The sequence below is a fragment of the Nicotiana tabacum genome, chromosome 1 (assembly GCF_000715075.1).
Source record: "Nicotiana tabacum cultivar K326 chromosome 1, ASM71507v2, whole genome shotgun sequence".
Lineage (NCBI taxonomy): Eukaryota > Viridiplantae > Streptophyta > Magnoliopsida > Solanales > Solanaceae > Nicotiana > Nicotiana tabacum.
In genome coordinates this window covers 172,217,839-172,289,927 of record NC_134080.1, presented here as the reverse complement: position 1 = coordinate 172,289,927, position 72,089 = coordinate 172,217,839, and the positions used below count along the sequence as shown (strand labels likewise).

At 37.1% G+C, this 72,089-nt stretch overlaps 1 protein-coding gene and 1 non-coding gene across 6 annotated transcripts; both read right to left on the bottom strand.

The window, feature by feature from the left end:
- Positions 1-25,509: 25,509 nt before the first annotated feature.
- LOC107768695 (MADS-box transcription factor 23) lies at positions 25,510-40,119 on the bottom strand. 5 transcript variants are annotated; one of them, XM_075254595.1, is made up of 8 exons: positions 39,906-40,119; positions 39,564-39,770; positions 27,870-27,945; positions 27,660-27,721; positions 26,236-26,449; positions 26,063-26,146; positions 25,869-25,978; positions 25,510-25,786 (listed from the first exon to the last, which is right to left on the bottom strand). In XM_075254595.1, the coding sequence occupies exons 2-8, from the start codon at positions 39,743-39,745 to the stop codon at positions 25,771-25,773; spliced, it is 744 nt and encodes a 247-aa protein (XP_075110696.1). In that variant the 5' UTR covers positions 39,746-39,770; positions 39,906-40,119; the 3' UTR covers positions 25,510-25,770. The 5 variants fall into 5 exon arrangements, with proteins under 5 accessions (XP_075110696.1, XP_075110693.1, XP_016443325.1 ...); XM_075254592.1 differs by having other exon boundaries at positions 39,564-39,816; positions 39,906-40,114; XM_016587839.2 differs by lacking the exon at positions 39,906-40,119 and having other exon boundaries at positions 26,236-26,277; positions 26,350-26,449; positions 39,564-39,899.
- Positions 40,120-48,051: 7,932 nt separating this feature from the next.
- TRNAI-UAU (transfer RNA isoleucine (anticodon UAU)) lies at positions 48,052-48,124 on the bottom strand. Its single transcript has one exon. It is a non-coding gene; the product is annotated as a tRNA-Ile (tRNA).
- Positions 48,125-72,089: the final 23,965 nt, after the last annotated feature.

Sequence of the window (72,089 nt, the reverse complement as noted above, 5' to 3'; positions counted from 1 at the left end):
TTATCCTATCCACGACCTGGAATTAGTAGTTATTGTTCATACCTTAAAGATTTGGCGGCACTATTTGTACGATGTCCCTTGTGAGGTCTATATCGACCACGAGAGTCCTCAACATCTAGTTAAACAGAAGGACCTTAACTTGCGGAAGTGGAGTTGGTTAGAGTCGCTTAAGGACTATTAAATCATTATCCTATATCATCCTGGGAAGACCAACGTGGTGGCCGATGCATTGATTCAAAAGGAGGAATGTTTGGGAAGTTTAACTTATCTACCTGCAGTAGAGAGACCATTAGCATTGAATGTTGAGGCCTTGGTCAACCAGTTTGTTAGGTTGGATATTTCGGAGCCGAGTCAAGTTCTGGCTTACGTGATTTTTCGGTCTTCTTTATATGATTGCATCAGAGAGCGCCAGTATGATGACCCCTATTTTTTTTCCTTAATGACATGATACAGCACGATGATGCCAAGGAGGTGTGTATCAGAGATGACGGTGTGTTTCGGATGCAGGGCCGATTATGTGTGCGCAATGTGGATGGGTTACGTAAGTTGATCCTTTAGGAGACCCACAGTTTGTGGTACTCCATTCATCCTGGCGCCGCCAAGATATATCAGGATTTAAGGCAGCATTATTGGTGGAGGAGAATAAAGAAGGACATAGTAGAGTATGTAGCTCGGTGCCTAAATTGTTAGCAGGTGAAGTATGAGAACCAGAGGACAAGAGGGCTGCTTAAGAGACTTGAGATCCTAGAGTGGAAAAGGGAGCGATTTACCATGACTTTCGTTGTCAGGATCCCACGGACTTAGAAGAAATTTGATGCAGTATGGGTGATTGTGGATAGGTTGACCAAGTCGGCTCATTTTATTCCTGTGGTGACTACCCATTGTACACCAAGGCCCCCCGGGATCCCGTCCGAATATACCAACAAGCCCTAAAATATAATACGAACTCGCTCGAAGCCTCAAATCATATCAAATAACACTAAAACCACATTCCTGGCTTCTTTAATTCATAAATTTTGTTGTATGGCTAAATCAAAAATCTGTGTATTGGCTCCCTTTTAGTTTTCTTTATATTTTCAGATGTAGATGTAATTATTTGGTTAAATTTATCCACCACTTTATACCTACAATAATCCGGCCAAGAAAAAAATTGGGCAACTTTGTTCTATTATCCATACTGAAATTTAATTTCTTAATCACTGGGAAGGCAAAAACGAGGAATATATTAGAAAAGGTTTATGTCAACATGTGAGATATTATTTTGTATATATGTAATCAGTTTTCATGAGCATTAGAGTTCTAATTTTAACTTGGCTTTTTATTTCTTACTGTCTATTTATAGTATTGTCTATTCTGCTAATTTTATTGCCTATAGAGAAGCCTCTCTTCTTAACTTGTGAGAATTTGTAATCATGCCAAAAATATATGTTTCTTTTTTGGAATCTAGAAGCTGCTGATAATGAAGAAATTGAAAGAACAAAGGAAGGGGTGAAAGATATACTATTTTGAGAATGTAAATGTCCAATAACTATTTTCTTGATTATTGATGAATTTCACATGTGATTGTATGTTTGATATTCTTTTATTTTACCATTTCAGGTCATACAATATGATATTTAGGAATTTGGCATGTGGCAAGATTCATTGTGATCAAGAGCTAGAGATCTCATGCTACTTGTTTCTAGTTTATAGCCATTTGATAACACATGATCAAAAGCTGATACTAATAACTAGATTCAAATAGTTTAGCTTCTTTATTATATTTCAACATTTTGAAACTGCAAATTAGTTGTTTTTGTTTGATGTGGATTTAAAGAAGTGAATTTAGCATTTTGAAATGGATTATTATTATTTACTTTTAATTATAATAAGAAAAATTGGTAAAAGGTCTTCCTAGATGGTAATAAGATAAATTTTCATCAGCTATAACAAAAATTCGTTATATATGTGAAAGAAGGTAAATGCATGAATAGTCAAATCGCCTCATATTTGTCGCCAGATGGGTTTCCTTCTACTAGCAATTAAATTGATCTTTAGCGGCTATAGTAAAAGCTGCAAAATGCATTATAGATGGAATTATTAAGGAGCTTTAGTGGAAATTATAATTGTCAGTAAATAATTGCCGCTAAAGTCTGTATACATATACCGACCATAATAGCGGTCTTTACTAGCATATGATCAAATGGCCGTTAAATCCTTTGCTGACGCCGGCTATAATGGCATATGATTAATTGTCGATAAAAGTTTTTGCGGCCATTTATATTGCCGCTAAAAAGCATTTCTATAGCCGCTAAAAACCTTTTTGGTTGTAGTATGTTTCAGATTGAGTTCGGATCAATTGTTCTTGAAATGGGATTGCTGGTTTTTTAGAGTTTGGTTTCCTTCATCGAGTTCGTGGGGGACATGCCATGATCGCGTAGAGTAGGTTGTGGTTGATGGAATTTTACTCTTCACGTTCGCAAAGAATGGGTCGCGATCATTGTGTTTGAGGAGATTGTGAATCGCGAACGCATGAGGTGGATTGCATTCGCGTATAAGGAAGGTGAGGCTACGGCTGAGGCATGCAGTGTTCTTCGCGTTCGCGCAGCCTGGAGCGCGATCGCGTACACAAATAGAACTTCTCTTGACTTTAAGAACATTCAAACTTCAGACAAAGCATCCGATTCAAGCCTAACTAATCCGGAATGAATTCAAATTTTGCACACAACTCTCATATGACAATATAAACTTATTCCAACTTCCGGCACCAATATCCAAATCAGATAACATCAAAGTGAACTCCCAGTCAAATCTATGAACTTTCTAAACCCTCCAATTTCTAACTTTAGCCAATTCGAGACAAAACAACCTAGGAACATCCAAATCCAAATTCAGACATACGCCTAAGTACAAAATAACCATATGAACCTATTGCAATCATCAAAATACCATTCCGGGGTCATCCATAAAAATCAAACATTGGTCAACTCTTACAACTTAAACTTTCAACAATGGAACTAAGTGTTCCAATTCACTTCAAAACCTTCCCGAACCCAAAACAATCATCCCGCAAGTCACATGACCAAAATACATATACGAGAAGCATCACATGGGGGAAAAGGACTAAAATACACGAAACGACCGACCGAGTTGTTACGTCAAGTCCTTAAATCAGACTTGATTCGCACTTAGCACTTGTTATAAGTCAAGATGACAAATAGAGAACATTTTTATGAACGGTCATTAGTAAAACTAAGTTTAAACAGAATACTCAAAGTGATGAACAATGACTAAGATTTATGTTGATACAATTAGCATGTAATTTGATTTGTGAAATGAATTTTATTTTTAAGTATCAGCGAAATTGGTGAATAAAAATATTCATTGATAGTGAAATAAGATTAACTTTTCAAGATGTATAAAGAGATTTTTACCTATCTATACTACTTTAAAAAAGAGAAAATCTCACTTTATACCTATTAGGTCCAAACTATTTACCTTTTAATACCTATCCTCAAACTATTTACCCTGGCCCAATTTATTTACCCGGCCCCGGCCCAATCTACCCATCTCTTCCTTATCTTCGATCCAGCCCATTCTGCCCATTATTCCCACGTTTTCCTTCTTTCTCTATCAGTTAACAGAGTACACTTTCTATAACTCCATAGCCAACCGATGAGAACGCAAAAGTGAAACACATTCGAGTTGTAATTTTTTTCTTCCGATTCCGTTCTATCTCTTCGTCTAGTACCTAATTTTGGGTGACATTTTTGCTTTGGGTGCATTTTTTGCTTCTGAAAGTACATTTTAGTGAAAGTGGGTTTTCAAAATCATAGGATTTTATGTTTTCCTTTGTACTTTTGTGAATCAATGTCTATGGAGTGAAGTTGTGGTACGTTGGTATATTTCGTGCGGTATTTTAATTATTGTTACAACCCATATCCACATGTGTTAGTTCATTCCATATATTAGTTAACATAAATCCAAGAAGGAATTATCTTTGAGATGATAAGAAGTCAATCCTATTGGTCTTAAGTGATACAAGAGTGTATAAGGGTGATTAACCAGTATTAGAAGTTAAACGAATCAAGGATGTTGTAACTCGTATTTTCAGGTACTCTAGCGGTGCTTAATACACTCAAGAGGTCATTTATTAAGGTATTTTAATCATATAATATCCGTATCATAAGTCTTGAAGTCAAACGAGTTATGAAACAAAAGTCGACAAAGGTTGTCGCAACTTAGGTTCATAATTTTACTTAAACATTAGGTCAAATGTTTCTAATCTTTTCTCATAATTTACAAGGAATTACGGGGTGATATACCAACCAAATTAAAGATCTATGAGTCTAGTTTCCAACTCATTAAACCGTTCATCGATACGATCTCGGAGTAGAGAGATATTCGCATTTTCGCGAGACTGCACCAAGCACCTCTCTATGGGGCCCACTAAGTCGGTTTAAGATATTTGGACCTATATAGGATGCCTCCAACCCATTTTAAGTCATTTCTTTTCACTATTTTCAGACCTTATAACCCTAGTAACATCCTCTCAAGGTTCTCTCAAGATTCAAGACCCAAAAAAAGGGCAAACAACACAAATCAAGTGTCGGGAATTCCGTGGCGCTAGTAAGTCTCTTGTTCTTCTTGTTGTTGCTCATTTTTATATCGTTTCAGCTCGTGTGGGAGGTTGTTTTAAAGGGTTTATGTTCTGTAAATACTCCCTCATGTTCTTAATATCAATCCTAGGTGATTTCAAGCCTTCTAAAGTGATTCTAGTGCCGAAACACACTAATTGATCGCTAGTTTCGCTTTTTTGTTGTTGTGGCAGCATTGGAGGGATATTTCATGGAAATTTAAGGTCAAATTGGAGTTGTTATTTCTGTATAAAGGTAAGGAACCTCTTACTCTATATGTATTTAAGATTATCCAAGTTGCGGCTAAGCCATTGAAGCTAGAACTTGTGAGATATATATCGAAAGGCTTGGTAGTAATGTTATTGTTTTGTGGACTGTTTTGCGTTGTTGTTGGGCTGCGTATTTTACTACTATCTTGTGGAGTTTTGGAGGAGGAAGGGTGTGGAGAAACACCATATATATGTAGGTTTATGGGCTGATAGTTATTCGTAACATTTCCAGGTTGTTTGACACGACTACGGTGGTCGTCGTATGTATGGAGTGATTAGGCTATGTGTGGACTATTTTGGGAGGCTCAATATGTTTATTATTGATGTTGTTTGGGCTGTTTGGTGACTGTTTTGAATGGTGTGAGGTCATATATATAGGGGAGGTGCTGTCTGTTTCATCGTAAAATAGGTTGTGGTCGATACATAATAGTTATGACGCTTAAATGATAACGATAGTATCGTTTCTCTTATTGTAGACTAAGGAGTTTTGACAATTGCATAGCTTGAGATTGGGGCAGTATATACAAGGTATGTGAGGCTATCCCTTTCCTTCTTTTGCACGACTCCGATTGTACATAATGTAATGAACGAGCTTCCAAGATACTCTACTCTTAGAAGCTAGCAGTACTTACATTGTTTTCCCTCTTATGGAACGATTGATGTTAATGTTACTTCTCTTATTCTTATGTTATCAATGTTGTTCGTACTTCCTAAATCTTATAAGGTTCATAGTGAAGAGTTAGTCCTAATAACGTGTATAGAGGATACCGACCTTACGTCACTCCGAAAGGTTTAGAATGTGATTCCATGAGTCGAGCATGCATTATATATATGTATCTATTTTACTCTACCGAGCCACGCTATAGTTGGTCGGGTACGGCACCTATTGTGCAACCACTGATCAGTTGGGTTTTACCGAGCTCCACGTGGCCGGGTACGATTCTACTGAGCCTATTATGGCCGGGTACGATATGATGATGATGATGCCCACAGAGGTGAATGCTTTAAAGGTTTATGTATTTATACATATGTATCATGCATTTCATGTAAGTAGCCCTCAGAGGTACTAAGATGTTACAGGTTGTATTTTCTCTATCCTTGCTTACATTACTGATCGCATTTATGGTTCCTTGCCTTATATACTCAGTACTTTATTCGTACTGACGTCCTTTTATTTGTGGACGCTGCATGTCGTGCTGCAGGTCCTGATAGACAGGCAGGTGCAGCTCCCCCACCACAGTAGACTGTCCAGTTCAGTGGTGATTGGCGAGATCCCTTCTCTGGACTTGCCTTGGTCTTGGTATGCAATTTTTTTTATAGACATTATGGGTATGTCGGGGCCCTGTTCCGGCTATGTTGCAACACTTATGTTCTGTTAGAGGCTCATAGACAGGTGTCGTCTCATGTATAGTTTGGTATGCCTTGTCGGCTAGTTTTTGTTGTATAGTCTTTCATAGTAGCGAGGTAGCTCATACCTTATACGTAGTTTCTTGATTGTCTGGTCATCCCCTGCTATGTATGTTCATGCCGTCATATTTTATTGCTGGTTGTCCATGATCTAGGTCTACCATTTATATTGATCTCGTCAGCCTTAAAAGATAATAATGAAGGTTAGATGAAATGTACGTTGGTGCTCGGCAAGTGTGGTCGGGTGCTAGTCATGGCCCTTCAGTTTGGGTCGTGAGAAACTTGGTATCAGAGCAAGTCTGTCCTAGGGGTTGTCTATGAGCCGTGTCTAGTAGAGTCTTGATTATGGATGTGTAGCGCGCCACATTTATAATCAGGAGGCTACATGACATCTAGGGTTGTTACCTTCTTCCTGAATCTAGATCGTGCGTAGAGTTGAGTCGTAAGTGTTCGTCTCTAATATTCACCTTGTTTTTTTCAGTGATGCCTTCGACTAGGAAGCAAACGATTAGTAGACGGCTTGATACAGCAGCGGGAGAGGGTACCAGTCAGGTGCCCCAAGTCAGAGCAGGACAAAGTGAGGCTCAAAGTGAGATGCCCTCTCATACCTCATCTACTCCATCTCCTCCAGAGGATATTAGAAGGCACCCAGCGCCTCCAGTTCCTCCGTCTGGCACTCCAGACCAGGATATGCGGAGTGCTTTGCAGTTATTGACTAGCTTGGTAGCTGCTCAGGATCAGAGGCAGAATACAGGTGCTGCTGAGAAACCAGTTAGTACAAGAGTTCGTGATTTTATTAATTTAGACCCTCCAGTGTTTACCGGATCAGACCCCAAGGAGGACCCATAGACTTTTATTGACCAAGTTCATCGTACACTTTGGGTTATGCATGTTAGTGATACAGAGGTAGTAGAGTTGGCTTCTTATCGGTTACGGGATTTAGCGGTTCTCTGGTATGATAGTTGGGAGAGATCCAGGGGTCCGAACCCTCCTCCAGCTGTGTGGAAGGAATTTTCTGAGGCCTTTCTTCGTCACTACTTGCTAGTTGAGATACGACGAGCTAGAGCTGATAAGTTCTTGAACCTTAGACAAGGTAATATGAGTGTGCGAGAGTACAGTATGCAGTTTGATTCTTTGGCAAGGTATGCTCCCCATATGGTGGCCGAGATGAGTGATAGGGTGTATATGTTCGTGAATGGGTTGGGACCACATCTAATAAATGAGTGTACGACAGCCTCCTTGGTGGAGGGCATGGATATTTCCCCATATTCAAGCTTATGCCCAGACCCTAGAGGATCGTAAGTGCCAGCAGAGGGCAGTTAGGGAGCAGGATAGAGGCCAGCATAAGAGGGCGAGATTTGCAGGGTATTCTGATGACTTCAGAGGCCGCATCAGGCCACAGTTTTCGAGGAGTTCGGCGCCACCTGTAGCTAGTGCTCCTCCACAGTTTCAGAGGCCTCGATATGATCGATCCTATTCTGGTCCAGGTCAGAGTTCGCGGGTATCTGGCTCGCAACATCACAGGGATACTAGTCAGATGAGACCCCCAACACCACATTGTGATCAGTGCGGCAAGGCCCACTTTGGACTGTGTCGTCGAGGTTCTGATGCATGCTATTCGTGCGGGCAGCCTGGCCATATGATGCGGGATTGTCCTAATAGAGGAGGTGATGGTATGGCTCAGCCGACTGGATCTGTGTCTGGTTCTTCCTCATCAGTTCGACCTCCAGCACGGGGTTTTCAGCAGTCGACAGGTCGTGGTAGGGGTAGAGGTGCAGTGCCGAGTTCGAGTGGTGCTCAAAATCGAACCTATGCTCTAGTAGGTCGACAGGATCTCGAGTCGTCTCCAGATGTTGTTACAGGTATTATATCTGTATTTTCTTATGATGTATATGCGCTGATTGATCCGGGATCTACATTATCATATGTTACACCCTTTGTGGCTAATAAGTTTGGCATTGAACCTGAATTGATAAGTAAACCCCTCGCGGTATCTACTCCGATAGGAGATTCTGTGATTGCTAGAAGGGTATATAGAGGTTTCACTGTGATGATTTGTAGTCGTAAAACCTCGGCAAATTTATTTGAGTTAGAAATGGTTGATTTTGATGTGATAATGGGAATGGACTGGTTGGCCTCATGCTATGCAAATGTTGACTGTCGTACGAAGATGGTTAGTTTCCAATTTCCGGGTGAACACGTCATTGAATGGAAAGGGAACATTGCTACACCGAAAGGTAGGTTTATTTCCTATCTTTAGGCAAGGAAAATGATCTCAAAAGGTTACATTTATCATCTCGTTCGCGTTAGGGATGCGGAGGCGAAACCGCCTACTTTACAATCAATCCCTGTGGTCAACGAATTCCCAGATGGTTTCCCAAATGAACTCCCAGGCCTTCCTCCTGAAAGGGAGATTGAGTTTAGCATTGATGTGTTGCCTGACACTCAACCGATCTCTATTCCTCCATACAGAATGGCCCCGGCAGAGTTGCGAGAGTTGAAGGTGCAGTTGAAGGACTTGCTAGATAAGGGCTTTATTAGGCCTAGCACTTCACCTTGGGGTGCACCAGTCCTATTCGTGCGGAAGAAAGACGGGTCGTTACGGATGTGTATCGACTATCGACAATTGAATAAGTCTACTATAAAGAACAAGTATCCACTTCCAAGAATTGATGACCTGTTTGACCAACTCCAGGGTGCCAAGTATTTCTCTAAGATTGATTTACGTTCAGGGTATCATCAGGTGAGGGTTAGGGAGAAAGATATTCCAAAGACGGCCTTCCGGACAAGATATGGGCACTTTGAGTTCTTGGTGATGTCGTTCGGGCTAACAAATGCCCCAACAGCTTTTATGGATCTCATGAATACTATATTCAGGCCCTATCTTGATGTGTTCGTGATTGTATTCATTGATGACATTCTATTATATTCTCGTTCGGAGGCGGAACATGCGAGCCACTTGCGGATAGTATTACAGACGCTTCAGGATCGTAAGTTATATGCTAAGCTCTCCAAATGTGAATTCTGGCTGAACTCAGTAGCATTCCTTGGCCATGTGATATCTGATGAGGGTATTAGTGTCGACACTCAGAAGATCGATGCAGTAAAGAATTGGCCGAGAGCTACAACACCATCAGAAGTCCGCAGCTTCCTAGGGCTAGCAGGATATTATAGGCGGTTTGTAGAAGGATTTTCCTCTATATCATAACCATTGACTAAGTTAACACAAAAAGCTACCAAATTCCAGTGGTCTGACACTTGTGAACGTAGTTTTCAGGAGTTGAAGAATCGATTGACATCTGCACCAGTGCTCACTCTTCCTGAAGGAACAGAAGGTTATGTGGTATATTGTGATGCCTCAGGTATAGGTTTGGGGTGCGTATTGATGCAGCGTGGGAATGTGATTGCTTATGCATCAAGACAATTGAAGAAGCATGAAAAGAATTATCCAACCCATGATTTGGAATTGGCTGCAGTAATATATGTTTTGAAGATATGGCGGCACTACTTATACGGCGTCCATGTTGACATCTACACAGATCACAAGAGTTTACAATACATCTTCAAGCAGAAAGAGTTGAATTTGAGGCAGCGTAGGTGGCTTGAATTATTGAAAGACTACGACGTCGAGATATTGTATCATCCCGGTAAAGCCAATGTTGTGGCAGTCGCTCTCAGCCGTAAATCAATGGGAAGCTTAGTACATATTGAGGCAGGTAGATGGGGGTTGATTAAAGATCTTCATCAGCTAGCCAATATGAGAATCAGATTGTTAGACTCTGATGACGGAGGTGTTACTGTACAGAATACATCAGAATCATCTTTGGTAGCCGAGGTAAAAGCACGACAATATGAAGATCCTATCTTAGTACGATTAAGAGAAAGCATTCAACAGTGTAAAAGTATGGCTTTTGGGATCGGAAAAGATGGGGCACTGAGATACCAGAGCCGATTGTGTGTGCCTAATGTGGCAGGGTTGCGAGAGAAGATTATGAATGAGATTCATCAATCCCGATATTCCATCCATCCCGGCTCGACAAAGATGTATCATGATGTCAAGGAGCAATATTGGTGGGATAATATGAAGAAGTCTATTGCAGAATTTGTAGCCCAGTGTCCCAATTGTCAACAAGTAAAGATAGAACATCAGAAACCCGGTGGATTGCTTCAAAATATAGAGATTCCGACCTGGAAGTGGGAGGTGATTAATATGGACTTCATTATTGGATTACCTCACTCTTATCATAAGTTTGACTCCATCTGGGTGATAATTGATCGACTTACAAAATGTGCCCATTTTCTGCCAGTGAAGACAACTTACACGGCTGAAGATTATGCAAAGTTGTATATCAAGGAGATTGTTAGGCTTCATGGTGTGCCCATATCTATTATATCAGACCGAGGAGCTCAATTTACGGCTAACTTTTGGAGGTCTTTCCAGAAGGGTTTAGGCACACAGGTAAATCTCAGCACTGCATTTCATCCGCAGACTGATGGACAGGCTGAACGTACCATTCAGACACTGGAAGATATGCTACGAGCATGTGTTCTAGATTTTAAGGGGAATTGGGATGATCATCTTCCACTCATAGAATTCGCCTATAACAATAGCTACCATTCCAGTATTAAAATGGCCCCATATGAGGCACTATACGGGAGGAGATGTAGATCACCAGTTGGATGGTTCGAAGTCAGTGAAACAGAATTATATGGGCCAGATTTGATTCACCAAGCTATTGAGAAGGTGAAAGTGATACAGGAGCGATTGAGGACGGCACAAAGCAGGCAAAAATCTTATTCTGATGTCCGACGTCGTGATCTAGAGTTTGAGGTTGGTGATTGGGTTTTCCTGAGGATCTCACCAATGAAGGGTATTATGCGTTTTGGGAAGAAAGGTAAGCTGAGTCCAAGGTATATCGGGCCGTATAAAATTCTTCGACGGATTGGACAGGTTGCTTATGAGTTAGAATTGCCATCCGAATTGGAATTTGTCCACCCGGTATTCCATGTATCTATGTTGAGAAAATGTATTAGAGACCCTTCTCGAGTCATCCCTATCAAAGATGTACAAGTTACAGAGGACCTATCATATGAAGAAGTGCCAGTGGCGATATTAGATCGGCAAGTCCGCAAGCTGAGAACAAAAGATGTAGCTTCCGTCAAAGTATTATGAAGGAACAAAAAAATGGAAGAAATGACATGGGAAGCAGAAGAGGAGATGAAGTCTAAATACCCTTACTTATTCCAAAATGAAGATAACAAGGATGCTGGTGGAAGACAGGATACATTGGAAGAAGAAACGGCTCTATGAGGTAAGCAATAATTTGAGAATACTCCTCCTTAATACAAAATGGTGATATGTAGATAATGTAAATACGCATAATGCTTTGTGTAGCCTTGTGAAGCCATATGTTGGGCTTAATTACTTGCAAGTTTTGCTAGTGACCATTTTATAGGGGAAAATTGATCGGAAATTTCCATTGGAATCCATGATGATTTAAACTCCCCATAAACCCTTACATTCGAGGACGAATGTTCCTAAGGGGGGGGGAGGGTGTTACAACACATATCCACATGTGTTAGTTCATGTCATATATTAGTTAACATAAATCCAAGAAGGAATTATCTTTGAGATGATAAGAAGTCAATCCTATTGGTCTTAAGTGATACAAGAGTGTATAAGGGTGATTAACCAGTATTAGAAGTTAAACGAATCAAGGATGTTGTAACTCGTATTTTCAGGTAATCTAGCGGTGCTTAATACACTCAAGAGGTCATTTATTAAGGTATTTTAATCATATAATATCCGTATCATAAGTCTTGAAGTCAAACGAGTTATGAAACAAAAGTCGACAAAAGTTGTCGCAACTTAGGTTCATAATTTTACTTAAACATTAGGTCAAATATTTCTAATCTATTCTCATAATTTACAAAGAATTACGGGGTGATGTACCAACCAAATTAAATATCTATGAGTCTAGTTTCCAACGCATTAAACCGTTCATCGATACGATCTCGGAGTAGAGAGATATTCGCATTTTCGCGAGACTGCGCCAAGCACCTCTCTATGGGGCCCACTAAGTCAGTTTAAGATATTTGGACCTATATAGGATGCCTACAACCCATTTTAAGTCATTTATTTTCACTATTTTCAGACCTTAGAACCCTAGGAACATCCTCTCAAGGTTCTCTCAAGATTCAAGACCCAAACAAAGGGCAAACAACACAAATCAAGTGTCGGGAATTCCGTGGCGCTAGTAAGTCTCTTGTTCTTCTTGTTGTTGCTCATTTTTGTGTCGTTTAAGCTCGTGTGGGAGGTTGTTTTAAAGGGTTTATGTTCTGTAAATACTCCCTCATGTTCTTAATATCAATCCTAGGTGATTTCAAGCCTTCTAAAGTGATTCTAGTGCCGAAAAACACTAATTGATCGCTAGTTTCGCTTTTTTGTTGTTGTGGCAGCATTGGAGGGATATTTCATGGAAATTTAAGGTCAAATTGGAGTTGTTCTTTCTTTATAAAGGTAAGGAACCTCTTACTCTATATGTATTTAATATTATCCAAGTTGCGGCTAAGCCATTGAAGCTAGAACTTGTGAGATATATATCGAAAGGCTTGGTAGTAATGTTATTGTTTTGTGGACTGTTTTGCGTTGTTGTTGGGCTGCGTATTTTACTACTATCTTATGAAGTTTTGGAGGAGGAAGGGTGTGGAGAAACACCATATATATGTAGGTTTATGGGCTGATAGTTATTCGTAACATTTCCAGGTTGTTTGACACGACTACGGTGGTCGTCGTATGTATGGAGTGATTAGGCTATGTGTGGACTATTTTGGGAGGCTCAATATGTTTATTATTGATGTTGTTTGGGCTGTTTGGTGACTGTTTTGAATGGTGTGAGGTCATATATATAGGGGAGGTGCTGTCTGTTTCATCGTAAAATAGGTTGTGGTCGATACATAATAGTTATGACGCTTAAATGATAACGATAGTATCGTTTCTCTTATTGTAGACTAAGGAGTTTTGACAATTGCATAGCTTGAGATTGGGGCAGTATATACAAGGTATGTGAGGCTATCCCTTTCCTTCTTTTGCACGACTCCGATTGTACATAATGTAATGAACGAGCTTCCAAGATACTCTACTCTTAGAAGCTAGCAGTACTTACATTGTTTTCCCTTTTATGGAACGATTGATGTTAATGTTACTTCTCTTATTCTTATGTTATCAATGTTGTTCGTACTTCCTAAATCTTATAAGGTTCATAGTGAAGAGTTAGTCCTAATAACGTGTATAGATGATACTGACCTTACGTCACTCCGAAAGGTTTAGAATGTGATTCCATGAGTCGAGCATGCATTATATATATGTATCTATTTTACTCTACCGAGCCACGCTATAGTTGGCCGGGTACGGCACCTATTGTGCAACTACTGATCAGTTGGGTTTTACCGAGCTCCACGTGGCCGGGTACGATTCTACCGAGCCTATTATGGCCGGGTACGATATGATGATGATGATGCCCACAGAGGCGAATGCTTTAAAGGTTTATGTATTTATACATATGTATCATGCATTTCATGTAAGTAGCCCTCAGAGGTACTAAGATGTTACAGGTTGTATATTCTCTATCCTTGCTTACATTACTGATCGCATTTATGGTTCCTTGCCTTACATACTCAGTACTTTATTCGTACTGACGTCCTTTTATTTGTGGACGCTGCATGTCGTGCTGCAGGTCCTGATAGACAGGCAGGTGCAGCTCCCCCACCACAGTAGACTGTCCAGTTCAGCGGTGATTGGCGAGATCCCTTCTCCGGACTTTCCTTGGTCTTGGTATGCAATTTTTGTTATAGACATTATGGGTATGTCGGGGCCCTGTTCCGGCTATGTTGCAACACTTATGTTCTGTTAGAGGCTCATAGACATGTGTCGTCTCATGTATAGTTTGGTATGCCTTGTCGGCTAGTTTTTGTTGTATAGTCTTTCATAGTAGCGAGGTAGCTCATACCTTATACGTAGTTTCTTGATTGTCTGGTCATCCCCTGCTATGTATGTTCATGCTGTCATATTTTATTGCTGGTTGTCCATGATCTAGGTCTACCATTTATATTGATCTCGTCAGCCTTAAAAGATAATAATGAAGGTTAGATGAAATGTACGTTGGTGCTCGGCAAGTGTGGTCGGGTGCTAGTCATGGCCCTTCAGTTTGGGTCGTGACAGCGCTTTGGACAATATCATTCTTCAAAAGAAGTAGCTGCTGAATTCGTTGCCTCATCCATGTCTGGGCCTAGTTTTTCCTTATTTTCTGATTCTCTGTCTCCACTTAGTCGTAACCCTAGCAGTAGTCATGTTGAAAACACAACTGAAAATGTAGAATTAGAGGGTGGAAAAGGCAAAAATATTAATGCCGCGTCAATCCATGAAACTGCCTACCTGTCATTACCCGACACAAATTCCGAACCAGTCATAGGAGATGTTCCTGTGACTGATAAGGGAAAAGGTAAAGTTGTTGAGGATTCTGAGTTAGGGGGAAGCCGACGTGAATCCGTGCCTGAAATAGAGACTCAACCAGTAGATGTTGATTGTAGCGATGATTCTCAGTTAAAGAAGAGAAAAATTGGTGGTGCACCCAAGAAGGTAATTTTCTTACAATTATGATCTTTGCGATTTTTAATGTATAGTACGTTGTTATTTTTTGATTTCTTATTATGCTTTTGTATTATATTATAGTTATAGTCAGTTGTATTAATTTTTTGAATTAAATAAACAGATTAAATTAATGTTCTGCTTGAGGTTTAAAAAAATGGTCGTTGATTCCCTAGTGCTGTCAATCAGTAGTTGTTGTTGTCAACCAAATTTATTGAAGCCAAAGTTGCTCTGTGTGATTTCTGATTTTCAGCTTTGTATTAGATGATTTTGTAGGTGATCTAATGTTTAGGCTAGTTGATAGTGGTGGGGAGAAGCAAGTATGTAAGGAATGGGACCGTGTAAGTTATGTGTGTAGAATGAGCTTTTCTTTATAGGTGGCATGGTGTGGATGGGGTCAATGTGCAGAAGCCCCACGACCTTGGCTGGTGACCACCACTGGCATTGATTATAGGCAGGCATCAGGGTAGAGTGATCATGTATAGGGCGTTTTCTGAATAACACCCATTGTCCCTTTTGAAACATCTGAAGAATCCCTTAACCTTAAGTAATAAGTTAGGACATGATTGACTTATTTTCTAATGAAAATGATTTGTTGAATTGGTGCTAAGTAGTATACAAAAAAGATGTCAGGTACTCAGTTACATGATTGACATAGTACTTGAGTCTGGAAGGGGGAGGCAATGCTATTTGACATAGTTCTTCTAAAAAATTGCATTTATGTTCTTTATCCGATTATTGCGTAACTGGTGTTTTGTTGCAGTGGCAATGGCACGCATGATGTTTCCCATAGAAGTTTTGTGCCTATAGGCATAGTGTATGTGTATTATGTGATAGTTTTTATAGTTATAGACAGTTGTTGGAACAACCCCGTACAACTATTTACCCTGTTAGTATAGCTATATACTATCATATGCTTCTGGATCTTTTTTTAGCTGTCTTTGCTATTTGTTTTTCCTTTAATAATAGTAGTATCGTACAGTATCTTGAAAATACTTTATAGCTGCATTCCTTTTTGCTTTTTCTCTTTAGTCCTATCTGTTATGTAATAGTAGTATAGTCATTTGTAGTTGCCGGAAATTAGTCAGTATAATTGTATACCCTGATGGTATAATTATATGTCGTATTGGTATCGTATGGTAGTTGTGATATTTTTAGTTGGTTTAGTTGCATTTTAAGTGAATTCTATTTCTGAAATTATTTTATATGAACATGTTTTGCAGTGTTGGGATTTCCTTGTGCCTATTGACTTAGATTATAAACCAAAGGTTGATTGGGATACCAATTGCCATATTATTCATCAATTGAAAGCGAATTTATCAAAGCGACAACTTCGACTGTTTACTATATTGGTATCATGTATACTATATCCCAGTTCAGTGATATACTCTGTTGGTATACATGTATACTATATTGGTATCATATGGTAATATGTATCTTTTTTCTTTCATACTTTATTATCATTTCTATTTCTAACTAGTGTGCTTAATAATTGCAGCTAAAGAACATCACCCCAACTAATGATGAGAAGAAACAATTTGATGTGCGTGGTCTAAGTTTTGAAATTGAAGTTGAGTGCACTGACAGCCAACCCAGCCAGCCCGATAGCTTTCAGGTTTTTGGCACTCAATTACCAAAGACACAAAGTATGCCTGAAAGTACTAGAGGTGATTCCCAACCTACCAATGCTGAGGTAATGAAGGAGTTACAAGCTTTGAAGCTTTTTGTAGAGAACAAGTTTGAGGAGGTGCTTGCAGCTATTGGTAGGCAGTCAGTGAAACCAGAGGGAAATTCAGCGGTATTCATCTTTTATATAATATAATGCTATAGTATATTGTTCAAAGATGCAATATATGCTTATAGGATACTATTCCATTCTTTACTTTTAGTGCACATAGTATTCTTGTAATATACATAAGACTAAAATTGTTAGTTTCTCATTTTCAGCACAAGCAACAGGATGATGATTTGCGTTCTGGTAAAATATTGTATATGTAATTTTTGATTATTTTTTATTTATTTAACTCTATGTATTTGTGCATTGACTAACCTTTTTTTTAAAAACTTTTTTCAGCCCCCTTCGTATATGAGCATGATTTTGGCTTGGATTCTAACGTTGAACTATCTGCATCTGCAATTGATCAAATCACCGCTATTACACAACAAGCAACATATAAGCAGTCATCTCATGATGTTAAAAAGTCGGGTCCTGCTCCGCTGCCATCAGGAATCCCTGTACAGACACGAACAGATGTTGTTATTGAGTCTAATACTGCTCCACAGGGTACGATGTTGATGTGACTAATTTTGTAGTTAGTATGTAAATGATAGGTTCTTGATAGTTTTTTATTTTTTATTTAAGTAGTGATGCTGATAATGCTTTTATGTGTTTAGCATGTCGGGTTGATGGTGTTGGTCAAGTGGATGTTGGTGGAAGTAATGTGAATTTGCCTTCTGGTAATGTCTTCTATATATAACTTTTCATTCTTTTTTTCTAAATTTCTTAACTTTGTATATTTATTTATTCACAAGCATTTTCTAATTTAAGCTCCATGTCGACACGGGGGTGATCTTCACTTGGATTCTGATTTTGAATATACTGATTCTCAACTTGATCTAATTGCTGCTATTACACAAGGAGGGAGACGTAATGTAAATCAATCTGGAAATAATCTGACAACTCGTGTTGTAAATAAGTCTAAACCTGATCAGTCGGTATCAAGAAATATTGTTCAGATACAAACAGATGTTGAAAATACTCCTGTAGTTTTAACACGGAAAAGGCGCCCCGCAGCTGTAAAACAGTCACCGTATAGGAATGACTGGCAATCTGGTGTTAGTGCAGTTGGGGGATCCTCGAAGGTTATCAAAGGAAGATTTCCATTTGTAAATGACATTTCAGAGACGATTGATTTTAAGCTTACGACTGCATTCTCAAACTTTGTTGAAGCAAATATGCAATTGGGAGAGTGCATATTCGTTTCCATGTACTTTTGTTTTCATTTTTTCTTAATGTTTGTTGTTATATTTCTTATCCATATCTTCTTTTATACGAAATAGGGAAGTGTATTTACCTGGTGATCAAAAGCTAGAGCCTTGTTTTGACTTTTAAGTTGAACAGATTGATGATAAGACGTTTTTCCATACCTTAAACTATTCTGGCAGGCCGCTTTCTAGTTCGGTATGTGTACTGCTTTTTATTTTTGTTGTTGTAGTAGTTCATTCATATTGTTAGTGGTAGTCATATTTTCTTCCTCTCTTTTTTGCAGCACTTGAATATTATATTCCACTATCTTAGGAAGAAGGCGAAATATGGAATTAATATGCCAATCAAAGTCACAACTACAGATACTCTTTTTAATAATATCATTCAAAGGGTTTTCACAGAATTTGTAAAAGGTGGGAAACAAGATCATTTGATTGATAGATCAGACGATATCATGGAGTACATGAAAGGATTTAGGATGCATTGCAACACTCCATGGCACCAGGTTGATCATGTCCTTTTTCCAATTAATTTGGCAGAAATTTGGCATTGGATATTGGGGGGGGTGTCATTCCACAAGAGATGTTTTTATGTATATGACTCGCTACGTAGTCGAAAGCAAAAAAAAGCTATTCAGAAAGTGGCAGAGGCTTATGCTGTGTTGGTCCCCATATTTCTAGTTAGTATTGAATTTTATAACCAAAGAAGTGACATTGTAGTAGAAAATGGTCTGCACATGGGAAAGAAGTTGACTGATCCTTTTGATATTGAACTGATTACAAATCTGCCAACACAGCAAAATTCGTTAAGAATAGTTACTTTTTTTTACTTTGTTTTCCTCATTCATATTAACATTTTCACTTCTAATTGATTTTTATATTCTATTCATTTGTTTTATTTCAGAGATTGTGGAGTATATGTTGCTTGCTTTGCAGAGTATATTATTGAAGATCTTCCAATCCATGTTGCCAATTTTGATGTGGATGGTCTTCGAGCTAGGTTTGGTATACTGTTGTGGCACTATGGGAGGAACAAGCAGTTGCATGGCGAATCAAGTGAATCTGAGGCTCCAGTAGCACCTAAAAAGACTCGTGGAAAGAAACGCAAGAAGTAGTATAGGTCTCTTTTTGGTTTTAGTTAATTGTATCATGAAAACTTTGCAGGATTTTAATAGTTTTTGGTGAAGTATGGTATTATTAGTAGTAAATGACCTTCTGCTGATTCAAGACTGTAGGAAACTTGTGCCTTTATAAAATATTTCCAGCTGCTAATGTTTCTTTTGTCATATTTAATTATTCTGGTTCAAAATATATGGTAATAGATTTCTTCAAGTACATGGGGGTTATCAGTATAGTTATGTCTCTTGATGCTGAAAATTTGCTGATTTTGTTTCTGATTTCAGCTTGTTTTATTAGGATTTTCTTAGGCTTCTTCCATAAAGTTGTTGGTTTATTAGGATGCCGAGGTCCATTCCTTTGCCAGAGGGTAAGGTTTAATGGATTTAGTAAGTGAAAATTAGGGGCAGATGAAGTGAACACTTCCAGCAACATACAAAGTAGTTGTGACAGAAGTTAAATGATCTGCTTTCGAATGTGATGATGGTCTAAGCTTTAATGTTCATCTGTAGTTTTAGCATAGATGGTGTATTAGTGTAGTAGAACTATATACCAATCAGGTATAATGATATACCATTTGGGTATCACGTTGTATTTGACTCATCTTTTTTCCTGCAGCAACTAGATGTAAGTACTGACATGAGTTGCAAAGTGTGCGCATTTTAGGTATCACGTTGTATCTGGTGCACCATTTATATTTCTGCGCATATTTTGTTTTAGCCATATTAGTGCAATACCACTATATACCAGCGAGGTATACAAATATAACATTGGGTATCACCTTGTATTAATGTACCTGATGATGCACAAAATAACTGCATGTAAATGGCTTCCAATTTGTTATAGCTCAATACAGACATGAGCTGCAAAGCGTGCACCACTTCTATTTCTGTACATATTTTGATACTAATAAGGTATACAGATATACCACTTGGGTATCACAGATATATTTTAGCATCTTTTTTCCTGCAGCAACTAGATGTAAATGCATCCCACTTTTATATACTAAAATAGAAAATAAACAGATTCTTATTGAAAATACAAGTAGCCATATAAATTTGTTGCCAAAAAGTAATTTCGCAAAGAATCATCATACCAAATATATGTCCAGTGCAAGAAATGCATTTTATTTTTTGCTATTCAAATGCTATGATTCTACAATATATGAGTTGTATAAAAACATTGAAGCATTATATCAATCTCTCTTTGGAATATTTCGGCATGTTCTCCGGTTGTGTCCTTTTCTCCCGCATAGTGCACATGTAACTGTATTTCCTTCTCAGCCTCCTATGCCTCTCTTCTTTTTAGGTCTTCCTGGTTTGATTTTTCCTTTTGGTGGCAGTACCACCTGCGAAGAGACATGTTCTGGAATTTGCCACGTTGTTTCATCAGGCAATGGATTTACTGGTATCTCATATGTTTTCAGCAAGTAGTCTATGCTATAGTAATCCGAGCAATACTTGTATGAATCCATATGGAATTTTTGTATAACTGCCATTGCATGTGAACGTGGAATATCGTCTAGATGAAACCTCCCACAAGTGCAGTTTCTTTCATGTAGGCGCACCACATTTCTTGTTTGGCCATCAATTACTAAATGTAAGAATTCAGTTGATGGCAACACCTAGAATAATTTTAATTAAGAAAAGTCATTAGCTATATGAAGTAATAGTATTTTTTAAATAACAATATTCAGTTGTTTAGTGAAATCACTAAGGTAAAAATGTAAAAATACAGTACATGCAGTGTTTTTATGATTTTGAAAATGCATACTGTCATCGTCTGTGATAAGATAGTATTATCTACTAATATTTTTTCATACTTTGCACCAATCTTCATAAATGATTCCACTACATCCTTCCGATTGGTGTAATTCCATATTTGAATCAATGTTGTCATAAAGTCAAGCAAATTAACAACTGGGAGGTCTCTTGCGTGCTTGTTTGCTGCATTTACTGATTCCGCAATATTCGATGTCATGGTCATGGTTCTATTTGCCTTGGAATGCACCCGGGACCATTTATCATATCCAATATCCATCAGGTATGTTTTCACTCTACTATCAATAGCTTCTAACTCTGCCATATGCCTGTTGAATTCTTCAACAGTGTATGCTCTTGCTAAAGCAAAATATACTTCTTTGATTTGTTTTTGGCTCTTCCTGAAGTTTGTCTTTATGTTGTTCCACAGATGGAACATACATGCACAATGAGGGACTTCTGGACCGACAATTGAAGTTGCTTCCCATATAGCATCATGCCTGTCTGATACAATGCACATTCCCTCTCTTTGTCCATAGGTTTCTCTCAACTGCACGAAGAACCATTCCCACGATGCATCATTTTCCGAATCAACAATTGCATATGTGAGGGGTAGAATTTGTCCTGTAAACCCAAAGAACAAAATATCAATTACAACACACTATATTAATTTAGCATTTCATATAGTAGTATAGTCATAGGTAGGTGCAGGTGTGTAGAAAAATAACTATATACTCTGTTTGTATACTTGTATACCATACAGGTATCATATAATATTTGAAAATATTTTTTTTTGTTTCTTTAACTGAATGTAATTGTATTGTACACAAAATATTAATTTAGTATTTCATATAGTAGTATAGTTATAGGTACGTGCAGGTGTGTAGCAAAACAACTATATACTCTGTTAGTATACTTGTATCATAAATATTTGAAAATATTTTTTGTTTCTTTAACTGAATGTAATTGGATTGTATTCTTACCCTCTGCGTCTTGCGTGGAAGCCGTGAGTATGGTCCCTCTATATGTTGACTTTAAAAAACTTCCATCAACTACAACTGTTGGCCTACAATAGACCCATCCTCTAATCGATGCATATATAGTTATGAATGCACACAAGAAGCTCCCATCTCCTTCAGTGTGTATTCGTGTCACTGATCTTGGGTTAGCGTACTCTAACATATAAAGATATGTTGGCATTTTCTTGTATGACTCACTTGGTGATCGTCTCAATAATTGTATTGCTTTTTATTTTGATCTCCATGCTTGCATGTAGCTTAAATCCATACCATATGCTTTTTGGATGTCTCTCTGGATATCTGTTGGTGTATATATGGTTTTAGGGTCAACAAGTTTATCTTGTACCACAACTGCAACAAACGCTGAGACAGCTTGCTTTTGTGAACAAAATCTCTTATCAGTTAAACAACTGTGGACAGAATTGAAATCTGTCACTTTGAAAAGATTTGATGCTCGCAGGCTTGATGCTTTAAGTCTCCAAGTGCATCTTTCATCCACGCATTCAAGGATATACCTGTTTATAATATAAATACAGTTATGTATCATATTTTATTGATAAAAAACACACACAAAAATCCGTACAATTATATACTCACATGGTATACTCTGTTGGTATACTTATATACTGTATCAGTATCATATTTTGCTGATAAAAATATAGACAAAGCAGCACAATTCTATACTCATATAGTATACTGATTTAGCATACATATATACTATATTGGTATTATGTTTTACTGATAATAACAAAGACAAACCAATACAGTTATATACTCGCATAGTATATTGATATAGCATACTTATATACTATACCAGTATCACTGATAAAAAACACAGACAAACCAATACAATTCCATACTCTCATAGTATACTGATTTAGCATACTTATATACTATATAGGTATCACATAGTTTTTTACTTGAAAAGATGCAGACGAACCTTCTTGAGCATGATTTATGAACCCGATATTGACATTTTTCTCTAACAGCATACTGTTTCATAACGAGAGCCAACAGGTTCTTGTCTTCGTAAATTTGTCCTTTTTCAACATTTTGATGAAATTGATCAGTTATGATGTTTGCATCATCAAGTTCTAAAATGGCGTCATCTCCTTCTTGTACATCAAACATAGTAATCATATCAGTGCTTTCAAATTGTGCAATTTCTGGTGAAATTGGAGCAACATCGAAACTGGAGGTGCTTGCAGCTATAGTGTTTTTAGCAAACAACACACACAGGGGAAGTGTTGTCATCCCTGCACTTGATTTTTTCAATTCCATATAAATACTAACACTCATATCGCTGCAAATTGTAATTGGTGGATATCCTTGAGCAATAGCATACTGAATAACTATTGTTTTACTGTCCTTTTGCAGTTGCTTTGCAATTTCTCTGAGAAGTTGTTCAAATTTCCAATAGGTCTTTATTAGAATTGCATCAACATGAAAATTTATGAAATTATTGTTATCATCCCATTCTCCACTATGTTGCAGCAGAATTGGAATATTTTCCATGATTCTAAAGTTATAATCACTTTTATGTCCAAAATTGAATCTCAACAATGCAAATTTCAACAGTGTTCGGAATCAACAGTGTTCGAAATTTCAACAAAACAACAGCAAAATCAAACCTCTAGATCTCCAAACCTAGATTAGAATTTTCAGCTAAAATTCAGAAGTTTAGCTCCGAAATCAAAATCAAACCAACAGCAAAATCAAAATCTGAAGAGAACAGCGAAATTAAAATTCGAATCAGCATCTTCGATCTGTTTTTTCACACTTACTGCTCTTCGATCAGTGGAAATCTCAATTTTGTGCGCTAATTTTCTGAAATTTTGAAGAGCTTCTGCGTTTCTCCACGTTTGTGCGCTAATTTTCTGAAATTTTGAGCAGCTTCTGCGTTTTTATACGTAGGGCATTAAAAGCGTGGGTAGTTATTTTGTTATTGTCGTTTATTTATTAAATGGGTAGGAGTTGTAATTATTTAGTGGGTAGAATTCTTTAATGGATAGGGGAGGGTAAATAGTTTCACTTTTATAGGTAGTCCTGTATTTTCCCCTTTAAAAAACTTATTTACCTTCACTATTGAAGTTTTAACTTAATTACAAGTTGATATATAATTTACCAATTATATACAAATTAGTATTAAATGAGTATCCCTTTATAATAGAAATTGAATAGAGAATATCAGTTATTCTATCTTTGCTCTCTTTTTCTCCCTCTTTCTCTCTCTCTCTCACACACCTTCTTTGTTCTTTCTCCAACCTTATTTTTTTCCTTCTATTTTCTCTATTTTTCTCTCTTCTCTCATCTACTTTGTCCTTATTTTTCCAGGAAATTCATTATTGGATTTCAATCCTCCATGTACTATTTTTGTGGTATTAATAAACTGGTAGGGGTCGTGGCCTCTGTATTTTTCTCTCTTCTCTCATCTATTTTGTCCTTATTTTTCCAGGAAATTCATTATTGGATTTAAATCCTCCATGTACTATTTTTGTGATATTAATAAACTGGTAGGGGTCGTGGCCTAACCCCCACCACCATGGTGGTTTTTGATTAAAAAAAATAAAAAATCCTTTTACTATATAGTTTTAACTTAGCAATTTTCTTTCATATTTGCAAAATTGATGTTCGAATTAAAATTGTCAATCAATAAATTTTAAAGGTATTTGAATCTCCACCATTGACAGCCATAAAAAAACTTTGAATTTGAATTAGGGTTTTCAAAAAATATTATTTATTTGGATTGGGTGTTTTTGCAAATAATTGAAAATATTCTTTGGAGTTTATATCTTAATTTTGAGAGTGTTTAGTGAAGATCTTAGAGTTAATTTTGGCTGGTTTTCAGATTGAAATTCGAAGAAGAAGAAAAAGACATGACATACAATATACATGCAAAATTGCACTAAATTATATTAAAGTTTGTATTATAGTTGTATGTAAATTGTATTTTGTTGTAGTCATACTTTTTTTATTCGAATGTTGTATGAAAGTTAAAAATAGTTATATAATATATGAATTGTTGTATGAAATTTGTATTTAAGCTATAAATACTATCTTTTTATATAAAGTTGTTGACATGTATCATAATTGTATTAAGAGAGGAAGTTTTGGTTGGAATTTTAGAGAAGAAGAACACAACACATACAAAATATATACAAAAAACATATCGTTGTATAAAATTTGTTTGATAATTATATTTAAGTTGTATGATGTTGTAGTTGTATTTAACTAAGTAAAAATGATGTATGAAACTTATAGATAAATTAAAAATAAGTTGTATAAAATTTATTTTTAGTTTATATATTGTACATGCAGCAAATTTATATCATGGGCTGCTTGTCGGAGATGGAAGATAGATGAAAGTGGAGAAGGGTGACAGAGAAGACATGTAATTTTATGAGGTGTTTGGGAAGATGAGATGAAAGTGGGTAATTTGCAGAGAAGAGAGATTAAATGGAGAAGATGGTTAAAGGGTATAGTTGTAATTTACAGTGGTTTATTTTTTAATAAAAGTAAGGACATGTATCACAATTTTATTCAAAAACTGGTCAAGAAAAAAAAGCAGTATGTCTTATGCATACTCCGGAAAGGTCGACCGTCCAAGGTAATTTTGGTCCGTAAAAAATGTTTAACAAAGATTTTGTTCATAGTTCAAGAGTAACTTGTGTATTTAGCTACAAGAAAAAGGAAGTAGAAAAATGCACGTCATTGTATATAAGCATGTGAGAATTAGTTGTTGAAACAAAAAGCCACGTGTAATTTTCACTCTGCTTGCACGCGACAAAATGGAGGTGAAATAGCTCTACCTATCACTTGGCACGAGAGGAAGATGAGAGGGCATTACTTTTTGGATGCTAAACTATCCTTACTCTCGCTAGTGTGGTATTTCCAAGGCCTTAACTCAAGCCATGCTTTCTGCTAGGCTTTCACTGTCATCAGCGATCAGAGCTATTGCAGTTGTAACCTGATATGTTTCAATCAACACATTGTAATTATTCTATGAGATTGCTATATCAAAGGTTTCTGTACAAGTTGAAGAATGTTACCCTAATCTAATTTCGTCTTCTTCTGATCTATTGACGTGTACTGGAACACATGAATTCGCTTGTCCACTGAAACTTCCCTCTTCTTTTCTAATGTCAATTGCTCCATAACCCTGAGAAAAAAAGAAAAAAAAACTAGTATTTAATTTTAATTATGAAGTAGACATCTCTGTTTTGTTTATAACAGAAATCTGTACCTTCTTAAGAAGTTGTCTGTTTTCATGTTGGACGAGAGTGATCTTCTTAGAAAGTTCTATATTTTCATGATGAATAAGAGCTCTCTGCAGGATATTAATTAGAGGTGGTAAGTAATTAGAACAAGTGCAAAACAGCTCCTAATTACAGTGATTTATATACTGTGATTAAAAACCTTTTGATTTAATTCTTCTATCTCATCAGTAAGCATTTTTTCCTGCAGAAACGTGAAAGCTCGTGAAATATTGAACACTGATGTAAAAATTGGATAAGGAAGAGATTTTCTTGCCTTTTTAGTGCGGATATTTTTCAATCTCATTTCCAGTTGGTTTTCCAGAGCGTCGAGATCACTGATTCTCATGCCTGAAAGTTCTTCACCCTTAAGTCTCCTGCAATATTTTTTCACATGTACCTGACTATAAACTTTGATAGTTGTTGACATTCTATAACATTGCTGATAATCAAAGACATCAGCATAATACGTGTCAGATTGGTCTTGCCTTTGTTTTACTAGTAAGTAATTGATGATAGTAGATTGGATATAAATTTTTCATTCTTAAACGTAATTAGAATAAGATCATGTATCCTCAGTCCAGATTTAGATCAAGCATAACCGTGGAAATTAATATTAAACAAAGAAAGGTCCCAAATTATTCTGTGAATGTGATGATCTTAGCTTGATATGTAGTTATTCAGCTCTCTCCTGCAAAATATATGTGGACATTTTGACACTTACAAACTGCCTTATATTTTCAAATGAATCTCTCCCTTGCTCCTCAAATCCTTGTCTATAATTGAGGCATTGAAGTTTAATCTCTGGTAGATAGCTTTATCTTTTCAATCTCTGGTATATTTTGGTCGACTGATTCGACATCAACAACTGTTCAAGTAGAGTACACCAACTTCATCAGTAAACAGGATCTTTCACACTAAAATACACCTCTACTTTGGAGTGTTTTTGACATTTGTTATCACAATCAATGTTGTATAGTGTTGATTAGGGGTGGCAAAATGGTTCAAAGAAAACAGTTAACCACCCATATTATTCATTAAACAATGGGTCGGATAATGAACTATTTAAAAACGGGTCAAATATGGATAAGAACCATATTATTCATTTAGAAAATGGATAACCAATGAGTAACTAGTGGATAACCAATGGGTCTAACTTAAAGCCTCAAATTGGAGATTTCTCAAGTTAGGGAAACTAAGAATTCTCCCAAAAGTGATCATATGCAAGAAGTCATGGATAATAATCCGTTTTTTATCCGTATTAAATATGGGTCGGGTCGGATAATTTACCCCTTTTTTATTACCCGTTTTCGACCCGAACCATATCCGACCCGACCCGCTCGTTTGTCACTCCTAGTGTTGATATATATGAGGAATAGCGAGAATATCATGCTATAATCACTACAAATGCTTATAAGAATTCATTTTGTAGTGTATATATATATTCACTTCAAATATTTTTTAGCTAATGTGCATCTACACTAGAATACCTTCACTAGACATTGCTTAATTGTACAAAATATATGCATCGGCTAGGCGAAGGGGATCGGATATTATGCTTGCTTTTGGAAAAAGTAATATGTGAACCTGTAGTTCTCTTGCAGATGGTCCATTTGTTGTCTCAACCTTTCTGCCTCTGTCTGCCACAACTGGCAGTTAAGAAACGTCAGAGGCAATTGAACATTCATGGCTAGATAAAATTTTAGATTGAATTGAGCTAAGTAAGTTGTGTTTAGACGATTATTAATGTTAGTGAAGTCTGCGGATATGTAAGGAGTAAAATGAGTAGAAGATTACCCTAGCCTCTGAAGAGGGTGTCAACAATTGATGGTGTTCTTTCTCTTCATTATATCTGTCAAATATTGATTTCATGCTGATAATAAGGAAAAGCTAAGATATTAGTCAATTGGAAGGTCTACATTGCCAAGATATCAAAGGTGGAAATTATATATGCTATTTGGTGATGAGGAGATTAATAAGAACATTATAAACACACTTTTGCACTGATAGACGACGAACTTATACATGAGATTTTTGCTAGTCTAAAACTGAAAGAAAAGTGATCAAGAGATATAAAACAACTAAGATATTCCTACATGACTTCATGCTATTTACTTGTAATGTTGGAACCAAAACGCAAACAACATCTGTTTTCTATTTTTCCTTCCTCTTAACCAACAAAAGATGACAAATTATAGCGCTGGAAAACAAGTGGAGGAAATATTCTTCTTCAAGTCTCTGAGCTTGCCTTAAATAAAAAAATGTCTATATATAGTGGCTTGATATTTAAAAATTTCTTCCAACTTGTACCCTAGACCAGCAGGGGTGGATCTTGGTATGAATTTATTGTGCTCAAGCACCCATTAACCCCAACGTGAGCTCTGGTAGTTATATAGAAAATAGTAAGAGAACTAAAATAGAATGGTCAATACCTAGTAAATAAAAAGTTAACGCATGAGGTGTTTGGAGGTGCATGAGTACGATTCTTAAGCAAAACATTAGCTACTTTTCCACAACACATTGACTTTCTCTTCTTTCCCCAATTCCAAATCAAGTCTTTTTCTTTCAATTGTTGATGTTTCCTTTTTGTTCTTTTCTATGTTTTCTTTTTCATTTATTTGTCTCATTGTGGCACATAAACGCGAAAAAGTAAGAACCAAGATTTGATTAAAGCTAGAGATATTGAAAAAGAAAAGAACGTGTCTCTCTTAATATTTTTTGTGGCTCACTTAATAATTTGTGTGGCTCAAAAGAAAAAAGTTTGAGGTACTATAAAAGTAGAAAACAGAAAAGCGAAAAGCTTTCGCAATTATAAGAAATGATGCTATTATATATATATATATATATATATATATATATATATATATATGAAAAATTCAATTGTGATCTGTGACTAGAATATTTTTTAATAATGATATTATTATTAGTAGTTCATTGTGACTTGTATCTAAAAGTTTTTTCCGCAATGATAATATTAACGGTAGTTTTTTCATTACCTATATTTTTATGGTGGCAAATAGTTATGCACTTATATTATGTGATTGGTAACAACTTTACCTTAAAGGAAGTGAGTACCCAAAATTTTAAAATTATGGATATACCACTATGTACCTTATTTAACTCTAGACTTCTCCCTTTCTCAAATACATGTACGTACAAAACTATCATTGTTACATCGATTTCTTAAAACATGAACTCAGTAAATTCATGTGCTAATTTGGATGAATTTAATTTAATTATCCCGCATCTTCCTTTAAAATAATTGATTCATTACAATAGGCATTTTGATTTTTGGGACACATCAATCTTTAATGTCTTAGCTTGCTAAAGATATCCATAACTTATTCTTGTGTCTATAGCATATTTTTTCAGCTATAGCATCATCCATCAATTGTTCTCCGTGTCCCTCATCATCATTATCATTGTCATCATTATCTTTTTTCTGACTTCATATATAGAAAGTACTGTTTCCGTCCAATCTATGATGAATGAGATTGAGGTTATCCATCTTTCCCATGGCAGCGACATTATTTGCTACCTATCTATTCAAGATTCTTCCTCATACATCTACTCCATGTAGGCAACTGCTTTATCAGGATTAAATACCTCGGTGGGTTCCATATCCTCAAATCTTTCAAAAGCTACTTAATTTCTATCTCCATACGTAGTTCTACTACCTAAAAATATAATGTCTTCAGCCTCGTGCTTCCCCGTCCCATTCTCAATCTGAAGATCATTCATTTTCAAATCTTCGTCCACAGGTTTCTCAAGACAATTAACTTTGATGCCAAATGTTGAAAATTTTTGAAACGGGGAGGATTCTCAATCATGGTTTCTCTTCAAGACAAGTGGAGGAATGTACTCTTTTTACTTCTCTCAACTTCCTTAAATAAAATGGCTAAAAGGTACTTAATTCTAGGAATATATCTAGTCCAGTACGTGCAACTATTTTATCTAGACTTTTTCCTTTCCCATATACATGTGCAAAACGTACATACATGTATTGTTACATTAAGTTTATAATTACATGAACTATCTAAATTTATGTATTAGACTCATCCCAAGTATATGAATTTACTTCGAAAATAAATTTCCAAAGGATACATGCATGATTTTGTACATGTACTTTGGAATTTAAAAAGCATGATACAAGAATGCCTATAAATGCGTGGTACTATGTTTATTTTGTTCTAGCCAAGTTGAGAGAAGTAAATAAATATCATTTCCTCCAGTTTTTATCAAGAGAAAACGACGATTAGGAATACTTCTCCTCTTCGAATTTCTAATCATTTTTAGAAAATAAATATATTTTCTACAATGCTATCAAGAATTTAAAAGTTAACTGCTTTTGAAGGATTATATTGATAGCAAGAAGCCAAATAAAGGTTTCAACACTGCTTATGTAGTAGCTTTACAACGAGGGATCTTGAGTAGGTAGGTAACAGATTTTCCATATAAAAGAAGGATAAAAATATCCCTACTTTCATCCATCAAAATTGGATGACAAGGCTTCTTTCTATGAAGGTAGAGAAAAATATAATAATGATAAAGATGAAAACAACGAGTAGATATACATGCAATAAAGAATTGATGGATGAAGGGGTCTATTGAGATTATAGAGTTGTAGCATATTGTTGCATTGTATTTATTTGTTAATTGAGTGAGTTAGTCAGTTGGTTAGCTTAGGAGATGAGTTAGTTGCAAGGGTAGTCTGTTAATTAGCTGTCATACACATGTCTGTCATACGTTATTAGTTTTTCTTTTTCTTACACGTGTATAAGTACTGAAGTTAGTTAATGAAAATACATAGAAGTTTTTTCTATTTTCATCATCTCTCTAAAATCTTCCTTTCTTCTCTCTATGCGAGCTCAAGGTCAGTCAACAATGGAGGTTGGTCTGTTATCTTAGCTCCAATCTCGACATGGTATCAGAGCACAGCTCTAATTTCTCGACATAAATCATCTTCAATTTCATCAATTTCTCTTTTCATTTCTCAAAATCGGAAAGTACGAGTTCACACCTTGACGGAAGGGTTTCTGAAATTTTCACCTAGTTTCTTCAAATTGAGTGATCAGTTACTCTAATTTTCTAAAAATCTACTACAATCGATGGCCAGAGATAAGAGAACTCAAGGTACAACTAGTAATTTGGATTCGACTAACCCACTGTACATGCACCCATCGGAGAGTGCCAGAACGACGTTAGATCCCGTTGTTTTTTGACGGAACCGGCTACAAATCCTAGATAAGAGGAGTTCTTAGAGCATTGCAAGTGAAGAACAAAGCAAGTCGGTTTTATTACGGGAAAGTGTAAGAAACCTAACGCAGATGAAACAACTTATGATCAGTGGGCTCGTTGCGATGATATGGTTACATCGTGGATTTTGAGTTCACTCTCAAAAGATCTGGCAGATAGTCTACAATATGTCAATGACGCTAAGGAATTATGGCAGGAGTTGGAAGACATATAAGATCAGACTAATGGAGGTAAGCTTTATCAACTACAAAAGGAGATTAGTGACCTTAGTCAAGGAGCTTTGTACATCACAGGGTATTACACGAAAATGAAACGACTTTGGGAGGAATTGAACACCTTGAATGCATATGCACAGTGCGATTGCCAATGTACTTATGGTGCAAAAGCAAACATGCATAAAGCTGAGTAGGATCGAAGACTAATTCAGTTCTTAATGGGCCTGAATGAGGTTTATACATTTGTGAGAAGGTAGTATATTGATGATGAATTCGTTGCCCAACATAGTATAGGCTTTTTCTATCCTTATCCAAGAAGAAAAATAGAGAGAAGTCAGACCAAACAACAAATTAGTCATGGAGTCCACTTCATTGAGTGCAAATGAACCTGGCAATGCCAAATTTAGAACAAATTACAATCAAAGGGGAAGCAATACTGGGCCAAACTCATACAATTCAAACAAGTCAAATTATCCACCTGCCAAGTCTCGAATGTTTTATGACTATTGTAAAAAGCCAGGACACACCAGGCACAACTGTTATAGAATTCATGGTTTCCTACAAGATTTCAAGTTAAAAAGGGGAGAAATGCATCACCTGCTTCAAATGTTCATGCAAATTGTGAGGAGATGGAAGATGGCAATCAAAGTCAGGGACTTCAGAGCCTGACAAAGGAGCAGCACAACCAACTACTCAGCTTACTAGAGAAATTCCCAGGATGAAACACAGGAGAAGGCCTTAATAACAACATGACTTGTGGAGCTGCAAACATAACGTATGTATTCTAGCTTGTTCTACTTATAAAGAGATTGCTTAAACAACCGTGTGTAGATGTTCTAAATCAGTTGCTGACTTGTGAATATTAGATAGTGGAGCCTCAAATCATATGACATATAGAAAATCTTTTTTAAATAATATTAGAACTTTGTCCTACCCTTTCCTAGTTACTTTACCTAACAGATATAGAGTGAAAGTGACAGAAATTGGAGATGCATTTCTTGGTCCTATGTTAACCTTAGTCAAAGTGTTGTATATGCCTACTTTCAAATACAACCTCATCTCTATTCATTCCTTGACAGATTACCTCAACTGCATAGTTAACTTCCGTAAATACCTTTGTATGATGCAAGCTCCTTCAATGAAGAGTCCTCTGGGGATTGGTAAGGCAAGGAGTGGCTTGTACTTCCTTTGCCCTAAGTGGCATGGGTGTTCAGAGTCTGATTCAATTTCAGTCCCTATCAATCTTTGTTCTTATTCTTGTTTTCCTACATTGACTGATGCTGTAAATATAGGAAAGAGTCACAATTTACCTCTACAATCCTTGTCAAATGTAAATAGGTCATCTCAGTCACATAACAATGTAGATACTCTTTACTCAAGCAATAAAACTGACTCTTCCTTTAATGTCAATTCTCTTCTGTTGTCTTCTGCATCTCATAAAGATAACATTGAGCATCTATGGCATAACAGGCTAGGCCATGTATCCTTTGTGAAAATGAGAGGTCTTTCCACTATACCTATTGATTTTTCCCCCAAACAGCCATTCACTTGCCCTGTCTGCCCTATGGCAAGGCAGACAAGGTTGCCTTTTGGCCAAAGAACTTCATCCATCACCAAAATATTTGAACTCTATGGGGTTCCTATATCACATAGCCACACATGACAATTACAAATATTTTCTTACCATGGTTGATGACTGTAGTAGATCAACCTGGACACATCTCTTAAGTAGCAAAAGTAACACTCTTCAAGAGATCAAGGCTTTTGTTTCCATGATTAAAAATGAGTTTAGTACCTCAGTCAAGACTGTTACGTCAGATAATGGGTTGGAATTTGGAAACAATAAAGCTATGCTGTTCTTTCAAGAAAAAGGTATATTCTACCAGAAAATACGTGCATGCACACCACAACAAAATGGTGTGGTTGAAAGAAAATACAAATACCTACTATAAATAGCTAGAGCCTTACTTTATCAGTCCAAATTGCCAATGAGATACTGGGGAGAGTGTATACTAACTACTACATACTTGATAAATAGGCTGCCCTCTTCAATTCTCAACAATAAATGCACCTTTGAGGTCCTTTACAACAGAAAACCAACTTATTCACATCTTAAAAGCTTTGGTTGGTTGTGTTACACCACCACACTCAAAACTCACAAAGATAAATTTGAGCTTAGAGCCACTCCCCATGTAACACTCCTCAAATTTATAAAAGTTTCGAGACACGCTAACTATAGAACTAAATTATTACTATTTTTATTATTTTTATCTTGCCTATAGTGAAATATATATAATTGGATATACAATTAGAAAAATATTAATAGTTTTAATATTTTTAATTATTAAAAGTGAGTATCATTAATTATTAGTTAAAAAAAGGAAAAAAGGGCCTAAAGCCCAAAAAGGGGCTGATGGAATAAAAAGGCTTCAAGCCTTAATGAAACAGAACAACGTTCTGTTATTGCAAAAGCCTTAGAGCAAACTCACGAAACAGAGAGCTAGGAAACTCACGCAGGCAACGAAAAAAATCTAGGGTTTCTTACAAATCATTAATTCTTGAACTCAGGTATGTAAAATCCCATATTATCAATAACCCTACAGTAGTAATAGGTAAGAATTGAATAGTGAATTCCCTTCTTCCTCTATATCAACAATAAATTTCATATTTAGGTGTAGTACTTTAAAATTGATTAAAATGCACTGTTGTAAAACCAATTGTTTGACTGGTGTCAATTGAACTGGGGCCTACGTATTGGCTCGAGAAGTTTTGAGGTGAGTTAATATAATCCTTTACTAAAGTGGTTTAATTCACAAAAGCACGTATACAAGGTGTTTGACGAATTGCTTAAAAGAGTTTATATTTGCTTAATTGGAGCGAGTGAGTACCTATTAATTTAGAATTTTTCTAGCAAAAGTTTAGATAATTTATTATGATATATGTGCACAAATTTATTATTTTCAAAAGTCTAGAAAGAATCAAATAAATGTTTCTAACTAGTCAAGCAATCTTTTAATAACAATCTTTAATTAACCGTGTAAAACCTTAAACAACAATTGAACTATCGTTACGGATTTCTGTATTCTAAAATTGGTCAACAAGAACATTAATACTAGATTATAATTCCAGCTAGTTGGAGACCTTATTATCAACTTCCAGTAAAATATCTCCAATAGCTAAATTTGCTATATGGAGAATAAATTTAGCACTAATTAAAGATGGGAACAAGCCAACAAAAAGTTCACGTTATCACCTTTAATTTCTTTCTATAATGTTGAATAGTATTGTCTTTACTAATGTAAGAAAGTAATATTTTATTATTTAAAATTAATTTTGATACGTAAGATTCTTGGAATATGCTTCTTTCGCTTTTTGTAATTGGTCAGATGTTAATTTATGGGTGTCAAAATCAGCATATAATGTGTTATTCTTTTATGCTATTTTCATGTTGAAAATTTATGAAGAAGCAAGAATCTTTAGAAATACTTTTAGATGTTTATTTCATTCTTATGTCATGCTTTATATTTAAGGATACCAGCCCGAGCATGTACATGATATTCTAAAAAGAAAAGATTTAGACTCGAAAAGTCATAAGAAGAAGTAGAAAAAAAAGATTTTTGGGAGTATCCTTTATTCTGAGAAGGGGTCATCGTCCATGCCAAGGGTCCTGACCAAGGCATTGACTTCCTGAAACTACTTGTGCCAAAGTAGGGAGAACATGAGCCGAGGGTCTCGTTGCTGAGAAATTACTTAGCAATGCTAAGGTATGATACATGAGCGCTGAGAACCATGAAGCGAGTGACACCTCGTGGATTGGGCCTATTCGATCAGGTTGGGATCGAACCCGTGCCGATCACACGATGACTGAGACAAAATTAAGTCAGGATATTTGGAACTCCCAAAGTATAAAGTGAAGTATTTTTTTTATAAGAAAGAAAAAGAAAAGAATTTCTTTTAGAATATTCATAAACTGCTATTATGCAATTATTTTAGAATTATTCTTATAAGCTTTATATTTTACATGCATTAGAACCTTTGCTCGTAATGTATATGTTATTAAAGTTTTGCCCCCTGTTGTTGAGACTCACTGAGTACAATGGATGGTATTGACGTTCTCTTTTGGGAACCTACGTTGGTCTGCGGTACCATGTAGGAACCAGATTTGCAGGCGAGCAGGCTACTGGTTGGGACTTCTTTCTCTTCCAGTGCTATTGGTGAGCTCCGCTTTTGTTCGTGGAGTATTCCGTAGAGTTATCTTTATTTAGTTATTTCTTTGTTTACTTAGAGAACTGGCCAGAAAATCTCATGTCCTGAGCAGTGCGTCAGTTTATCAGTGGAGGCTTCATAGACATAGTCGTTGGGTTAAGATTCAGATGTTTTTGATTATAACTTAGCAGTAATTCAGTAGTTACTACGAATAAAGTTTTGGAGTTGTTTTGGTTAAATATTTAAATTAATCAAAAGTATTTGGTTAGAGTATTGCCTTGTTGCATATAAAGTTTGGAGTTATAATAAATTTGATAAGCAGAGATGGTTCGCTCGGTCATATTTAGTAATCGAGTGTCGGTCCCGGCTTGTTCAGAAAATGGGTCATGACACCCCATGTGTTTGTAGGATATCCTTTTGGGATCAAAGGATATAAGGTCATTGATTTAGCCGCAAAGAGGGTACATGTGTCTAGAGATGTTGTGTTTCATGAAGATGTTTTTCCTTTTTCCATTTCACCTGAACATTCTTTTTTCCCTTCTGTATTGCATATGATAAACCACAATTCTCCATATCCCAATTCTACTGTGATTACACCTGATGATCATTATAATCATGATAGAAATGCATCAACTTCTGTCACTAACAGTCTTATATCTGAAGGCCCTCACTCACCAGGCACTAATTAATTGCCACCCTACAAACACACCATACCACATTGCACATATGAGCCCAGATCCAGAACTAAATGTTTCACCTGAAGGCCATTCAGAGTATCACACAACATCCTTCAATCAAGTACCACACAACATAGAACTCAATGTTAATCAACCAAATAACACACAACATAGAAGATCAAGCAGAACACTCAGCATACCTTCACACCTCAAGGACTATGTCTATACACTACCCAATCTACAATCAAACAATCACTTAAGCAACAATACAAACCTTTAACATCAATCAGTCTCAACTTCACTTACTGCTTTTTTCTCCAATAACCATTATGTGTCATTCAATACATTGAGCCATGACAGCCAGCAACTAGTTAAGAACATTTCACATGAGTGTAAACAATACTCTTATGAGGAGGCAACTTTGAATCCTGCCTGGAAAGTAGCAATGACACAAGAATTTGAAGCTTTATATGCTAACCATACTTGGGATCTAGTTAAGTTGCCTATAGGAAAGAAAACCATAGGATTCAAGTGGGTGACAAAATAAAACACAAAGCAAATGGAAGTGTGGAAACGTACAAAGCAAGACTTCTGGTAATGAAGGGATATACACAGGAAGCTGGGATTGACTACAGAAACTTTTTCTCTAGTGGTTAAGATGACCACTGTTAGAGCCCTGATCAGTACTGCAATAAAGAAAGGATGGGATCTTTATCAGCTGGATATGAATAATGCATTCCTCTATGGGGACCTACATGAAGAAGTATATATGGAAATCCCACAAGGCCTAATGGTAGAAAACACACAGCTTGTGTGCAGACTAAGGAAGTCTCTGTATGGACTTAAACAAGCAAGTAGACAATGGTATGTTAAGTTGATAGAGTCCTTGTATTCTAGAGGTTTTAGACATTCAAACAATGATTACTCCTTGTTTTATAAAAGCAAGGTGATTCATCTATATTTGTAGCTATATATGTTGATGATGTGATCCTCACTGGGACCGACCTTGAGGAAATTAAAACACTGAAGACTTACTTGCATAATCAGTTCAGAATAAAAAACTTAAGCAAGTTACACTACTTTTTGGGGCTAGAGATTCTCTATAAGGATGATGGAGTGTTGATCCCCCAAAGGAAGTTCACCACTGACCTATTGAAAGAGTATGATTGTCTGGGGTATTTTGTTTTTTCATCTCCTCTAGATTCATCAACCAAACTAAAGACTGAAGAAGGTACTTTGCTTTATGATCCATCTTATTATAGAAAACTAGTTGGGAAGCTCAACTTCCTCACAAACACAAGGCTGGATATTGCATACAATGTACAACACTCAAGCCAATTTATGCAGGCACAAAGAGAGCCCCACCTTAAGGATGTTGTACATGTACTCAGGTACCTGAAGAATGATTCTACTCTAGGCACTTTTCTGTCTAATGATCCCTCTTACAAAGTCACAGCTTATTATGACTCAGATTGGGCAGCTTGCCCTGATTCAAGTAGATCTGTAAGTGGGTATCTTGTACTCGTTGGAGGCAGTCCTATTAGCTGGAAATCAAAGAAGCAAACTACTGTCTCATTGTCTTCTGCAGAAGCAGAGTACAGATCCTTGAGAAAGGTGGTTGGAGAATTGGTATGAGTGCAGAGATTGTTGGAAGGACTAACAGTTCCATGTACTCATCCTATTCCAGTTTTTTGTGATAGCCAGGCAGCTATCCACATTGCTAGGAGCCATATGTTCAATGAGAGGACAAAGCATATAGAAGTCGATTGCCACTCTATGAGAGACAAACTGCATAATGGTCTGATTACACTTAATCATATTTCTACTCATGATCAGCTAGCTGGCATTTTAACAAAGGCTCTCACAGGGATCAAGCATTCGAATCTTCTTCACAAGTTGGCAGTGAGTTCCTCACCTCCAACTTGGGGGAGGGGGAGGTATTGAGACTTATAGAGTTGTAGTATATTGTTGCCTTGTATTTATTTGTTAATTGAGTTAGTTAGTCAGTTGGTTATCTTAGGAGTTGAGTTAGTTGCAAGGGTAGTCTAGTAATTAGCTGTCATACACCTGTTACACGTTATTAGTTTTTCTTTTTCTTACACGTGCATAGTACTCAAGTTAGTTAATGAAAATATACATAAGTTTTCCCCATTTTCATCATCTCTCTAGAATCTTCCTTTCTTCTCTCTATGCGAGCTCAAGGTCAGTCAACAATGGAGGTTGGTTTGTTATCTTAGCTCCAATTTCGACAGGGTCATTGCAAAACTTTTACGATTCTATTTACTTATGTTGTTGTCGCTAGTGATCAAGAGTCCAAGGACTTAGACTCCATGGCCACTTGTCGGATTTTCGCAAGTCATCTATGAAGAGGATTGGAGGAAGCTGAAACAAAAATCGGTTGAACCAAAGCTTTCTTGAAGTAGAAAGATGAACGGTGTGGTTGCATCAAAGAGGCCGTAAAGATATGATGAGTTAGGGAAGATTCAAGAAAGAAGTTGAGCTCGAGTTTGTGACGTCATAAGGCCAAGTTATGTGTATCTTCACCAAGCTATTTAAAAGGTATGACTACCTCGATTCATCTCCAGTATATGTATTTACTTTGTTCGTATATTAGAATATTAATATAAGAATGCATACATGATTCTATACATGTGTTTGGAAAAAAAGGTGCACGTTAGAACAGTGTTGATAAGTAAATAGGTACCAATGGTCATTTTATTAAAGCCAAGTTGAGAAAATAAGTAAAAACACTTTCCTTAATGTGCTTCTAATAGTCTCCCCAAATTTTCCAACACGCTCATATTGATTCTCATCCTAATTCATACTACATCATTTATATTCGTCTAGTGCCCTGCAGGCCGAAGGACCAATTAGAAAGATTTGTTAACTGTTGCTTAATTATGATTGACGGGTATTATTTTCACCTAGCTCCAAGGATAATGAGTTAAATTCTCCTAATTGTTAGTATATAATTACTTTTGTTCTAACTGAGCATAAAATGTCTCAGCCGTCACTCAAATTAAAGAAGATGCTATTTATTTCCGCGACCGAAAATTAAACATAATTAAGACGTAGAAGAGTAGACTAAGATTCAAATCAATATTTTGTATGGTTAATAAGAAGGAAAGAATAAGAACCTGGAGCTTGAGTATTCATAGAGGCGACCAGTACTGGAAAAGATGGTTACTAAAACTTCAGCGTCGCAAAGGATGGCTAGTTCCTTGGCTTTCTTAATTAATCCGCTTTTCCGTTTTGAGAAGGTCACCTGCCTGCTTGCCGGATTCTCAATTCTTCTGATCGCGATCTTTCCTCTTGCCATACTTCACTGCTACAACGTACAGCTTCTGCACACGAACCAAACTAAATTGGCTTCGAATGCTTCAATGTCACCTGTTTACGAGAGATAACTGAACCAATTTCTAATTGTTTATTGGTTAAATGGAAAAATTAATTGCATAGTTACGAGAGGGGGTGCTTACACGATGGTGTCTGATGACGGTCCTTGCTTGGTTAGAAATTTATGGTCAGCGCGAGCAACAAAAACCGCTTGTTTTGATAAAACCCTATAATTCAAAAGTGGTTTATGAGTACGTGCGAGATGAGGTCATGGATAAACTAAGATACAGACAAGAGAGTTGCCTAACAGCCTGCCACTATCATATAATATACTCTTCTAATCGTACCGTTTCTCCATAACAGAAAAAGTATCAACGCACACGAACCTAACACGCCTGAGTTTTTTGGATCTTAGCGTACGTCGATTTAATTATTAAACGTTTTTAGGATAATCTTGTAATTACAAGTAGACATACCATGTGATTACATTTCAGTCTAAGGTATTGTTTTTATTAAACAAAAGCAGCCTTTGGGGTTGGGAACAAGCTAAGCAACCATCTATATTAATAACCAATATGTCTTATCACTAAGACAAAATGGTTATTGATATAGAAGTTTACTTATTCCTACCAGAGGATGCTTTTCTCTGACCAATATGTAAGAATGTATAGGTGGAGGACATGAACCATTACCTCCACTTTTCATGTTTTGGAAAGGGGTTTCCTAATTCCATTAGAAAAGCATAGGTATTTCAGCTCTGTACGGAATCAAAAGGTTGCCTTTTGAGACAAAAATAGGCGAAAAAATATTTTGAATATAATTCTATGTATAGCGCATATAATATTTGTGCTATACCTTAATGAGGCCGTTAAGATATACCGCACGCTATGTTTATTATTTTGAAACACTAAGTATAGCACATACATTACATGCGCTATACCTAAACCTGAAAAGTCGGTCAGGTATAGCACATGTAGTACATGCGCTATACTTATATAACTAACATCCCCCTTCTCTTCCTGATAGCTCACTCTATCTTCGGTCATGTATAGGTTCAGTTTACTATTATTGACTTATCCAAATAATTTGGTTCAAAACAGAGTTGATTTGACATGATTCAGACGCTCGGTTGTGAATTTGAAAGTTCTTAAGTTTCATTAAAAATTTCATACATTTTAATGTCTAATCTGTGGTTCTAGGTGTTATTTTGGTGTTTTGATCGCGCGAGTGAGTTCGTATGATGTTATTACACTTGTGTGCACGCTTGGTTTGGAGCTCGAGGGGCTCGGATGAGTTTCAGATAGGATATGAACCATTTGAACTTAGAAGAATTTGTTGGTTTTGGGTGCTACTGCTAATATATGGTGTGTCCTTCTTCGCGATCGCGAAGAGTAATCTGGGCTAGGGAGGTTTTTTTCTATGTGAACGCTAGGCTCTGTACGCAAATGCGAAGCTATGGTGGGATCACCCTTCGCGAATGCGAAGAGTAAGGAACCTAGGAGGGGGATAGAGGGTTTGCTTTACGCGAATGCGAGCCAAGGCTCGTGAATGCGATGGCCAGAGGGGAAAGAATATCACAAACGCGTGAATCCCCTCGCGAACGCGTAGGCCTTTGGCCACTGCTGCTTCGTGATCACATCAGGTGTCTCACGAACGCGATGAACACCTAATTCCCAAACTTTAAAATATCTCAAACACGAGATTTCACCCATTTTTTACCATCTTTTCATTAGAGCTCAGCCTAGAGGCGATTTTGAAGAGAAAATTCATTACCAATTCATAGGTTCATATAGGTTAACTCCTTTTCTTCCATTTCCATCAACAACCATTGATTTCTAACTTTAATCTATGCTTTTTTAGGGTAGAAAATTAGGAATTTGGGAAGAATTGGATGTTTTTGTAAAATTGAGATTTAGACCTCAAATCGAGGTCGGATTTTGAAACTAATTGCAAAATCGGGGTTGTAGTGAATGGATAATTGGGTTTTGATTTGAATTTCGAGTTTTGACCAAACTGGCCCGGGGTTAACTTTTGTTTAATCTTTTGAAAAAGTGTAAAGATCTTAGCTTTACGTATTGTAATTAATTTTTCTTGCATTGTTTGTTGATATTAAGCCGATTTTGATTAGAATTGGTTGGTTCAAAGGTGAATTTAAGAGAAAAGGCCCCAGTTGAGCTTTGATTTCTTGCGGAGCGAAGTAAGTGTTGAGTCTAACCTTGATTTGAGTGCATTAGGATCCCTTGAACTATATGTTATGTAATTTACATGTGTAGCAGCGTATATGCGAGGTGACAAGTGTATATACACCGCCGAAGTAGTTATTTTCATGTTTTCCGTATTTTATTAATTTTTTTGTAACCTATCTTAACTATTATATGTCTTAATTGCTTCCTATGACTTAACTTGTTACTTGTCACTATTTTCCCTTATATTGAAATGCTCGTTTCTTCCATGCTCCACGATTACCTACTACTTGCCTTAATTGTCTTACTTATATACTTTAATTGTCATATATTTGGCTTGTCTTGTTGTATTGTATTAATTGTAGCATTTCTTGACTCGGTATGAGATTCCTTTATGGTTTTGCTCTCATAATTCTTTAATCGCAGAGATTCTTGTGAATTAAGTTGTTGAGTTGATTACATTTATTAATTTTGTTTATGGATCGGGTTGCACGTCGCAACGGGTGGAACAAGGGAAGATTGATATTGATATGGCCGGATCGGGTTGCACGCTGCAACAGATTTTATATGTGATATTGATATGGTGAAATAAGGGAGGATTATGATATTGATTCTAATTATATGGTGGGATCGGGTTGCGCGCTGCAACGGATTTTACTTGTTATTATTTATACTTATATGGTGGAATAATGGAGGATTGTGTTTGTACGGTGGGATCGGGTTCTGCGCCGCAACGGATTATGTGTTTTATATTCATTGTTGCATTGTGTTACCTTTTAGTGTTGCCATACGAGGTACTGAGGCACGATGTTTCTGGTGCTACCGATTTCAAGAATTGAGTTTATTTTCATCAGTTAACTGCCTTATCGTTCTACATTTCCTTTCTTGTTATTATTGTTATACTATGTGCAGCTTATTGTAAATGACCCGCCTTAGCCACGACACCACTTCGTCGAGTTTAGGCTCAGCACTTATAAAGTATATGAGATAGGTTGTACTCATACTACACTCTACACTTCTAGTGCGGATATTGAGGCCGGTCTCAACGGCGGTCAGTAGATTGCTTAGATTGATTGTCTGACAGAGACTTGAGATACAACTGCTCAGACAGTTTTACTTTCATTCAGACCATTGTTTGTATTATTCTAGTCACTCGTGCACTTGTGACACCAGTTCTGAGATTGTATCTAGATATCGCTGTTATTACGTTTTTCCTCATTCTATTTTAGTTATTTCAGTTGCTGAGTTATTATTTAATATGAATTGTTTAAAATGGTTAAAAACTATTCTAATGTTGGCTTGTCTGGCAACAGATACTCCAGGATTAAAAATAGTATCGGGTTAACTTATACCCGTCAGATGGAATAATAATTCCAGAATAAGTTATCACATGATAAAACGGTAAAATTGACAATTCCATAATTAATATAACATACCAAACAGTCAATAAAAATCGTATCAGAATAATTAATCCCAACATTACTAATTTCAGCCTACCTAATACTAAGCATAGCTTGTATTCAAGTCAAACGACGATTAAAAGTAAAGGAGGTTAATTAGACCATGTATGCCTGCTATATATATGTTGCTACTCAAATTATTAATACTCTTTTATCATAGGCGAAATGTTCAAGGCCTAATTTGATTCTTTTGCATTTCTTTTCTCTTTGTTCCTCCGTCGTCCGTCACGCCATTCTGGATGACCCTTTCTTTCTTGATTTGAGCAGTTGCTGCAATCACATGCATATCCCAACTAATGACTGAAAACTTCTGCAGGTCATGTGAGATCACCTGGCCCACCACTACTATGAGAATATTATCTGTCTCGTGTTTTTCAAGTATAAGCTAGTCCACCTATCAAGATCTTACTGTACGGAGTAATTAATTATATTTCTCAGTTCAAGCTTCAGAGAGGCTTTCTTAGATTTATGTGTGAAGGCATATGCAAGTTTGTTATTAACTGAACCTTTAGCAAACTGGATTTTCTAGTTGGGAAGATTTATAAGATATGAATAATTATACCCTTAGGGGTAGTTCGGGTGGAATAGGGTTTATGCCGGTATAAGTTATGTTGTGATAAGTTATGTTGGGATTGTTGTTTATTCACTGTTTGGTATGTTGTATCAAGAATGACAATTGTATAATTTATAAGAAGAATGTATAAGTTATATCGATGCTAATTACCCCATCCTCTATAAGGTATAAGTTATCCCGGTGTAAAAATTAGTACCAGGATAAATTATACCTAGTTTGCTAACCAAACAGAGTATTAAGGTGGTATTAAATTTTTATATCACCCCTATACCTTCTTATACCTCATACCAAACGAACAACTCATAAAGTGAGATAAGATGTGGGACAGGACCGCCTCTAATGTGTTGAGTAGTAAGGATTGTGCCTTAGACCTCCAAATTTTTGGGAGCCCCATTTTTTAAAAATAATAGGTTTATATACGTATTCAAAAAATAAGATTTAGTACTTTTAATACAAAAGGTTTTTAATATAAAATAAAAGAAAGCTCTTTAGATACAAAAATAAAGTAATAATTTTACTTACTTAAACATGGGTAGATGAATAGTTTTTCCAACATTTCAATTTTTCACTTCTTACTCCTTTATTAGATAACGTGTAAAAATTTTACTCTCCCTTTCTTTTGTCCAAGTCAATCTTTCTTTTTCCGATCTCTTCATATTTCAGAAACTCCAACATATTTTCTGTCTTTCTCTTTAATATTCTTATTCACCTTCTTTCTCCAAGAAATTTAAACGTTCAGTACTTTTATTGCTCTACAAAATCTTATCTAAAATTAACAATATTTTAAGAAAGATTAAATGAGTTGGCTATATTATTAATTGAAAATGAATAATTAGGGAAATCGATTAAAAAGAATTATTAATACTCCGTATCTCAAAAACCTAGAAAAATAGACTTTAAATAAAAACATATCGTATAACTTTCTTTTAAAAATTTAGGCCTCATATTAAATTTTGCTTTTGGCCATGCGTATACTTGAGCCGCCCCTAGTGTGGGATTAAATTCATACCATGTTTGGTTGACGGTATAATATCCACACTAATTCTGCACTTTGAAGCCTCAAATACCTCATTATAGCTCTCCTCGATTTTGCGTACACAGTCCGGGCGTGTTTCTCCAAAGCGTTTATGTTAAAAACTGAGAAAATATAAAAAATTTGCCTTAAAATCCATTTGAGTTGACTTCGGTCAACATTTTGAGCAAACGGACCTGGATTCATATTTTGACGGTCCAGATGGGTCTGTATCGTGATTTGGGATTAAGGCATATGTCTGAAATCAAATTTAGAAGTTCCTAGCTTGAGTTATCAGACTTTGTTGAAATTTGAAAGTTAAAGGCATAATGAATTTGAAATGTTTGACCAATGGTTGACTTTTGGATATCGAGTCCGTATTTTAGTTTCGAAATCCGGTATAGGTCCAATACCATATTTATGACTTGCCTATCAAATTTGGTGAGAAATGGAGTTGGTTTGACGTGATTCGGACATCCGGTTGTGAAAGAAGTTTCAAAGTATACTTGAAAATTTTATTTTATTTGGTGTTCAATTCGTAGTTTTAGGTGTTATTTTGGTGATTTGATCGAGCGAGCAAGTTCGCATGATATTTTTAGACTTATGTGCATGTTTGGTCCCGAGGGCTCAGGTGAGTTTCCGATAGGCTACAAAGTTAAATTTGGACTTAGAACATTGCTGGTGTGCTTCAGTTTTTGTTGCGGGCCTCAGACCTTGCAATTGCGAGATCAGGCATCGCATTTGCGGCCACTGATGGATTCACATTTGCGTGCTATTCATCGCATTTGCGAAGAGTAATTGGGGTGGCCAGAGTTCGCATTTGCGAACAAAACTTCGCATTTGCGAAGTGGGGCTGTGGTAAGTAGTGTCGCAATTACGGTAAAATGGTCTCAATTGCAGAAGGTCAGAGTTCGCATTTGCGAACGATTCTTCACATTTGCGAAGAAAGCAGAGATGAGAAGAACTTCGAATTTGAGGGGTTCACACCAGGTCGCAAATGCGACATCTGCAACCGATCAAAATAGGAGTTAGACGGGATTTTTATTCATTCTCTCAAAATTTCAAACTTAAGAACCCTGGAGGCGATTTTTCAAAGGACTCTTCTTCCCAAATCATTGGTAAGTGATTCTAAACTAGTTTCTTTCAATCTTTCACTACTTTACCTAAGATTTCAACCTAAAGGCTAGTGTGTTCATAGTAGAAATTGGGGTTTTGGGTAGAATTAGGAATTTTTGTAAATTTGGGATTAGACCTCAAATTGAGGTGGGATTCTAGAATAAATTACATAATCAGGCTCGGGGGTGAATGGGTAATCGGGTTTTGGTCCAAATTTCGAGTTTGGACCAGGGGGCGTGGGACTTGACTTTTTGTTGACTTTTTCAATAATGGCCTAAATTGAATTCTTTGTAATCATGATAGTTCCTAGGGCTTAATTTGAATCGTTTGGTTGGTAATTTGCTAGATTCTATTGGTTCGGAGGCTTGTTTGAAAGGAAAAGCTGTAGTTGGGCTTTGAGTTGATCCTTTGGAGCGAGGTAAGTGTCGTGGTTAACCTTGACTTGAGGAATTAGGACTTATTTATTCATTTTCTACATGTTTAGATGTTGGGAATGACGTATATGTGAGGTGACGAGTACCTATATGTTGTTGGGTTAAAGCATGCGGGTGGGACTTGTGCCTTGCATTTATTGCTAATTTGATCATGTTATCCATGCTTAGACTAGTTAATTGTTAAATTGATCATTCTTATCATGTTTACGGGCTTTTGTGATAATTGAGCACTGATTCCAAGTTGAGATTGGTATTGTGGAACCGTTGTTGAAGTAAGGCTTGCACTTGTTAATCCTATCGCCATGTTATTACTTCTTCTCTTTATGTGGTAACGGAGAGTGTTAATGCACGAAGGATGATGCCGTGACATGTTATGAGAGTTAATGCACGAAGGGTGATGCCGTGATATGTTATGAGAGTTAATGCACGATGAGTGATGTCGTGCCGTATTTATTGATTTATACTATGAGTGAGAGTAAAAGCACGAAGGGTGGTGCCGTGCAATATCATTGTTTCCTTGTGAGGTTGAGAGTAAAAGCACGAAGAGTGATGCCGTGCAATTTTCTTCATTGTGCTTACTGATTTTTAACTAGTTAAAGGCATATTGACTGTTCTGGTTATCATTTCTGATGTATCTCTCGTATCATGTATCCCTTTTAGCATGTTGATCACGCCCAACTATGCCTTATAAAAAGGACAAAGCGGTCACTGCAAATATATTCCGGTTAACAAGTCCAGAGTCGAATCCCACAGGGAATTAACCTATCGATCACAATAATTGGACTCATAGAAATTCACATATTCAATCTTTAGAGATATTTGAGTAAAAAATTGGGTGTTTATTTACTAAATATTACATAATAAAAATGCAGTAATTAAGAACTAGCTATAAACAGGTTGTAAGCAAGAATGAGAATGGTCTAAGGTTCTGATTTCCCCTTTTGTCGGAATACTTTCCGCTATGTTTGCTATAAATTTGCCTAAGTCTTCTCTATCGATCATGATCAATCTGACTGTCGTAACTCTTTTCCGAGTAATTACAATAATATACTAGACATATTCTCCTGAATTACGCTAGCTGGTCGTAGTTATAGCTCACTTAGATCGCACCCAAGGTTTCGTTATCTCTAATCACACATTTAAACCCTTTGTATTTATCCCTCATATACGTTAAGAGTGGTGTTGTTCGACAACTACCTAAATATACACTCTCTCCCGATTAATGCATACTAAATAGGCCTTTGAGCCCGCATAGAGCCTTTGATTATACCTCGCCGAAAATCTGGTTGTTGTGAATAATGTATTTCAGAAGAGTCCTCCGAATATTTTGGTCTTACATAAGATTCGATATCTTTTTGGAATATGAACAAAGAAGAGAAGATAGGCTCATTATATTCATAAAAAAAGATATGAGAATTTACCTTAGGTAATAGAGCGTGGCAATATTCTTTGATTTCAAAGGAACATTATCAATCATCTAAAAAATGGAATAAAAAAAAGAATAGGGAAAAGCCGGCTATCGGAATCGAACCGATGACCATCACATTATAAATGCGATGCTCTGACCTCTGAGCTAAGCGAGCCCACATTACAGAAATCTTATATGCATAGTAATTGACTAAACTATTGGAATTGGAATCTTAGTTATTAACTATTCAATATTATACTGAATATTCTGGAACATAAGGCACAACTGATTGAGGGGCCTTCAATCAACAGCAATCACAATAAAGTTGAACAAACAGAGAAAATATTACGGCAAATCTATATTAACATATCAAGAAATTCATCTTTCAAGAGGTTCCATCAAAACCCTAGATTAAGAGTTTAACTACTCATAATCGTTTTCACAATCATAATAGTAGAAGTCATCATTAGTGATCAAAACAAGAGGAAGAAAGGTACAACTCTATGCCGAATCTTCTGCCTTGCCTCTTGCCTGTTCTTGCCTTCAATAATTCTTCAAAAACCTTGATACCTTCTTTTCGGGTGAGCTGGGCTTATTATAGGTTAAGGGAGTTGCCCTCGAACTTACGAATTTACCCCTAAAATAAAGTCTGTCGGAGTGACGATTGCGGCCGCACTCGGACCGCGGTTAGACCGCTCATATTGCATTCTTTTCTGCCTGACGAGCAAGGCCCGAGCGCGGCCCCGGTTGGCCCGCGCTCATGGAGCTCAACTGTCTTCCATTTTTTCCTTCTTCTTTCACGTGCACTCACCTTCGATTGGCATTCCTTGCTCCGAATTAACTCCAAACACTGTTTAATGTCCTCATAATCAGGACTTGCTCCTTTAAAGCACGAAATTCATAATTAGAGCCATTTGTTGTCATTTAACCTTCATATAGCAATAAAGTATAGCTAAGTTGGGGCATAAATGGTCGCTAAACAACATGAATATAGCCTATTATCAACACCCCACACTTAAACCATTGCTCGTCTCTGAGAAATCAACCATACTCTACAGAGGTTCCTTCGCTAAGCAACTTCTCTAACTCATCACACCATGAACATATCACAAGGCACTCTCACATGCCGCGCAATATTCCTAACTTACTCACTTACTCTACACATAGGTCAAGATGTACCTTTCCTTCATGAATCAAGTGCCCTCACATCGCAACCGAGAGTAGTTCCACGAGAAATAAACATTCAAAACAATTAGGAACTCAAATAGACAAAATTCCCTCATTCTCAGAAAGAACATTCATATGCCACACAAAATTCACCATAGGCTTGCCCGTAGTGTATTACTCTACTAATCGAGCTCATTCAGTCTAGGATCAAATAAGACTTTATTTGGTTGTAATTTAGGCTAAGGGACGGGTAGGATACATTTGGATATAAGAGTGACTACACCTCGCTAAGAACTTTAATACATATACTTTCACATTCAGAACCCCACACTTATGTCGAACCATGACTCCACCTTTACATTAATATATATTAACTCCCTGCTTCTTTAGGCACACTTAATCAAGAGCCACTACTTATCAAAGAATATTTTTCACAATAATATAACTTTTTTTTCATTCAAGTCTCTTACTTATTCAAAACTGTGCACCTTTCTCCTAATTTCATCAGTTCCACTCAAAAGCTAAACCAACCACCCCACACTTTATCTTTTACCAGTTCATCACAATTCAAGTGCTTATGGGAGGTGAAAAGGTTCAAATAGATGGTTCATTCAAACAATTGGATAAGGCTTGTAATGTGGTTGCCAATGAATCAGGATTACAGGCTCAAAGCGGTTAACTATGGTACATAACAATTAGGCGAGTAACATATACATATCTGGTTCAACAAAGAAACGCCTATATCACTTCCAAGACTGAGCAAAACTATTATTTAGCTTTACAAACACACAGGGCAAGTTCTAGGTATCAAATACAGTGCACACAATATAATAAATCTCACACACACATGGCACATGACTCACTCTAGATTGTATTATCAAAACACTCCCGTCTGAGTACTTAAGTCCAGTTAAGAACATACAATTTAAGGCACTCTAACATGAATCAACAACTGAGACTAAGTGTCACACTAAATTGTCTACTGTATTCAAGGCATAACAACATTAAGAGATCCTCTTTCCATCTCAGCTCATAGCCCATAAGTACCTAAAAATAAAAATAAAAAATAACTACACCTGGTTCAAACAAAATCCTTGGAAAAGAACTGCGGTCCAAAGAAAAACCAAGAGGGAATTGATACACTACCTACAAAAGAAAATCGTTTCTTCTCTTTTTTTATATCGACTTAGACCCTCAAGAAACCCGTCGAGTGATATCCATCGTCGGGACAAGTCGAACCATACGTTCAAGCTATGTTCATATATGTATATAACATACAAACGAAGTATCCCCCACCACACACTTAAAAAGATGGCATGTCCCCGTGTTATACAAATAAAGCAATGCTAGGTAAAGGAACTTCCCTAACAGATCAGTCTTGATCGGAGACAGTGCCAGGGTCAAGGTGACATGCACGCCCCAATGCACACAGCCAACCCATGATTTTCTTCTCTGATTTAGAATTTTGGGAGGCCAAGGCATCAACTCTAGTCCCCAAGTTTGTGATAGTGGTATGCATCCCTACCATTTCCTGCTCTAAGGGCGTTAACTGAGTAACATGACCGACCCTAGACGGTTCTGCAGCTTCTGCAACATGCTCATGGGTGGGCGACTCAGCTCCCACTTCCTCTTGTTCATCATCTCCCTCCTCAGGTGCATCCGAGTCATCACTATTAGCACCTCCAAGTGCCACAGGGTCCTTCCCAATAGTCACCTTATCCGCTCAAAACTTTGCCTCTTTCTGTACTTTTCCATCCACGCTCAAGTTCTCCAGCACCCATGCTGCCCGTCATAGCCTAATGACTAGGGAAGGGAAGAAGAAACCATACCACTTCACCGAACAACGAGTAAGCATCTCCTCGTGAATAATCTTGGCCATGTCAAAATTGTGTCCATTCATGAAACACCAAATCAATGCATCTCGATGACCATTCACTTCAGTGATGTTGGAGGACGGGAGTAGATGGTTATTGAGGACATACAACCAACACTTCCCTTTAAAGGTTAGTGCCGCCGAATTGAACTATGCCCATGTATAATCCACACAACTTCCTTTCTAGGCACACATATCGTTTTAAAGAACAAATCCCACGTGGTGTATCGTCTACCATGGGCTTCATAGTAGTCCTCCGCCTCCGCCACAGATGCGGGAAGCCAGTATGCTCTCTGAATGGCCTCAACAGAGGCTTCCACATTCTTCTTGAGCAATGTGCACACACCGTTCACATGTTCTTTAATGTTGGCATAAAATTCGTGCACAACCATCAAATTTGCTTCATCCTGTTCTTTAAAGAAAATATCCAGCCCGCACCGGACCAACTCATTGTACAAGTCGGGACAACTATATTGGAGAGACCCTATATCAATACCCCTCTCCGGTATGGGCTTCTTGGATGCTTTGTACCAAAACGGTCCTGAGTTGCGCTGGAGACGGACCTGTAACTATCATACGGACGAGCAGGAGTTGAAGCACGTGCTCTGGAGGATCCAGCTTGGCCACTGGAGGAAGCACCAATGGTCCGACATTTCTTGGAGGGCGCTATAATACCTGAAATAAAGAACATCAACAGCGAAATACAAGAGATGTGAACCAGAGGTAGTTACTCAGACTTCATCCATACAATTGGTCACAATTTACATTAACAACTCATTGTGGCATTTTAACAAATACTTTGTATACACTATTCACCGGAGTCCCCAATTAAGAAAGTGATAAGCCAAACTCAACCACAATTTCTCCATTTTCAACCACACATGTCAAGAGATACATCTACGACAACCTCAACAAACCCACTAACATACAAGAGCACACTACAAAAGAAATCTACTAAAGAAAAAAAGAAAACTACTACATAACCAAGAACTCAAATATCCCAACAATAATTGAAACAAGTGACCTTACCTGGTACAGTTGTAGTTAGGGTAGAAGAGGGTGGAGTGGGTGTGATTTGATCGTTAATGTGGGAGTATGAGGGTTGGGGTTCTTTGGGAAAAAGGGAAAGATTGTGTTTTTTTTATTTGTAAGGGGAGGTTTAGGTGTTAGGCATGAATAAGATTAAGAGAGAGAGATAGTGGATTGGGGTAAGTTAGAATATTAGAATCAAAAGAACAAAACAAATAAATAAAGAAAAATAACTTTAACTAAAGCGGCAGGCGGAGCTACGTGCACAGTTTGAGCACGGCCGCGCACCTGGGCGCCAAAATTTCTCAGGAAATCCTTCAGGTTTGGTGGACTTATACTCACCCAAGCTCACCTGCACTTGTTAGTACTTATAAAAATAAAAATAACAAATTCTACCTACACTAAAAATCACTACGCATTGGGTTGCCTCCTAACAAGCGTCTTAGTTAATGTTGTGGCACGACGAATACAACAAATCAATGGGTTGCCTCCCATGAAGCGCCTGATTTAATGTCGCGGCACGACGCATATAAGCGTATTTAAAGTACGCTCAACTTTGGAGGATCGATTAAATGGGTCACTGACACTTCCTTTTCTTCCTCCATGGCCACATAATGTTTCAACCTATGCCCATTGACTTTAAATGTGCGAGAGTCATTACTCGCAACAATATCTACAACGCCTATGGGGTGAATTTCAACCACACAAAAAGGCCCTGACCATAGTGATTTCAATTTTTTGGGGAATAACCTCAGGCGGGAATTGTATAGCAATATCGTATCTCCGGGTTTAAAATTCTGCTCAATAATATTCTTATCATGTATCATCTTCATTCTCTCCTTGTATAATCTTGCTCTCTCAAAAGCGTGATATCTAAACTCATCAAGCTCGTGTAATTCCGTTACTCTACTTGTTCTTGCCTCTTCACTATCAAGATTCAACTACCTCAATGCCCACCAAGCTCTATGCTCCAACTCTACGGGTAAATGACACGACTTCCCAAACACCAACTTGTATGGCGACATGCCAATTGGAGTTTTGAAAGTGGTTCGATACACCCAAAGTGCATTATCTAACTTCCTTGCCCAATCTGTTCTAGTTGCATTCACAGTTTTAGTCAGCACACTCTTTCTGTTCGAGACTTCCACTTGCCCACTTGTTTGTGGATGATATGGGGTGTCCACCTTGTGGCTTACATCATACTTCTCCAACAACTTTTTAAAGGCTCGATTGCAAAAGTGAGTGCCTCCGTCACTGATTATTGCCCTTGGGGTGCCAAATCGGGTGAAAATGTTCTTTCTCAGAAAACCAATCACCCCCTTTGCATCATTTATAGGGAGTGCTGCAGCTTCTACCCATTTGGACACGTAGTACACAACGACGAGTATGTACTTGTTGCCATATAAGCTAATGAACGGCCCCATGAAATCGATCCCCCATACATCAAACACTTCTACCTCCTGAATTGGGTTCATGGGCATCTTATGTTTGCGGGAAATGTTCCCGGTTTGTTAGCATTCATCACAGCCCTTTATCCATAGATGTGCATCTTTGAATAGTTTTGGCCAGTAGAACCTCGACTCCAACACTTTTGCAGCTGTCCTTACTCCACGAAGTGCCCACTATATGGGGATACGTGACATGCTTGCAAAATAGAAGACTAGTCTATCTCAGGGATACATCTCCGGATCATGTTATCAACACAAATCCTGAACAGATAAGGCTCATCTCAATAATACATGTGACAATCACGGAAGAACTTTTTCTTTTGAATAGAGGAAATGTCATAAGGAACAATATCGCTCGCCAGGTAGTTTGCAATGTCTGCATACCATGGTGCTTCCTCGAGACTCGTGGCTAGTAGTTGTTCATCTGGAAAAATTTCCAGAATCTCTTCTACCTCAACCTTCTTTTCAACTCCTTCTAGCCTGGATAAAGGTCAGCTACTTGGTTTTCCGTTCCCTTTCGGTCACGGATATCCACATCAAATTCTTACAGCAGTAGGACCCATCGAATCAGGCGTGGTTTTGACTCCTTCTTTTTAATTAAGTACCTGAGAGCAGCATGGTCAGTATAAGCAATTACCTTTGAGCCTATCAGGTAATACCTGTACTTGTCAAATGCGAACACCACTGCCAGCATCTCCTTCTCGGTCACAGTAAAATTTAGCAGGGATCCACTCAACGTTCTACTTGCGTAGTATATTTGATGCATGATTTTATCTTTTTGCTGCCCAAGAACTGCTCCCACAGCATAGTCACTAGCATCACACATCAGCTCAAACGATTGCTCCTAGTTGGGGGCAACTATGATAGGTGTTGTTACCAGTCTCTTCTTTAATTCCTCAAAAGCTACCCTGCAGTTATCAGAAAACACAAAAGGGTGATCGTTTTCAAGCAATTTACACAAAGGTTTAGCAAATTTGGAAAAATCTTTTATAAATCTCCTATAGAACCCGGCGTGCCCGAGAAAACTTCTGATTGCTTTGACGGAGTTGGGTGGTGGAAGCTTTTCTATCACATCAACCTTTGCACGATCCACCTTAATACCTTTACTTGACACTAGGTGACCCAAGACTATATCTTCCTGTACCATGAAATGGTACTTTTCCTAGTTGAGTACCAGATTAGTCTCGTTACACCTTTTCAAAACTCACCTCAAGTTCACAAGGCAATCATCGAATGAATTCCCCACCACTAAGAAGTCATCCATGAAAACCTCCATTATCTCCTCTACCATATCTATGAAGATGGCCATCATGCACCTTTGGAATGTGGTGGGTGCATTGCATAGGCCAAACGTTATTCGCCAAAAAGCATACATTCCATAAGGACAGGTGAACGACATTTTCTCTCTATCCTCTAGGGCAATGGAAATTTGATTATACCCCGAGTACCCATCCAGAAAGCAAAAGTGGGACCTCCCTGCCAATCTATCTAGCATCTAATCGATGAATGGCAGTGGGAAATGGTCCTTCCTGGTAGCCAAGTTCAACTTCCTATAATCCATACAGATTCGCCAACCTGTGACTGCTCGTGTAGAGAACAACTCGTTCTTCTCATTTCACTACCGGCATACCTCCCTTTTTTGGTACACGCTACACTAGGCTAACCTAGTTGCTATCAGAGATGGGGAATATGATTCCCGCACTACAACATTTTAGGCCTACAACCACCCCTGAGAAGTGTGGCCTAAGATGCTAAGAAGTGTAGCGTTTGGGCAAAGGCAGCACTTTACGACTTTAGGCAATGCTTTTTTGGGGGTGGCCTAAAGTACCGTAACCTTTGACTATTGGCCACACTTTGTAGGTGTTGCCTTAGAAGTCACGCTTTAAAAGTGTGGCCGATACGGTACAAAGGCCACACTTATATTGTCTCATATAGCCACGCTTTTATGACATAAGGCTACACTTATGAAGCGTGATCTTTGTCACGTTAAAGGCTACACTTACAAAGTGTGGCTTCTAGAGCAATATTTATCAGTAGCAATGCCAGATTGACAATCCTTATGGACACACTTTTTAAGCGTGGCGATTTTATCTACTCTACAAAATTATTTTTCAAATACTTATATTAGCCACAATTTTGTGGTTAAAAAACTATAATTGCGGCCTCAGGCCACACACACACACACACACACACACACACACACACACACACACACACACACACATATATATATATATATATATATATATATATATATATATATATATATATATATATATATATATATATATATATATATCAAGCATTAAATTAGATAATAAGTAATAGAATAAAAATAATTCAAATGCATATACTTAAAATAAATTTCAACAAAGAAACATACTTTGTGTACTGTCTATAGTAATAAAGCACTGTTGGTTCAAGAGTTCACTAGCAAAGACCTCTACAAAACCAAATGTATTCATATTTATAGAATCAATAAAAATAAACATCCTAATTGTTCAAAAGGTCTTCACCATTCACTTTAATAAATCAAATTGATTTGTGACCACCATATCCAATTGCATATCCCGTATTTTCCTACACAATCAAAATAAAATTAAAAATTAGGAAGAAACATATATGTAGTATACACTGGTTAGAAAGCATGATTTTGTAAGTTAAGATTGAGGTAGTTTATGGAATTGGGAAATATAAGTGCCTTTTCAAGAATTGGGGCGTGAGTTGAGCCAGAAGAATGTGGTAGATTTTGGCCTCTCATAGCTCGTGTACTACTTGCATCAACTGGTGAAGGAATATTAGATCCAACACACCCTTGTATATCATGAAAATCCAGTCCAGGGTTGTTTTTCACAAATTAACTAAAAAAACATCGCATTTCTTCTCTCATCATTTCCTTCATTTCTTCCTTGAGAGAAGTTATTTCATTGGCATGCTTTTGTTTAAGCTTGTTGATTTCTTCATCTTTTTTCAAAGAGCTTGTCGTCACCGATCTACTATAGCATCTAACCCGACCAGGCTGCTCCTTTCCAAATACAGCCCTAAATATTCTTCATCTGCTGTTTCTCCGGAACTTTGATGATTTTGAAGTTCAGACTGTCAAAAAAAAATTTTTTGCACATCACTTACAAGTCAAGATAGAGCGAACACTAAAATAACTTTCAACAAGTCAAGTTAGATAAAAAAAAGTTTAGCAGACCTCAAAATTTAGCCAAGAATGTCAATAGAGTTTTCAGCGACAAGGATCGTAACCAATTTAATATGAAGTTTCAAACAAACATAATTGATTTGTGCATGTTAATCCTAAGTCTTTCGGGATTACACATAATGTTGCAGGCCAAGCTGATGATGGTACAAAGGGAGTTGTTCCTATTGTTGCATCAGGTTGTGAAAATGATATAGCAGGGAGAAGAGGAGTCTTGAGGTGCAGCTAGTTGAGAAAACTAAGGGTGAAAAATCAGTTAATATTCCTAGTGCTACAAAAGGTGCTACAGTTGTGTCAAGTTTTGGAGTTGCAGCTGCTACTGATGTGCACAAATCTGTTGTGCATGAGAATTTAGAATCAGGTTCTCAAGCTGTGAATCAATTAAATGATCAAGATTGGACAGAGGTAACTCGATCTCATCCATCACATAACAAAAAGAAAAATCCAGACCATGAAAATCAGATTATCACAGAAATCTTTACAGGTGCACTATGTGAGGATTCAAGGAAAATCAACTGCTCAACACCTTTGATGCTTTAAATATAGAGCATGATCATGTTGTGGGGAGTTTTCAGCTTAAGGACATAAGTGCAAGCTCAAGAAATAAGCAAGGGAACTAACAATCATTTCTCTTCCTTCTAAAAAAGTGTAACAGTTGCAACACTAAATAATAGTAACTGCGGTACTTTGAAAGGACACCTCCCTATGTTATAGGAAACTTGCAACAATGAACAAATGCAAGAGAAAAAAAGACTTGGAACAAATGCAATACAAAAACAAAAGAAGAAGAGAAAGAAAGGTGAGAAATTAAAAGGATCATGTTATTGATGCCTAAGTCAAAATGTCATTTCCTCTAACATTTTATTCTTTCTGTGTCTTTTCCAGCCACATGATATTTAAGCAAGGTTTAACCCTTTATTCCCAATAGAGGATATCTTAGTAGAAGTTGTTGTCATATTTAATCACTGTAAGATATGAATTATATATTATGCACTTCTGCTTATAAGAATTTTGTGATAATTCCAGTTATTTGCTTTTAGTCATGCTTAAAAAGGAAATTTTGTCTATGTTGTCACAAAGTTTTTCACTCCAACCTCATGTCATACTCATTGTAGGCTTTAAAGAATTCTCCTTTCATTTCATTAAAGTAATTGCAGACAATGCTCAGTACCCTCTCACTTTTAATTCCTTGTGTAAGAGGAAAAAGGTATATATGCATGGAAATTTTGTTTGTTGGAAGATGTGTTCAACAAGAGGATGGTTAGCCCACTGTTGTTCTATTATGTAATAACAACATCATTTTGGATTTGAAACGGTGATGAAGCAAGAGTAAAAAAGACTCCTTCAATTTGTGTGGATCATGTGTTATGCCTTCTTCTATTTGACGCAAAAGTTTGTAAATCAAATGGCCAAGCAAAAATAGAAGACACCTAATGTTGAACTCTTACAGATCGTAGGAGACACACAATGACTCTACTTCTTCTTATACGACTACAAAAACTTAGTTTTCTGTGAGATTGTGGTATTACTTCTAGAGTTTTAGTATTAAACTTGGCAAATTCTCTAGTACAATAATAAGACTAAAATTGCAATATGACTTACTATTGCAACTTGAGTATTTGTATGAACTTCCTTCTCTTTCTTTGTACGAGTTGTAATAAACATTTCAGACTTTGATGGTTCCTCATTGTTCTCTTTGGTTGCGCGCTACAAATTACATCAAAGAAGATATAAAAAAGATATCACTTTGTTCTGACAAAGTACAAAAAGAAATAAAAGTAAGATTACAATGTGTCGACTAAATATTAACAATGCCACACGCACTCTTGCAAAATTAATTGGTCACATTCGATGCTTCCACTTTTGTTTTTTCCTGTTTTCAGAATTCAATTGGCACATAGCCTAACAACAAAGGAAGCATATTAATTAATAAATCAAAAAGGAAAAAATATATACTGCAACAATAGGTAGAAAATGTAGAAATGCACGGTGTAATCTGAAATGCACGGTTTAATCTTACTTTGACATCTTCGTCATCCCAATACTGAATCAATTGATGGAAATGAACTTCAGGTATCTCATTGGGACGATTTTGTAGCATTTGTTCAATAGTAGCATTTTTATCAAAATATTTCTTCTTAATATTCCTCTTGTGTCGCTTCCAAGCATCACGAAGACCAGTCATTACCCACTTCTCTCCTTCAGCTGGAATTAAGAACTTGGACTGTGCAAAACACACACCCGCGGTCCTAGGCCGGTCTCGGGCCAGGCCCGGGCCACAATACAGCCTTAACACACACACACACACACATATATATATATCTTTTCTTAGTAGGAAAAATACAAAAAATATATCAATGAAAAATGTATTATTCTTACATTGACATATTCCCACATTCGTTGCTTAATATCCTTTGACACAACATGCCAACTAGTATGCACCAAGGGGATAAATCTTGAATTCCTTGCAATTGTTCCTAAAAAGTTGGTCAAATCAGACACTCTCTTGTCAGTTGGTCCAACTGCTTGTCCTTTATCAAATGTCACCTCCTCTCTTTCTTCAAAACTTCTTGCATGAATATTCTTGCATATTGTTTTTCCTCGAACTCTTTTCTTCTGATGTCCCTAGATTGATAGAACAAGAAAGACATAAGAAGAAAAAATCAAAATATGTAAAATACTTATAAGGTTAAAGACATACAACCTGCAGCACCATCGATGTTCATATCTTCATCTCCAATAAATTCATCGTCACCAACTTCATCTTGTGCATCAAAATTATCCAATTCTATTTCACGCTCATCAATAATAGGAGAGGACATAAATCTGACTTCATTTTCTGGGTGATTATCATGATGTTTTTCTCCACCGACTTGTATCCCATATTTTTTTAGAAACTGATTAACACTCGTTGACGGTAAGACTGAGTTTGTCTTTACCTTTTTGCAATTTTGTAGCTCTTGAATATCAAGTTGTTTCTCTCCTTCACCTTGTGTTCTTCTAATCATATGTAAAGTATTAGGATCTACCTTTGCAGATGATTGGATCATGGATGTGGGCACAGGTAATTTACTCATTCCTTGCTTTTGAATGGGCTCCTCCAATTGTATTGACCTTTATTTAATTTGTCCTTTACTTCAATATTATGTGAAGTGTTCAGATCTTCCCTTGAAGACGATTGGATTGATTTGTACACCGGTAATCTATTCCTTCCTAACTTTTGAACTGACACATCCGATTGAGTTAACCTCTGTCTACTTTGTCCTTCTAATGTTGCAGGCATATAATTTTTCCTTTTAACTCCAAGTATTGTCTGCTCTTTAGCAGCTTTATCGTTGCAATCACTTGCAAGCTTTTCTCTCTTAATCTGAAATTTTTTGGCTAGTTCGGCACTTGATCAGTATTGGAAATCGAAACCTATATTCTTCATTGGACTTTGAGCTTTGTTTGGATTTGGAACTTTTCTCTTAAGAGCTGCCGCTTGATTCATCCTACATACAAAAAAAATTAAATTACTTTAGCCTAACAACTAGTAAGAATATATAACAGTATGTGAGAAAGTAAATATTTAAGAAATAAGACACCTTCAGCTTACATCCAACACCTATTCCCAGAACACACAAGAACCTGGGAGCAGACTATTGGATGTAGAGCTCCACTAAGACCAGTTTCACCACAACAAAAGATAAACCATGCACGCAAACAATCTACTAACCCAGCCTTAATTCAACCACAACCAACACCACAACATCCTCACACAATAATAGACATATCACCTCAACATCATCACCGCAGCTTAACCCCACTATTTCACCACAACAGAAGCTACAAAAGTCACCAAGAATCCCAACCTTTTACCCCTACCACATGCTCACACACCACACTCCCATGCTGTAAAAACCACAAGAACCTGAAAGCAAGTGCTCAATCACACACTTTCAGCAACATTTGCATTACTACTAACTGTTGTTTCTTTTTTTACAAGTGCATCTCAGCACTACTAACTGATGTCCTTATGATTTTTAACATAGACCAGATTAAGAAAGACATATTATCAAGATTCATTGAGCTAGGAAAAGACCCTGAGAACAATATGACTAATAAACGCCTAGGGACATTGTCCTGAATTTTAACATAGAGGGTTGTGATACAATTGCAACAACTCTATCTTGGGCTATATACATGGTAATGGCTCATGTGCATGTAGTAGAGAAGCTGTACACAGAACTGATCGTTGGAAGATGCCCGATCAAAAGAAGATAATGTGTTATTGCATCAGTATGACGCAAAGGATCCTAAATCAGTTAATCGGAGAGCAATCCAATTCGCAGGGCTTCTTAATTATGATTCTTTGGGAAAATTGTACTACTTGTATGCTGTCATTACAGAAACTCTTCAATTGTACCCTGCAGTTCCTCACGTTAGCATACGTAATTTTTGTTGCATAAAGCAGAGGATATATAAAGATATATAGATAAACAATTCCAGAGCATATATAAATAAATAAAGTTACAAAGATACATGTTCAATATCTATTGGTTCCTTAAAATTTATTAGTCCAATATCTTCTTTAGTTGCATGTGCACCACCTGATAATAATAAAAAATAAATATGTTTATACTTTAAAACTTTCTCCAATACTCCAGGTAATAGTACAATACAAATTCCGAAACATAATTTCTACTTACTCACGTTCACTTCTCTATTCAAAACTAGAGGACAAATTCTCGATCCACATATAATACAATTTGGTTCTTAAATAACCAATCAAGTAATTTCTAGTGATACCAAAAGGGACACATTGAAAATACATGAGCAGAAAATATATGTGCACATCAAAAAAATCGATCAGTAAGAAAATATTTAATATTGAACTTGACAAAATAGACAACATCAATTTAAATATAAAGCAACCGTCTTTAATGTGTTTCTAGCTATTAATAAATAAATGGCTAAGCTATTTTCTATTTGAATTAGAATAAAACTCATGATGTGTCTTCAAAATCAAACTCTTCATCTGATTCAATTTCAAGTTGTTGTGCTAGAAATCCTTCTGGAGGTACATCAAGAATGGTTGCTGGAATATCACTCCTTACTAAGACAACTTCACCATTATCCTCCGGTATAGATGGGCCAACCAAATATTCAGATGGCTTATTTTCATAATAGTTTTGGGCATTAGATTCAAGTTCATCACTTATGCTAAACAAGTCTGTCGGCACAGTCTTCATGACATAATATCTATCTTGATCATATGGATCATGAACATAGAAGCATTGGTGTACTTGAGATGCTAGGACAAAAGGCTCATTCTGATAACATTTCTTGTTGAAGTAGACATAAGTAAGGCCATAAATATCTTCTTCAACCTCATACCAGTCGCACTTAAATAAGACAACCTTAAAATGACCATAATAGTCTAACTCAACTATATCAACTATTCTACCATAATATGTCATGTTTGCGTCAACCGGATTTTTATCTTTTGAGCTTGCAAAACTTGTAGTTAGGGCGACTAATGTAACACCACTATTTTGTGTTTTACGTCTTGTATCACGCTGACTCGTATGGAATCTATATCCATTAATGATATACCCAAAATATCTTTTAGCAATTGAATTTGGTCCAATGGACAATTGCTTAATAAGATCGGCACATCCTCTTTCAAAGAACGAATTTCAAACCATTGAGAGAAGTTTTGACTGTGATTCTTGGCCTTGCTCCATTTAGATCCTCGTCTCTGATTACTAACCTCAACCTCATATTCTCTACACAACAAGTAATTTTATTTGTTAGTAAAATGATAAATAAAGTAATGTAATAACAACCTACATAAATAAATGCTATAGGTGATTAAATTACCTTATATATTCTTGAACTTCATCACAATTGTTCAATTAGTATATATGTGCCTGATTTAGTGACATGTCATCTAAAACAATTGGATCACTCTTTTTTGCTCCTAAAGGACAACCTGTATTAGGGAACAAACTAGAAGCTTGTGCATTAATTGAATCATATTCATCATTGTTTCGGGGTCTTCGATTAAATCGAGTCTTTACACCTCCATGTAAGTACCTAGAGCATAAAGTCAAACACTCTTCAACCAAATATGCCTCAGCAATAGATCCTTCTGGATAATTTTTGTTGCGAACATATGATTTTAATGTACACATATATCTTTCAGGAGGATACATCCATCGATTTTGAACTGGACCTCCCAGCCTTACCTCATTCGCCAAATAAATAGGCAAATGAATCATTATATCAAAAAAAGTTGGAGGAAACATTCTTTCCAATTGATTCGTAGTTTCTCTAATCTCTACTTCCAAGCAATCTAACTCTTCCATTGTGATAACTTTTTGACATAAACAACGAAAGAAATAACTTAGACGAATCAAAGGGATATCAACATGATCAGGAAGTATGCTTTTAACTGGTATTGGCAGCAAGTAATGTAACATGAAGTGGGCATCATGGGTTTTATAACCGGATAATTTTCTTTCATCTAGCTGCACACACCTGGATATATTGTAAGCACTACCATCAGGTAGCTTTGCTGTCATTAAAACACCACATAAAACTGATTTTTCACTATTGGTCATTGAGAAGCATGCTTTTTGCAAACTTTGTTCTCTTGACATCCTTTGTATCCTTTGGTTGAAGGTTCTTCCTAATGCCCATCTTTTTTAGATCATAACGAGCATTTGCATGATCCTTTGTCTTGCCAAGAATGTCCAAAAGAGTTCCAATTACATTATCCACTATATTTTTCTCTATATGCATTACGTCAAGGTTATGACGTAACGAGTTGTGCTGCCAATAAGGTAATTCAAAAAAATTGACCTTTTTTTCCAAGGGCCATCATTTTTTCTCATTCGCTTCTTCCCAAACACATTGTTAAAATTCTTTAAGCTATTAAGCACATTAGTTCCCTTCAACAAAGACAGAGGAGGCCTAAATTCTGTTTTTCCATTGAAAGACCTTTTATTAGATCTCCACGGATGATCCATAGGCAGAAAAACTCGATGATCCATATAATACATTTTTTGACTATGTTTAAGATAACGAGAATTAGTGCCATAATTACACAAAGGCAAGCCAACTTTCCCTTTGTACTCCAACCAGATAACATAGCATATGCAGGAAAGTCACTGATTGTCCATAAAAGAGCTGCTCGCATTTGAAAGGTTTGATCTCTTGAAGCATCATATGTTTCTATCCGGGACTCCCACAACACATTTAACTCTTCTATTAATGGTTGTAAATAAACGTCAATGTCATTTCCAGGTGATCATGGCCCACGTATAAGCAAAGAAAGCATACAGTATTCTGGCTTCATGCACATCCAAGGAGGCAAATTATACACCATTAAAATAACTGGCCATGTGCTATGAGATATGCTCATGGTCCGAAATGGATTGAACCCGTCACTTGCTAAGCCAAGTCTCAAATTGCGAGAATCCCTTGTAAATTCTGAATGCAAGCTATCAAAGTCTTTCCATGCTTGCCCATCAGCAGGATGCCTTAACTTTCCATCTTTAGAACGCTCCTCGTCATGCCACCTCAATGTATCTGCTGTCTTTGAGCACATAAATAGCCTTTTGAGTCTAGGAATTAATGGAAAGTATCTCAAAATTTTTGCTGGAACACGATAACCTTTTTTGGAAGTCTCAAGCTCGCTATCTACCTCATCTGTATCTAGTTCAGTATATTTAATATATCGAGAAGCTCCACAGACATGACAATATTCATCATCCTTATGGTTATTCCTAAATAGCATGCAATCATTGGGACATGCATCAATTTTTTCATAATCAAGGCCGAGATCCTTTACCATAGATTTGGCTTTATTGTAGGATATAGGAATATTCAACTCAGGCATCGCCTCTTTTAATAGCTCTAAAAGAAAAGTGAAAGACGCATTGCTCCATCCATGTAGACACTTCAACAAATATAGACAGATTGTGAAAGATAATATAGAGAATCCTTTACAACCAGGATATAGTTCTTGGCTTGCCTCGTCAACTAAGTTATAAAATTTATTGGCATCTTCATTTGGACCTTCATACACTCCTTCGGAATGTGCAACATCTCTAAATTGATCATTCAATAATTCATCAATATCATCGTACGAGGAAACATTATCATCCATGTCACAATTAACATTCATCGAAATTTCCCATTCCCCATGATTAATCCATCTTGTATAACCTTGAACAAATCCATAGCATATTAGATGATCATACACTACATTCCTTTGAGTCCATGGGATATTACAACATATTGTACATGGGCATTGAATTTCTTTGCCTTGAGGATCTCCATAAGAGTAAGCAAAATTTAATAAAGATTGAACACCCTCGACATACTCTTTGCTATACCTTGGTAAATCTATCCATTTCTTGGATATTTGAATTCCTAAAAATTAAATTTATTAGATATTCAAATATATAATCATTTAAGCATTGACTATATTGTAAAACTAAATCCTAAATGTCAAGAATAAATCTATAAATCATGTGTTGTAAAACAATAAGAATTTCTTACCTCGTCATGACACTTAAGCTAAGCCAAATCCAACTTCAAGTCCACCACAAATCTTCCCGAGCGTGCCTTATCTTCAAGAATAAAAAAGTAAAATTAGTAGGATCCACCATAATAAGATTCTTATTTGTCAATTCTCTTTATTTTGCTAACTTGCATTCTTATATGATGCTTACCCATGTTAAGGTAATTACTAACTTGAAAGCTCTAGGTTATGTGCACACTAGAATTATTTTGAACAGAATGTACAATCATTAAAAATAATGGACGAAAGAGATTTAAGATTCTAGCAATTATCTGTGTGTATTAAATAGCGATAAGATGGTGAAGGTCCATCCCTTTGTGAATAGGGCTGAGTGCAAATGACATACAAGATTGGAACAGAACGGTAACTCAGTTTATGAAAAAGAGAACCAAACAAAATAGCTGCATTTGAATGAGAAGTGTTTTGAGGCACTGTTCACAGAGAGAAGAAGCGAGAAGAAAAGAATCTCAGAAACTCCAGTTGCAAGGAACAAAGGGATTAACTGATATAGCACACACAGCTTGATCAGACTCACAAACAAAGAAAGTATTGATTGATAATTTTATTGTTTCTGGCTCTTAAGAACTATTACTCAAATACATTCCTTTTAACATAAAGGAATGGCAATTCCTGTACAAACACAAAATCATGTTCTTATATTTATCAATATAAAAGAGAAGCAGCCAAGCATTTACACCAATGACCATAAACATTTTCCTATGAAATAATTTTGATCAATGAATATATTTTTCACCAATATGGACAAAGGACTTCGTGACTCACGGAGCAAAGTCATCTTCCTATACATTTTTGTTTATTTTTAATGAAGTATTGAATATTATCAAAGCTATCCTGATGTTCTATCTTTCCCCTGGTATGATTTACTATAACTCACTTGCCCATGCAAATATCAAGATCTTCCATCTATGGGGCATATGCAATAATTGACCAATTAAATACGTTGTACAGTTAGAGTAGCTCTACAACTCAGTTGCCATAGATCTATACTATGGAATTCCAGATTTGTTTATTGAGCATTGGGCTGTTTTTCTCATCTTGGAATATTCTTTTCAAATTGTATCATGAAGATCTGTGACTATAATGATTATTGATTTATTGGCATTGATATATATGCAAGAATGAAAAGGGTAAAAAAGTAAAAATGAGATACTCCATATTACCATAATTTACTGAGAGTAATACCAAATCATGATCTTAATATATCAAAATGTGACGACCCGGCCCGTCGTAACGTGAGTTACCGCCCCGTTTCCCCCATTTTATGCTTCTTCATGTTTCGTTATCGGTATTCGTTGTGTTAGAGTTAAATCGGATTGGTTTTAATAAGAAATAAGACACTTAGTCTCTTTTAAGAAGTCTTAAGTTGGAAAAGTCAACCGGATGTTGACTTATGAGTTAGAGGGTTCGGATGTGAGTTCCGATGGTTCGGTTAGCTTCGGGAGGTGATTTGTAACTTAGGAGAGTGATCAGAAGTGGTTTTAGAGGTACGGTATAGAATAAGGCTTGAATTGGCGAAGTTAGTATTTTGGCGAATTCCGGTTGATAGGTGAGATTTTGATCTGAGGGTCGGAATGGAATTCCGAGAGTTTTTGTAGCTTCGTTATGTCATTTTGGACTTGTCTGCAAAATTTGAGGTCATTCGGACGTGGTTTGGTTGAGTTTTTTTATCAAAAATGGAATTTGGAAGTTCTTGAGATTCATAGGCTTGAATTCGATGTGACTTGATGATTTTTGGTGTTAGTCGAGGTGTTTTGATGATTGGAACGAGGTTGAATAATGTTTAGGATGCATTGGTGCTTTTGGTTGAGGTCCCGGGGGCCTCGGGCGTGTTTCGGGTGAGTTTTGAGCGAGTACGGATACCAAGGAACTTAGAAAATGGAGGGGGCAGCAGTTGTGGCGCGGACCGTGCTCCTTTTCACGCTGGGCGCGCTGACCGCGTCAAAGTGGCCGCGACCGTGGTCACTAAAGGCTGCAGGTTACTGGTCCTACTTCGGAAGCTCATATCTTTTAATCCACAAGGAATTTTGAGGTGATTCAAAAATGAAAGTTGTAGCCCTTAGTCTCTAGTTTCCAGAAAGGTAAAGATATTGCAATTTGGACATATTTAGCGAAAGTTATGGCTAAAATACTAAATCCTATCCCTGCAGAGCAAGGCCTGCGCGGCCGAGGACGTTTCTGCGCGGACCCCGCTGATTTTGCACGGACCGCGGTCATTTTTGTGCGGTTAGAGGTGTCGCAATCCAAGGGGTACTCTATAAATACGAGGTTTTGGATTTTATTTGATATTTTGACCTAGAGAGCTCGGATTTTGGCGATTTTTCTAAGGTTTTTCAAGAAATTGGTCGGGGTAAGTGATTCTAACTCAGATTTGGTTAGAGTACATGAATCTATCACTGAATTCATCATTTAATTCGTGATTTAAGAAGGAATTTGGGAAGAAAATTGTGGAACCTTTCAAAAATGTAAAATGATGATTTGAAGGACCAAATGGTATCAGAATTGGATAATTTTGGTATGGTTAGACTCGTGAGGGTACGAGGATTCTAAAAATGTAAATTTTACCTGATTCCGAGACGTGGGCCCGGGGCTCAGGTTTTGCTAATTTCGAGATTTTTGATATTTTTCGAATGTTTTCACTTGAGCTTTGTTCCCTTAGCATATTGTGACGTATTCGTTCTGATTTTGGATAGATTCGACGCGCGTGGAGGCCAATTCAATGGGCAAAGGCAACGTGAGCTAGAGAATTAGCCAGTTCGAGGTGAGTAATTGATATAAATGATGTCCTGAGGGTTTGAAACCTCGGAATTTCACATCGTAACGCTATATTGAGGTGACTTGCACGTCGGATAACGGGCGTGGGGTAGAGCACTGTTGGGGATTGTGACTTGGTCCGTCCCGAGAGATATTTTACTATATTTTTGGTTGAGACGTATACTTTATTATTGTGAATTGGGCTTGTTGCCATACTTGGGGCCTTGTGCCGACCTGTAGAACCCTTAGGGGATTTTTGACTGGTTTTCCTTACTTATTTTGTTAAAGAATTTATATCCTCAGTCATGTTTCAAATTGTAGGCTTCTTGCCAATTATTTGAATCCTTCAGGGATTGATATCACTGCTTTCGCATGTTTTGCATATCATTTGACCTCAGTCCAAGGTTTTAAATACTGTTTTGCAAACTCAGCCATCTTTCTAAGATTTGAAAACTTAAATGATATTTCTAAATGATATTTCGGGCTGAGAACTACTGTTTTACAAATGCCCAAGGGGCTTATGATGATTTCTGGATTGAGCATGGATCGGGCTACGCGCCGCAGCAGGTTTATATTGATATTGAGGCCGAGAGCCTGATTGATTACATTGATATTGAGGCCGAGGGCCTGGTTGATTACATTGATATTGGGGCCGAGAGCCTGGGTAATTATACTGATATTGATATGAGGTCGAGGGCCTAGATTTGATGCCACGAGATGGCTTGATATTGCGCTTGGGCTGTAAGAGCCCCTCCGGAGTCTGTACACACCCCCAGTGAGCGTCGTCGATGATAAATAAAATGGATGGCTCGGGCTGCACACCGCAGTGGGTACTAGAGAGTACCATCATATGCATTGCATTGCACTCATGCATTTGTTTTTATTTGTTATACCTGTCTCAGTATTTGGTACTCTGATTTAATTTACTTGTTGTTTCACTATTTGTTGTTCTAAACTGCCAGTTATAGTTTACTTTGTATTTTTCCACGATTTCTTATTCTCAGCCTTTATTTATGTTTATTACTCACTAGGTCGGAGTACTCACATTACTCCCTGCACCTTGCGTGCAGATCCAGGTACACCACAGGCTGAGTGACGATTTGTTTAGCTGAGCAGCAGTATCCGGGAGTATTGAGGTAGCTGCATGGCGTTCGTAGCCTTGATCTCTCCCCTCTATCTCTATCTTTTATTCTGCATTTTTCCTAGACATACTTGTAATAGGTGGATATTCTGTATTAGAGGCTCATATTCGTGACACCGGATTCTATTGGGCTATGGTGTGGAATTTTAGTTGAATTTCCGCAGGTTTTATTATTAATTATACACTTGAGAGTGATGACTTAGTAAATTCTCTGTGATATTTATCTATAATCTGAATAAGAATTTGGGATAATGTTGTTGAATGGTCGGGCTTGCCTAGCAGTGTGTTGGGCGCCATCATGATTGGGGTTGGGGATGTGACAAGTTGGTATCAGAGTCTAGGTTACTTAGGTCTCACGAGTCATGAGCAGGTTTAGTAGAGTCTCGCGGATCGGTACGGAGACGTCTGTATTTATCCTCGAGAGGCTGCAGAACCTTTAAGAAAACATCACATTCTTGGATTCTTATCGTGCGTCCCTGAGTCAGCTTGAAAAGAAACTCTTGAAATTCCTTCCACGTGTTCATACACGTGCATGAGCGCTCAGTATCAGATATGCCTTGATGGCTTGTGAATTCCTGATCGAGGGGCGATGTGTTATCCCTATGAGTTTATGGTGGGCCAGTCTGGAGGACTTGAGGTTGGATCTTTGCCTATGGCGGGAGCACCGAGGTGCTGATTGTGTGAACAAGTGTTTTTGAATTTATATGTTCGGTAGTGTCCCTGTTAGAGGAAATGATGGTTGTGGCTATGTGATAAGTATGTTAGTACTGCGAGGCGTATCTATATGATTTGGAAGCGACAAGGAGGGTCTGCTGAATGATGGAAGAACTAATAGATGCTTGAAGTCCATCGCGATTCAAGTTATAGCCCGAGTTATGGGCGTGTGAAGAATCTTTTCATGTCTCCTAGTTGGGAGTGAAGTAAATTTCATGTTGCGGTATGAGTACAGACTCAGGAAGATCAAGTGACTACGTAATGCTTATGGCGGTGGAAGGTATGCAGAAATGTTAGTTGGAGGCAAAGCAGGTGGGTCATCTCCTGCGGGGTGTTCTAAAGTTGTGTTATCCTTATGTTATCTATTAGAAGACCTCAATTGCAAGTGAATAAAATGTGTTGAAATCTAAATTGGATCGCCTAGAGAGTGGGCTTAAATATTGTGTGAGTGAATGCGAGATTTGCAGAAGAGTTAAAAATTCTAAATGATTTGTGTTTCCACAAGCTTATGAAGGATCGAGTTTAATCTTACTATGGTATTGAGGCAATGATGGAGTATATGCGTTATGAGTATAGTGTATTGTGATCTATGGCTTCGAGCCAAGTTGGGGAGCTTGCTATTGGTTAGCGGATTATGTGGTTATGTACTATGTTAGTTCCGATTTGATGCATGCTGGTGAATCAGTTCTGGTTGTGGAAATTGGACCGAGAATGGCACGAGTGAAGGAAAATTTTGACAAGATGTCATGAGCTCGGATGAGCAGGAGATAAGTTTCGATGTTTACGGTAAGTTGGTATTGTCTTCAGCGTCACCTAAGATCGGTGTTTTGTAAAAAGGGTTTTGCATCCTGGTTAATGATTCTGGATCGCTCTTCAGCATTAGTGCGACCGGTGGTTTGGAGGTACGCTCCAGATATTGTTGTGGTAGGTTGTGGGAGTGTGTCCCACGGGAAGATTATATAAGTGTGGCATGTGATCACTTGATTGATTAAAGATGTAAACCAAGTATTAAGTTTGTGATGGTGTCGTTAAATTGAAGATTCATGCCTCGAGGGCACTTGGCTTATTGGGTTGTGAACTGGGGAGGATTACTCCGATTGTGATGGTTGTTCTTGTGTGTTATGAGAAAAATGGGAGTTATTATGGACCTTTAAAAGGTTATCAGACTAGTCAATGTGATCAGAATCAGCTTGCAGTCGGTGTATAGATTTAATATGAATAATGGCTCTATATCAGGCCAGATGTGTGCATTTTAGTAATGTGGTCCTCGTGGAGGAGTAGTTAGGTTGATGTTTCATTGTCAGATATTTCGCGTAGTGATACATTGCGCCGTGTGAGTTGTGAGACGACTTGAGAAATTGCTATGTGTTGAGAATCTGTGTAGGAATGACGTTATATGAGCATCTTGGCTCTTGAAATTCAGATTGTACATCGCACCTTAGTTGTGCTTGAGTTTTGTAGCTTATAACGCTATATGTCCCTCAGATATATTATTATACACTTAGCATGCTTACGATCGATACTCGGTATTTTGTTGTAATGAGCAAATTTGGCTCGATGTGCATCTCCTTATGTGAGATCTATGTGTGGATCGGGTGGCACACCGCCATGGGTATGTTATCTAGATCGGGTTGCACGCCGCAACAGTGTGATGTTGAGTATAGTTTTCTATATGCTATTTTGTATGCCTTATTTCCTGTTTTCTAAGGAAAGTCTATATTAGTGTGTGGGATTGGTAATTCCTTCCAGAGTTCGTTTTCTTTTTTTTTGTATCGCGTTCGAATTGGTAGCCTATTGGCATATTAGGGCATCCTATGCGGCTTTTGATTATGTCTGGGGTGGCTTATTGCCTGAGCAGTTCGTAATGGGTGAGAGGAGATCATTGAATTCGAGATCAGTGCAATCTGAGTATATAAAGTAAATTAAGGGGCTAAGACCATTGTTTGGTTTATAATGAGGTGACAGTTCTTTCCAGAAGTATAGACCCAATGAATTGTTGATTCGGCGGTGTTATGAATTTATACAGATCTCATCCGTCGTGTCGGTATTGTAAGAATTTGAACAAGACCTATGTATGTCATGTAGAGCATGGGAGGTGTAATGATTTTTCTTCTAGATGGGATCAATGAAAGTTCTTGACTAGTTGAGTACGTAAACGTTCATGGTTCAGAAGGGAGGTGAAGTCCTTATGTTACCTTAGGATGATATGGTATATGCGA

What these genes read in the sequence shown, in the direction of transcription:
- LOC107768695 (XM_075254595.1), bottom strand. Translation starts at nt 39,745, where the DNA reads ATGGCAAGAGGAAAGATCGCGATCAGAAGAATTGAGAATCCGGCAAGC. An exon ending in CATCTGCAAGAGAACTACAG is followed by an intron (nt 26,450 to 27,659) that starts GTTCACATATTA and finishes AAAATATTGCAG; the next exon opens with GAGACTTAAGGGTGAAGAAC. An exon ending in ACAGACAACTTCTTAAGAAG is followed by an intron (nt 25,979 to 26,062) that starts GTACAGATTTCT and finishes TTTTTTTCTCAG; the next exon opens with GGTTATGGAGCAATTGACAT.